Source organism: Arachis hypogaea, chromosome 3 (genome assembly GCF_003086295.3).
Source record: "Arachis hypogaea cultivar Tifrunner chromosome 3, arahy.Tifrunner.gnm2.J5K5, whole genome shotgun sequence".
NCBI lineage: Eukaryota > Viridiplantae > Streptophyta > Magnoliopsida > Fabales > Fabaceae > Arachis > Arachis hypogaea.
The window spans coordinates 83,385,549-83,457,637 of record NC_092038.1 but is presented as its reverse complement, the minus strand read 5'-3'; the positions used below and the strand labels follow the sequence as shown (position 1 = coordinate 83,457,637).

Here is a 72,089-nt window from a genome sequence, read left to right as displayed (position 1 = left end):
CTTTCTGAGATTTTTTTAGCTATTAATTGTTTATACTTTCACTCTTCTAACTGTTTGATTAATTGCATCACTAAAGCTAATCACTAATTTTAACTAAGGAGATTTCTTCACTTGCTCTTTTCTTGCTGTGTGTTGGCTGTATGACAGGTAGAAGAGGAGAGACTTCATCCTCTTTTGATAGTGAACCTAAGAGAACCTTCCTTAGATTAAGGAAAGAGGCTAGAGGCAAGGGAATAGTTGGAAAAGAACTAGTAGAAGAAGATCTAACAACCACTATGGAAGACGAAGTGCACGAAGATGTTGGAGGAGGAGCTGAAAATCAAGCTGGGCAAGAGAGGAGAGTCTTAGGCTCCTATATCAACCCAAATTCAGGAAACTGTGGCAACAGCATCCTCAAGCCAACAATCCATGCCAACAACTTTGAGTTGAAACCTCAACTCATCACACTAGTCCAGAATAACTGCTCATATGGAGGAGGTGCTCAAGAAGATCCAAATCAACATCTCAACACATTCTTGAGGATATGTGATACTGTAAAGTCCAATGGTGTACACCCTGACACCTACAAACTACTTCTGTTCCCTTTCTCACTCAGAGATAAGGCAACAAAGTGGTTAGAATCATTCTCCAAGGAGAGCCTAACCACATGGGAGGATGTTGTGAACAAGTTTCTAGCGAGATTTTACCCTCCACAGAGGATCAACAGGCTAAGAGCTGAGGTGCAAACCTTCAGACAACTAGATGGTGAAACACTCTATGAGGCCTGGGAGAGGTTCAAAGATCTAACAAGGAAATACCCACCGGATATGTTTAATGAGTGGGTGCAGCTCCACATTTTCTATGAAGGATTAACCTATGAATCAAAGAAGGCTGTGGACCACTCTTTAGGGGTTCACTCAACAAGAAGAAGACCATTGAGGAAGCCATAGATGTCATTGAAACTATAGCTGAGAATGACTACTTCTACGCTTCAGAAAGAGGCCAAAAGAAGGGGGTGCTGGAACTCAATTCTATGGATGCCCTGTTGGCACAAAACAAGGCAATTGCAGCACAATTGGCAGCCTTAACCAAGAAAATGAAAAACAATCAAGTTGCAGTTGTCCAAACTCAAGCACCACCCCAAAAAGAAAATGAACCAAAAGTTGAATGTGAGTAAGCAAACTATGTGCATAACCCCTCTCGACCACCATATGACCCTAACTCTAAGACATATAACCCAGGATGGAAGAACCACCCAAATTTTGGGTGGGGGAACCAACAAAATCACAACCAAGAGCACAACAAACCATACCAAGCCAATCAATACCAGAATCACAACTCCAACCATCAGTCAAATAACGACAGACCTTACCATAGTCCACCTCACACATCATATTCTTCCAACTAGCAAACACACCACTATCAAGATACACTAACCCCAACCTCACAATCGTGTGAAATCAAGGGCAACTTTGAGAGAGTAGAGGCCGCAATAGCACAGCTATCATCACAGCTCACAGGAGCCATTTCCACCCTCTTGGAAAGGTAAGCACAAGCTGAAAAGAAGATAGATGCTAACCAAGAATAATACAGTTCAAATTTGAAGAACCATGGTGCAGCAATCTCAAAACTAGAGGCACAAGTGGGGTTCTTATCCAAGCAAATCCCAATGCCTACACACACATTTCCAAGTGACACTATGGCCAACCCAAGAGGGGAATACAAGGCCATCACACTTAAAAGTGAAAAAGTGATAGAAGAAGCCACCCAAAACTAGGAAAACAATGAAGAAAAAGCTATAGAAAAGCTTGAAAACAGGAAGAAAGATGAGGCTCCTAGCCCGTCTTCACCAAAGCCAATCTTGAAGCCTTATATACCAAAGGCACCACACCCACAAAGGCTAAGGAAAGATGGAAAGGATAGCCAGTTCTCCAGATTTTTGGAAATCTTCAAAAAGCTCCAAATCAACATACCATTTACTGAAGCACTGGAGCAAATGCCCCTCTACGCAAAGTTCTTGAAGGAGCTCATGACAAGAAAAAGAAACTGGGGTGAAAAGGAGACTGTAGTCCTAACTGAGGAATGTAGTGCCATCATACAAAAGAAACTTCCCCAGAAAATGAAGGACCCAGGGAGTTTCCAAATCCCCTGTATCATAGGGGATATCACTATTGAAAAGGCTTTGTGTGACTTGGGAGCTAGCATCAATATCATGTCCTTAAACATGATGAGAATGATGAGAATTGAGGAAGCCAAACCAACAAGAATGGCACTCCAACTAGCAGGCAGGACATTCAAGTTTCCACATGGAGTGGTGGAAGATTTATTGGTGAAGGTGGGAGAATTCATCTTCCCAGCTGACTTTGTTGTGCTGGACATGGAAGAAGAGGCAAACACTTCAATTATCCTAGGAAGGCCATTCCTAGCTACTGTTGGAGCCATCATTGATGTGCAAAAAGGAGAACTAGTCTTGAGATTACATGAGGAAAAGATGGTCTTCAATGTCTTCAAGGCAATGAGTTATCCCAAGGAAGTAATAGGAGAATGAATGATGGTGGACACCATAGAACAAATAGTCCAAGGAGTTTTGGAAGAAGAGCAATATGAAGGAAGTATGGAATTGGAGCAACAAGCACCACATGAAGAACCACCACATGGAACCATGGAAAGTTCAATCATGACAAACCACAAAGACAACAATGAAGAAGAGGCACCGAAATTAGAGCTAAAAGCCCTACCTCCAAGCTTGAAATATGCCTATCTAGGTGACAACAGCACCTACCCAGTGATCATCAACTCAAGCTTGAGCAAGGAGCAAGAAGAGGAGCTCATCCAATTGCTGAAACAACACAAGGATGCTATAAGCTGGACACTCACAGACTTAAAAGGGATCAGCCCTTCAATGTGTATACACAAGATCCTACTTGAGGAGGGTGCCAAGCCCTCAAGGCAACAACAAAGAAGGTTGAATCCAACCATGAATGAGGTAGTCCAGAAGGAAGTGTTGAAGTTGTGGTAAGCTGGGGTGATTTACCCTATCTCAGACGGCCCTTGGGTGAGCCCGGTACAAGTAGTTCCAAAGAAAAGAGGAATCACTATTGTACCAAATGAGAAGAATGAGCTGATACCAACAAGAACAGTGACCGGTTGGCGCATGTGCATTGACTACAGGAAGATCAATGAAGCCACTAAGAAGGACCACTTTCCCCTACCATTCATGGACCAAATGCTCGAGAGGCTGGCTAGAGATGAATACTACTGCTTTCTTGACGGTTATTCGGGTTACAACAAAATAGTTGTAGACCCAAAGGACCAGGAGAAAACTTTATTTCCTTGTCCATATGGTGTTTTTGCTTACAGGAGGATGCCCTTTGGACTGTGCAATGCACCTGTAACATTCCAAAGGTGCATGCTCTCCATATTTTCAGCTATGATTGAAAGGTTCATCGAGGTGTTTATGGATGACTTCTTTGTATTTGGTAACACATATTCTGATTGCTTGCATCACTTAGCCCTGGTGCTAAAGATATGCCAAGAGATCAACCTTGTTTTAAACTGGGAAAATGCCATTTCATGGTTACAGAAGGAGTGGTCCTTGGACATAAAATCTCAAAGAAGGGCATAGAAGTAAAGAGGGCAAAGGTAGAGGTGATTGAAAAGTTACCTCCACCTTGCAATATCAAAGCAATTATAAGCTTTTTGGAACACGCTGGTTTTTATAGGAGGTTTATTAGAGACTTCTCCAAAGTTTCCAAGCCATTGAGCAACCTACTTGTCTCTAATGTGCCTTTTGTTTTTGATAATGAATGCATGTTAGCCTTTGAGGAGCTTAAGAACAAACTTTCCTCTGCACCTATCATAGCACCACCATGTTGGGATCTACCATTTGAGTTGATGTGTGATGCATCAGATTTTGCTGTGGGTGCTGTTTTAGGACAGAGGAAGGATAAGTTGGTGCATGTCATTTATTATGCCAGCAAGGTCCTTAATGAAAATCAAAGGAACTACAGTAATACAGAGAAGGAATTACTTGCCATTGTCTTTGCTTTTGATAAATTTAGATCATATCTCATTGGTTCTAAAGTAATTGTATTCACTGATCATGCAGCACTCAAATACTTGCTTACAAAACAAGAATCCAAGCCAAGGCTAATAAGATAGATCCTGCTACTCCAAGAGTTTGACATCGAAATTAAGGATAGGAGTGGAGCAGAGAACAAAGTTGCTGACCACCTCTTAAGGATCCTACAAGAGGAAGAAGGAGCACACCATCTTGTAGTGAATGAAAGTTTCTCGGATGAGCAATTGATGATGATACAAGAGACCCCTTGGTTTGCTTACATAGCCAATTTCAAGGCCATTGGGGAACTACCAACCAACATCAACAAATATATGAAGAGAAAGCTCATCAAAGATGCCAAATACTATATCTGGGATGAGCCATACTTGTTCAAAGGGTGTGCTGATGGGATCTTGAGAAGGTGTATATCCCATGGAGAAGGACAAGAGGTGCTTTGGCAATGTCATGGATCTGCATATAGAGGCCACTTTAGTGGAGAAAGAATAGCAGCCAAGGTGCTCCAATGTGGATTCTACTGGCCAAGCATTTTCAAGGATGCAAAGGACTTGGTGTCAAGGTGTGATGAATGCTAGAGGGCTGTGATGAGCGGATAATTTATACGCTTTTTGGCATTGTTTTTAGTATGTTTTAGTTAGTTTTTATTATATTTTTATTAGTTTTTAGTTAAAATTCTCTTTTTTGGACTTTACTATGAGTTTTTGTGTTTTTCTATGATTTCAGGTATTTTCTGGCTGAAATTGAGGGACCTGAGCAAAAATCTGATTCAGAGGCTGAAAAGGACTGCAGATGCTGTTGGATTCTGACCTCCCTGCACTCGAAGTGAAGTTTCTGGAGCTACAGAAACCCAATTGGTGCGCTCTCAATTGCGTTGGAAGGTAGACATCCTGGGCTTTCCAGAAATATATAATAGTCCATACTTTGCCCGAGATTTGATGGCCCAAACCGGCGTTCCAAATCAGCTCAAGACTGCCCGGCGTTTAACGCTGGAACTGGCACAGAAGTGGGAGTTAAACGCCCAATCTGGCACAAAAGCTGGCGTTTAACTCCAAGAAAAGTCTCTACACATGAAAGCTTCAATGCTCAGCCTAAGCACATGCCAAGTGGGCCCGGAAGTGGATTTTTACGTCATTTACTCATTTTTGTAAACCCTAAGCTACTAGTTCTCTATAAATAGGACCTTTTGCTATTGTATTTTCATCTTTGGACATCTAGTTCTTAGATCATGGGGACTGGCCTCTCGGCCATGCCTAGACCTTGTTCTTATGTATTTTCAATGGTGGAGTTTCTATACACCATAGATTAAGGTGTGGAGCTCTGCTGTACATCGAGTATTAATGCAATTACTATTGTTCTTCTATTCAATTCGGCTTATTCTTGTTCTAAGATATCACTTGTTCCTCAACTTGATGAATGTGATGATCCGTGACACTCATCATCATTCTCACATATGAACGTGTGCCTGACAACCACCTCCATTCTACCTTAGATTGAGTGGATATCTCTTGGATCCCTTAATCGGAATCTTCGTGGTATAAGCTAGAATTGATGGTGGCATTCAAGAGAATCCGGAAGGTCTAAACCTTGTCTGTGGTATTCTTAGTAGGATTCAAGGATTGAATGACTATGACAAGCTTCAAACTCGTGATTGTGGGGCGTTAGTGACAGACGCAAAAGAATCACTGGATTCTATTCCGACATGATCGAGAACCGACAGCTGAATAGCCGTGCTGTGACAGAGCGCGTTGAACATTTTCGCTGAGAGGATGGGACTGTAGCCATTGACAATGGTGATTCCCAACATACAGCTTGCCATGGAAAGGAGTAAGAAGGATTGGATGAAGACAGTAGAAAAGCAGAGAGACGGAAGGGACAAAGCATCTCCATACGCTTATCTGAAATTCTCACCAATGAATTACATAAGTATCTCTATCTTTATTTTATGCTTTATTCATAAATCATTCATAACCATTTGAGTCTGCCTGACTGAGATTTACAAGATGACCATAGGTTGCTTCATACCAACAATCTCCGTGGGATCGACCCTTACTCGCGTAAGGTTTATTACTTGGACGACCCAGTGCACTTGCTGGTTAGTTGTGCGAAGTTGTGATAAAGAGTTGAGATTGCAATTGAGCGTACCATGTTGATGGCGCCATTGATGATCACAATTTCGTGCACCAAGTTTTTGGCGCCATTGCCAGGGATTGTTTGAGTTTGGACAACTGACTGTTCATCTTGTTGCTTAGATTAGGTATTTTTCAGAATTTTTAAGAATGAATTCTAGTGTTTCAAAGTGATGTTCTTATCATCACCAAAGCTGATTGATCTTCATCAATTTAGCTCTTGAATGTAATGTCCTGCTGAAGCTTGGCTAGCCATGTCTAATTTCTTTAGACTAAAGCTTTAGACTAACATTGCATGATTCCTGGAATTCTTATTAAAAATTTTGAATCTCTTTATTTTCTTCTCCATATAATTTTCGAAAAATCCAAAAAAAATTACAAAATCATAAAAACCAAAAATATTTCTTGTTTGAGTCTAGTGTCTCATTTTAAGTTTGGTGTCAATTGCATGTTTCTGTTCTTCTTGCATTTTTCATGTGTCTTCATTGATTTTCAAGTTGTTCTTGATGATTTACTTGCTCTGATCTTGAAATTCTCTTGTTTTGTGTGTTTTGTTGTTTCTCATATGCATTCTCAACTTGTTAGTGTCAGTAGTATACAAACTTCTAAGTTTGGTGTCTTGCATGCATTGTTTATTTGATTATTAGTTTCATTTTGATTATTCCTCATTATTAAAAATCCAAAAAAAAATTTAATTTGTGTCTTTTCAAGTCAATAATACAGAGAATTGAAGATTCAGAACATACAGCAGAGGAATTACACAGAAAAAGCTGGGCGTTCAAAACGCCCAGTGAGGAAGGAAAACTGGCGTTTAACACCCAAAAGGGTAGCATTTTAGGCGTTAAACGCCAGAATGGATACCATTCTGGGCGTTTAATGCCAGGATGGCATAAGAGGGAAGATTCTGTTTTCAATTCAATTTTTTTTCAAGTTTTCATGGTTTTTCAAAATCAAATCTTTTTCAAATCATATCTTTTCAATCATATATTTTCAAAATCAATTTCTTTCCATTTTCAAAAAATACTTGCTGACAATTAATGATTTGATTCAACATTTCAAGTATGTTGCCTTTTTTGTTGAGAAATGTTTAATGTTTGAATCATATCTTTTCTTGTTAACCAAGTCATTAATTTTAAAAATCAAATCTTCTTAAATTGTTTTTCAATCATATCTTTTCACTCAAGTCTTTTTAAAACCATAACTTTTCAATCATATCTTCTTAATCACATCTTTTTCAAAATAGTTTTCAAAACATATCTTTTTGATTTCTAATTTCAAAATCTTTTTCAAAAAACACTTTATTTCTTTCCCAATCATATTTTTCGAAAATGATTCTTCAATTTTTCAAAATGTTTTTAAAATCTTTTTAATTTATTTTCAAAAATTTCTTTCCCTCTTCTCACATCCTTCTACTTTTGGACTAACACTCCTCCACTATCAACAATTCGAACTCCATCTTTCTTGATAAGTTCGAATTCTTCTACCCCTCCTTGCTATTTTTCTTTTCCTCTGACACCTCAAGGAATCCCTATACCGTGACATAGAGGATTCCATATTTTCTTGTTCTCTTCTCTTTCATATGAGCAGGAGCAAAGACAAAAGAATTCTTGTTGAGGCTGACCCTAAACCTAAAAGGACCATGAAGCGAATGCTAAGAGAAGCTAGAGCATTACTCTCTGTAGAGGACCTAACAGAATTCTTCAAAGAAGAAGACATGGCAGCCGAAAACAACAACAATGCTAACAATGCAAGGAAGGTGCTGGGTGACTTTACTGCACCTACTCCCGACTTCTATGGGAGAAGCATCTCTATCCCTGCCATTGGAGTAAACAACTTTGAGCTTAAACCTCAATTAGTTTCTCTAATGCAACAGAATTGCAAGTTCCATGGACTTCCACTGGAAGATCCTCATCAGTTTTTAGCTGAATTCTTGAAAATCTGTGACACTGTCAAGACCAATGGGGTTGACCCTGAGGTCTACAGACTCATGCTATTCCCTTTTGCTGTAAGAGATAGAGCTAGGATATAGTTGGACTCACAACCTAAAGAAAGCCTGAACTCTTGGGAAAAGCTAGTCATTGCCTTCTTGGCAAAGTTCTTTCCACCTCAAAAATTGAGTAAGCTTAGAGTGGAAGTCCAAACCTTCAGACAGAAAGAAGGTGAATCCCTCTATGAAGCTTGGGAAAGATATAAACAATTGATCAGAAAGTGTCCGTCTGACATGCTTTCTGAATGGAGCATCATAGGTACCTTCTATGATGGTCTGTCTGAACTGTTCAAGATGTCATTGGATAGCTCTGCTGGAGGATCTCTACATCTGAAGAAGATGCCTGCAGAAGCTCAAGAACTCATTGAAATGGTTACAAATAACCAATTCATGTACACTTCTGAAAGGAATCCTGTGAACAATGGGACAAATCAGAAGAAAGGAGTTCTTGAGATTGATACTCTGAATGCCATATTGGCTCAGAACAAAATATTGACTCAGCAAGTCAATATGATTTCTCAAAGTCTGTCTGGAATATAAGCTGCACCAGGCAGTACTAAGGATGATTCATCAGAAGAAGAAGCTTATGATCCTGGGAACCCTTCAATGGAAGAGGTGAATTACAAGGGAGAACCCTATGGAAACACCTATAATCCTTCATGGAGAAATCATCCAAATCTCTCATGGAAGGATCAACAGAGACCTCAACAAGGTTTCAATAACAACAATGGTGAAAGAAACAGGTTTAGCAATGGCAAGCCTTTTCCATCATCTTCTCAGCAACAGACAGAGAATTCTAAGTAGAGCCACTCTGACTTAGCAACCATGGTCTCTGATCTAATCAAAACCACTCAAAGTTTCATGATTGAAACAAGATTCTACATTAGAAACTTAGAGGCACAAGTGGGTCAGCTGAGTAACAAAGTTACTGAACTCCCTCCTAGTACTCTTCCAAGCAATACAGAAGAGAATCCAAAAGGAGAGTGCAAGGCCATCAACATGGACAAATTTGGAGAGGAGAAAGAGGTGGTGAACGCCACTGAGGAAGACCTCAATGGACGTCCAGTGGCCTCCAATGAGTTCCCTAATGAGGAACCATGAGAATCTGAGGCTCACACTAAGACCATAGAGATTCCATTGGATTTACTTCTGCCATTCATGAGCTCTGATGAGTATTATTCCTCTGAAGAGGACAAAGATGTCACTGAAGAGCAAGTCGCTAAGTACCTTGGAGCAGTCATGAAGCTAAATGACAAGTTATTTGGTAATGAGACTTGGGAGGATGAACCCCCTTTGCTCACCAAAGAACTGGATGACTTGACTAGGCAGAGATTACCTCAAAAGAGACAGGACCCTGGGAAGTTCTCAATATCTTGTACAGTAGGCGCCATGACCTTCAAGAAGGCTCTGTGTGACCTAGGGTCAAGCATAAACCGCATGCCTCTCTCTGTAATGGAGAAGCTAGGGATCTTTGAGGTACAAGCTACAAGAACCTCACTAGAGATGACAGACAATTCAAGAAAACAAGCTTATGGACTTGTAGAGGATGTTCTGCTAAAGGTTGAAGACCATTACATCCCTGCTAATTTCATAGTCCTAGAGACTGGAAAGTGCATGGATGAATCCATCATCCTTGGCAGACCCTTTCTAGCCACAGCAAAGGCTGTGATTGATGTTGACAGAGGAGAATTGATCATTCAAGTGAATGAAGAAACCCTTGTGTTTAAGGCTCAAGGATATCCTTCTGTAAACATGGAGAGGAAGCATTAAGAGTTTCTCTCAAAACATAGTCAAACAGAGCCCCCACAGTCAAACTCTAAGTTTGGTGTTGGTAGGCCACAACCAACTTCTAAGTTTGGTGTTGAACCCCCACATTCAAACTCTAAGTTTGGTGTTGGGAGGTTCCAATGTTGCTCTGAGTATCTGTGAGGCTCCATGAGAGCTCACTGTCAAGCTACTGATATTAAAGAAGCGGTTGTTGGGAGGCAACCCAATGTTATATTTATCTATTTTCCTTTGTTATTTTATGTTTTCTATAGGTTGATGATCATGGGAAGTCACAAAATCAATTGAAAAAAGCAAAAATAGAATGAAAAATAGAAAGAAAAACAGCACACCCTGGAAGAAAACTTGTTGGCGTTTAAACGCCAGTAAGGGCAACAAATGGGCGTTTAACGCCCAGTCTGGCACCATTCTGGGCGTTTAACGCCAGAAAGGGGCACCAGACTAGCGTTAAACACCAAGAAGGGGCAAGAAGTTGGCGTTAAATGCTAGAAATGGGCACCAGCCCGGCGTTTAACGCCAGAATTGGCAGAAAGAGCATCTTTGCTCGCCACTTGGTGCAGGGATGAATTTTCCTTGACACCTCAGGATCTGTGGACCCCACAGGATCCCCACCTACCCCACCACTCTCTCTCTTCTTCACCCATTCACCAATCACCTCAAGACCTCTTCCCCAAAAACCCATCACCTATCAAATCCCACTATTCTCTTCACCACTCACATCCATCCTTCATAAAACCCCACCTACCTCACCATTCAAATTCAAACCACTTTCCCTCCCAAAACCCACCCATTATGGCCGAACCATACACCCCCTCTCTACTCCTATATAAACCCATCTTCACTCCTTCATTTTCACACAACCTAAACACTACTTCTCCCCCTTGGCCGAACCACAAAGCCTCCTCCATCTCCTCTATTTCTTCTTCTTCTACTCTCTTCTTTCTTCTTTTGCTCGAGGACGAGCAAACCTTCTAAGTTTGGTGTGGTAAAAGCATTGCTTTTTGTTTTTCCATAACCATTTATGGCATCTAAGGCCGGAGAAACCTCTAGAAAGAGGAAAGGGAAGGCAAAAGCTTCCACCTCCGAGTCATGGGAGATGGAGAGATTCATCTCAAGGGTGCATCAAGACCACTTCTATGAAGTTGTGGCCATGAAAAAGGTGATCCCCGAGGTCCCTTTCAAACTCAAAAAGAGTGAATATCCGGAGATCCGACATGAGATCCAAAGGAGAGGTTGGGAAGTTCTTACCAACCCCATTCAACAAGTCGGAATCTTAATGGGTCAAGAGTTCTATGCCAATGCATGGATCACCAAGAACAACGATCAAAGTGTGAACCCAGACCCAAAGAATTGGCTTACAATGGTTCGGGGGAAATGCTTAGATTTTAGTCCGGAAAATGTAAGGTTGGCATTCAACTTGCCCATGATGCAAGGAGATGAACACCCTTACACTAGAAGGGTCAACTTTGATTAAAGTTTGGACCAAGTCCTCATAGACATTTGTGAAGAGGGTGCTCAATGGAAGAGAAATTCAAGAGGGAAGCCGGTTCAACTGAGAATGCATGACCTCAAGCCCGTGGCTAGAGGATGGTTAGGGTTTATTCAACGCTCAATCATTCCTACTAGCAACCAGTCCGAAGTTACTATAGACCGGGCTATCATGATTCATAGCATCATGATTGGAGAGGAAGTAGAAGTTCATGAGGTTATATTCCAAGAACTTTATAAGGTGGCGGACAAGTCCTCTACCTTGGCAAGGTTAGCCTTCCCTCATCTCATTTGTCACCTCTGTTATTCAGTTGGAATTAACATAGAGGGAGATATCCTCATTGATGAGGATAAGCCCATCACTAAGAAGAGGATGGAGCAAACAAGAGATCCCACTCATGGACATGAGGAAATTCCTCACCATGAAATTCCTGAGATGCCTCAAGGGATGCACTTTCCTCCACAAAACTATTGGGAGCAAATCAACACCTCCCTAGGAGAATTGAGTTCCAACATGGGACAACTAAGGGTGGAGCACCAAGAACATTCCATTCTCCTCCATGAAATTAGATAAGATCAAAGAATCATGAGAGAGGAGCAACAAAGGCAAGGAAGAGACATTGAGGAGCTAAATCACTCTATAAGATCTTCAAGAGGAAGAACAAGCCACCATCACTAAGGTGGACCCGTTCTTTCATCTCCTTGTTCTTTATTTTCCTGTTTTTCGAAAATTATGCTTATGTTTATCTATGTTTGTGTCTTATGATCATTAGTGTCTTAGTGTCTATGCCTTAAAGTTATGAATGTCCTATGAATCCATCACCTTTCTTAAATGAAAAATGTTCTTAATTGAAAAAGAGAAGAATTGCATGAATTTTGAATTTTGTAACAGATTAATTATTTTGATATGGTGGCAATACTTTTGATTTCTGAATGTATGCTTGAACAGTGCATATGTCTTTTGAATTTGTTGTTCATGAATGTTGGCTCTTGAAAGAATGATGAAAAAGTAGACATGTTACTGAGGATCTGAAAAATCATAAAAATGATTCTTGAAACAAGAAAAAGCAGTGAATTCAAAAAAAAAGATAGTATATGCAAAAAAAGAGAGAGAGAGAGAAAAAGAAATAATAAAGTTGTGATCCAAGGCAAAAAGAGTGTGCTTAAGAACCCTGGACACCTCTAATTGGGGACTCTAGCAAAGCTGAGTCACAATCTGAAAAGGTTCACCCAGTTATGTGTCTGTGGCATGTATGTATCCGGTGGTAATACTGGAAGACAGAGTGCTTTGGGCCACGGCCAAGACTCATAAAGTAGCTATGTTCAAGAATCATCATACTTAACTAGGAGAATCAATAACACTATCTGGATTCTGAGTTTCCAGAGAAGTCAATCATCCTGAATTTCAAAGGATAAAGTGAGATGCCAAAACTGTTCAGCGGTAAAAAGCTAAAGCCCCGCTCATCTAATTAATACTGATCTTCATAGATGTTTTTGGAATTCATTGCATATTCTCTTCTTTTTATCTTATTTGATTTTCAGTTGCTTGGGGACAAGCAACAATTTAAGTTTGGTGTTGTGATGAGTGAATAATTTATACACTTTTTGGCATTATTTTTAGTATGTTTTAGTTAGTTTTTATTATATTTTTATTAGTTTTTAGTTAAAATTCACTTTTCTAGACTTTACTATGAGTTTGTGTGTTTTTCTGTGATTTTTAGGTATTTTCTGGCTGAAATTGAGGGACCTGAACAAAAATCTGATTCAGAGGCTGAAAAGGACTGCAGATGCTATTGGATTCTGACCTCCCTGCACTCGAAGTGGATTTTCTGGAGCTACAGAAGCCTAATTGGCGCGCTCTCAATTGCGTTGGAAAGTAGATATCCTGGGCTTTCCAGCAATATATAATAGTTCATACTTTGCCTGAGATTTGATGGCCCAAACCGGCGTTCCAAATCAGCTCAAGACTGCCCGGCGTTTAACGCCGGAACTGGCACAGAAGTGGGAGTTAAACGCCCAATCTGGCACAAAAGCTGGTGTTTAACTCCAAGAAAAGTCTCTACACATGAAAGCTTCAATGCTCAGCCCAAGCACACACCAAGTGGGCCCGGAAGTGGATTTTTACGTCATTTACTCATTTTTGTAAACCCTAAGCTACTAGTTCTCTATAAATAGGACCTTTTGCTATTGTATTTTCATCTTTGGACATCTAGTTCTTAGATCATGGGGGCTGGCCTCTCAGCCATGCCTAGACCTTGTTCTTATATATTTTCAACGGTGGAGTTTCTACACACCATAGATTAAGGTGTGGAGCTCTGCTGTACCTCGAGTATTAATGCAATTACTATTGTTCTTCTATTCAATTCGGTTTATTCTTATTCTAAGATATCACTTGTTCCTCAACTTGATGAATGTGATGATCCGTGACACTCATCATCATTCTCACCTATGAACGTGTGCTTGACAACCACCTCCGTTCTACCTTAGATTGAGTGGATATCTCTTGGATCCCTTAATCGGAATCTTCGTGGTATAAGCTAGAATTGATGGCGGCATTCAAGAGAATCCGGAAGGTCTAAACCTTGTCTGTGGTATTCTGAGTAGGATTCAAGGATTGAATGACTGTGACAAGCTTCAAACTCGCGATTGTGGGGCGTTAGTGACAGATGCAAAAGAATCACTGGATTCTATTCCGACATGATCGAGAACCGATAGCTGAATAGCCGTGCTGTGACAGAGCGCGTTAAACATTTTCACTGAGAGGACGGGACTGTAGCCATTGACAACAGTGATGTCCAACATACAGCTTGCCATGGAAAGGAGTAAGAAGGATTGGGTGAAGACAGTAGAAAAGCAGAGAGACGAAAGGGACAAAGCATCTCTATACGCTTATCTGAAATTCTCACCGATGAATTACATAAGTATCTCTATCTTTATTTTATGCTTTATTCATAAATCATTCATAACCATTTGAGTCTGCCTGACTGAGATTTACAAGATGACCATAGCTTGCTTCATACCAATAATCTCCATGGGATCGACCCTTACTCGTGTAAGGTTTATTACTTGGACGACCCAGTGCACTTGCTGGTTAGTTGTGCGAAGTTGTGATAAAGAGTTGAGATTGCAATTGAGCGTACCATGTTGATGGCGCCATTGATGATCACAATTTTGTGCACCAGGCTGGCAATTTACCCGGGAATAATGAGATGCCACAGAGATTTATAATGGAGCTAGAACTATTCGATGTATGGGGGATTGACTTCATGGGGTCTTTCCCATCCTCCTACTCAAATAGTTATATACCTGTGGCTATAGATTATGTGTCAAACCCTAAACCACCACAAATGACAACAAGGTTGTAATGAGCTTCTTGAGAAAGAACATTTTCAACAGGTTCGGAGTTCCCAGTGCACTCATTAGTGATGGAGGGACACATTTCTGCAATAAATAACTGGAAGCACTCCTTCTCAGATATGGAGTCAAACACAAGGTGGCAACCCCTTATCATCCGCAGAACAACGGGCAAGCAGAGATTTCCAACAGGGAGCTAAAAAGGATCCTCGAAAAAAGTGTTGGAAGTCTCAAGGAAGGACTGGTCTAAGAAACTAGACGATGCTTTATGGGCCTATAGGACAGCCTTCAAGACCCCCATTGGGATGTCACCATACCAACTAGTATTTGGCAAGGTTTGCCACTTGCCAGTTGAACTGGAGCATAGAGCCTTCTGGGCTCTAAAACTACTAAATTTTGATGAGCAAGCTGCTGGGGAAAAGAGGCTGAGGCAACTCAACGAGCTGGAAGAATTTAGGAACCAAGCATATGAAAATGCAAAGATCTACAAAGAGAACACAAAAAGATGGCATGATCAAAAGATAGCAAAGAGGGAGTTCACTGAAGGACAAAAGATGTTATTGTACAATTCTAGACTTAGGTTCTTCTCTGGGAAGCTTAAGTCTAGATGGTTTGGACCCTTCACCATCATCAAAGTGTACCCCTATGGTCAAGTGGAGCTCATGGAGGACAAAACACAGAGAACCTTTACTGGAAATGGCCATAGACTCAAGCATTACCTGGGGGACTCACTGGATGAAAGAAGAGTGAGCTACTACCTCAACTGAAAGAGGAAGAACATCAAACTAGTGATGATAAAGAAGCGCTGGTTGGGAGGCAACCCAACACTTTATATCCTTTTGATTTATTGCTTTATTAGAAGTAGATTGTAAATATTAGCTTAGGAAGTTAATTTCAGTTTTGATAGTTAAGATAGCTTTGTGAGTTAAATTGTGTGCTATTTTTTTGGAAGTGCAGTTGGATGAAAGCATTTACTAATGATGATGAGTGATTGGGCTAAGAACTAGCTAAAAAGCTAAGTTTGGTGTGGCCACTCACCAACTTGATCTAGGCTTACAAGCATTTGGATAAATTAAAGTTTTAGGAGTAAGCCCAGAGATTAAGTTTGGTGTGGCCACTACCATACGAGAATTAATCAGCAAGCCCAATACCACTTAATGTGGAAGCATTTAATACATTAGTGGAGGCCTGAATGAGAATTTTAATGTGTTCAAGGGAGATTAGACGCAAAGAATGTGAAAGAATTAAAATTATTTCTTCCCCATGAACACATTAAAAACCCAATGATGAACCCAATTTATTGAGATGCAAATAAATTAAGTTTAGTGTCCCAAGGGACACCCATCAATTGCAATCCCATTCACTAGCATTAAAAAGGAATGTGGAGGATCATTTTGTCATTACTAATGGGGTTTTCATTTTCTTTTTTTTAGGAGATTGAATGGGGCCCACTTGATAGATAACAAGGAGGTCAAAGTGTACTTACACTTTGGAACTCAACATATTCAGAGAGCACAGTGGGATAAGGGTTGGCACCTCTTCCCACGCTAGGCGCCGCTCCCCAAGTGGAAAACATTGAATTCTCTTATTTTTCCACCATCAAACCACACCCTTCACTCCTATAAATCACCTACTCTCCCCATTCCCTACACATAACAAACTCACAGAGACCTTTCTTTCTTCTCTCGTTCTTCTTTTTTTTATCTCTCTACTTGATTGGGACAATCAAGTGCTAAGTTTAGTGTTGGGGCAAAACCTTGTTTTGCTTGTGTTTCTTCACAACACTCCATTAATATCTCAGAACCCTCAAACACACTCTCTCTCTCCACCCAATGGCACCACCAAGATCCTCAACCTCAAAGAAAAGAAAGACCAAAGAACCAACCTCAGGTTCCTCAAGCTCAAACTTTAATAAGTACAAATTCCTCTCAGCATTTAACCAAAACCAATTCTATGGTTGGGTGAGTGAGAGGGAGATCATCCCAGAGGTCGGCTTTCAACTAGGAAGGAATGAGCACCTTGAGATCAACATTGAGATCAACAACAGGGGATGGGGACTCTTCTGCAACCCACCAAAGAAAGTGGTGGAAGGTGTGGTAAGGGAGTTTTATGCCAATGCTGTGCCACAGCCAGGGCAAACTTATAGGTATATTAGTTATGTGAGGGGGAAGACCATTGACTATAGTCCCTCTAACATAGAAAGGGTGCTGATAGTGAAAAGGGTCAACTCCACTCGTTGTTATGAGGAGATGATGAAGCAACCAGACCCAGGATTTGATGAAATCCTGAATGAAATTGTGTACTAAATGTGCAGTAGATCAATGATAAAGATGGAAAACCCAACCAGCTGAGGAGAAGGGACTTGAGCCCCCAAGCTAGGGGTGGTTAGACTTTGTGAGAAGGTCTTTGATCCCTAGATCAAACACATCTGAGGTGACCAAGGAGAGGGCTGTACTTATATACAGTATAATGAAGGGAGAGGACGTGAATGTTGGGAAGTTGATTGCCAACAACATCAACAAGATACTGAAAAGCACTAACGAGAGCACAAGATTGCCGTTCCCCAACATCATACAAGAGCTATGTGATGACGCTGGAGTTGAGAAGGTGATTGATGAGGTGTTGGTGAAGCAAGATAAGCCTATAACTACCAAGAAGATGGCCAAGGTGTTGGCCGTCAATCCACTTCAAAGGGCTAGAGAGCATAGAGCTCACGCTCATGTGCCGCCACCACAACAACAAGAGGAAGAGGAGGCAGAGGAGCAACCACAATTTCTGTTGCTTCAACCACCACTATACCAACAATACCAACAATTTCCTGAAGGAATGAACTGGGAACAGCTGCAAGGAGATGTGCACCAAATAAAGGGAGATCTGCATCAATTGAGGGAAGATGTCAACCAATTTCAAAGTATCCAAAGGGAGCAATAGAACCAAGTGAATGAGAAAATACACAACCTCCAAGGAAGTTTTGAGCAAGCAAGGAAGGAGCAGCAAGAGGATTTTGATTGGGGTGAGGTGCGAAGTGCACTTAACAAGGTGGTGGAGCAAAACAAATGGCAGTAGAGGAACCTTGCTAAGTTTAGGCATCTCTATGATGCCCGGACCATTTCAAGGAGACAATATGATATCAACACACAGGCGAAGCTGAATCACCTGTGTAATGTTGTGGCCGCCATCAAGCCCGGATACCCAACTTTCATGCAAGGGCTAGAAGAATTGAGTGCTAGACAAAAAGAGGTCCTAGCTAAGCATAAGGAGGATGAAAGAGATTATTTGGTGAGGCTAGGTTTCTGGAAGCCCCATGACAAGAAAGCACAAGAAGATCCTCCAAAAAGGGTGGAGATGACTCCTCCCCCACCAAGAAGAAGGACAAAGGTAAGAGGCCAATGAACTGAAGAAGCTGCATAAGGTTGTTGAGTTCCGTGGTTGACATTTCCCAAATTTCTGAATTTTGCTTAAGTTTTTATCTATTTACTTTATGTTTGAGAATAATTGATAATGTTAGGATAGCTTATGTTTTATTTTGTTTGAAGTCTTTTGTGAGTCCTTTGATATGCAAGAAAGAAAATGCAATGATAACTGTAGTCTTCATTTTCATCAATAAAGTAGAGTTTGTTTCCATAAGAGTTGTTGTGAGTGTGAACAAGAGTAAATGAGACTAAGACCAAGAAAGCTTATTCAAAAGAACTAAGGAACAAAAGACTAAGTGAAGAACCTTGAATGAAGTGAAAAGAAAAAAATGAGTCATGAAAAGTAACTAGTCCTAGAAGGCATGACAAGTAGAAGTTAAGGGGTGTTCCTTGAATATCAATAGAACCAAGAAGTAGTAAGCAACAAAGACCCAAGACTCTAAGCATCAACTACTAAGGAGGGAAATTAAATATCGAAAAACTCAAAAAGAGTTAGAACCCCTAGTAGATGCTTGTCGTGAAGATGTGTCAAGAAGAGGCCTGGGCAAGTAAATTCTCAAGGTGTTTCAACACCTAGCACCCTAAAGTCAACTGACTTGGGAGTGTTGATTGAAAGCCTAACTAAAGGATTGTCTTGAGACAAAACACTTAGAGTTGTGGTCAATAAATAGAAAAGAACCACAAAAGAGAAAGAAAGAGTTAACCCTTACTACTTCAAGGTGACAATCAATGAAAAGGACCCCTAAGACACATACTTAGAAAACCCCTTATGGATCTAGGAGCTCTTTGTGATATTCAAAGCACTCATGCATGTGTTGAGCACTTAGTCCGATTCCTAGTTATATAGTGCATACATCCAAGGCCAAGTCTCAATTCACCAAAAAGACCACTCACATTGATTTGCTTGGGAGAAGCAAAGCTTAAGTTTGGTGTTGTGATGACTTACATCATCTACCCTTTTTCTTGCATAAAAAGGACCATAGAAGAGGCATAATCTCATTTTATCATTGCAATTCATGCCTTAATTGATGAATATCATAGTACATTGCTTTGAAATGAGTTTGTGTTGGATTTCAGGTGGAGAAGACATCAAAAATGGGAAAGAAAACAACAAAACAAGTGGGGCGTGTGAAGCAGGCGTGCCACTTGGAACAAATGCCACAAAAGTGTATTAACGTGGCACGCTGGTACAACATTCCAGAGAGCAAAATTGAAGACCATCAAAGGGGCGTGGCATGCCAGGAGCAACGCGTGGCACGCGAATTCGTTATTAGAAGAGCCATCACTATGGTGTGCCACTTTGTGTCGAAGGCGTGGCACGCCAGCCCCAGAGTTCACTTGGGCGTGCCACTTGAGGACCAAGGCGTGGCACGCCAAGCCTATAAGATCCACAATTGAATGGGCCTGCCGTTTGAGCAACAAGGCGTGGCATGCCAGTGAATAAGGAGACAATGCAAAAGCTGGGCATGCCACTTGGTATCAAAGGCGTGGCACGCCAGCTCACGAAGTCCCACTACGGCGTGCCACTTGAGCAACAAGGCGTGGCACGCCAGCACCTAAGGAGGCCAAATAGAGCTGGACGTTTCACTTGGTATCGAAGGCGTGGCATGCCAGCTTAATTATCTCACTTTAGCGTGCCACTTGAACATCCAGGAGTGGCATACCAACATCTGGGACCATGGCAAATGACGGGCGTGACACATCAGTCTCATGGCGTGGCACGCTGGTAGTGTTTTCCAGAGGAGGAGTTAAAGGGCCAGTGAACCCAGGCGTTCCACTTGGGAGATGAGGCGTGGCACGCCAGCAACAAGATGAAGCAAATGAAGGGCGTGACATGCCGGTCTCATGGCGTGGCACGCTGGTAGTATTTTCTAGAGAGGAAGAAGAGGAGCCAATGAACTCAGGTGTGCCACTTGGATGGCGAGGCGTGGCACGCTGGCACGGGGGTGAAGCTTTAAGAAGGGCGTGGCATGCCAGACCCTGGGCGTGCCACGCTGGTACAAATCTCCAGAAGCATAGAGATAAGGGAAGTGACCTTGCTTGTGCCACTTTGGTTCGAAGGCGTGGCACGCTAGGTTGCTTTGCCCTTTAAAATGCCTTGGGCGTGCCACTTTGGTTCGAAGGCGTGGCACGCCAGGCTACTTTGCCCTTTAAAATGTCATGGGTGTGCCACTTAGGTTCGAAGGCGCGGCACGCTAGGGGTGAAACAGAGGACGGCGTGCAACTTGAATGGAGAAGCGCCAGTCACACGCCAACTAGAATATCACATTTGTTGAGTTTCTTTTCCCTCCAAATTGTAATTTTCTTTTCACTTTTGTAATTTTCTTTTATTTTCTAGATCTAGGAGTAGTATAAATACCCTTGGAAGTATTGGAAAAGAGGTTAGGAAGTCACAGAGTTTAGTTTTTGGGGATTTCACTTTTTAGTTATGACATTTTATCTCTTCCATCTTTTGTACTTTCTCTCTGAGCTATGAGTAGCTAAATTCCCTCTCATTGAGAGAGGGAGCTCTATTGAACTTGATGGATTAATGATAGTGAATTTCTTCTTCTCTTCATCTTTTCTTTGATTTGCTAGAAGGAATTTCGATTTTAATGCTTAGTGTTCAATTAACTTGGAAAAGAGATTGAATGCAAAATGGGTTTCATGAGAACCTTGGAAAAGGAAACATGAAACCATGCTAGAAATTCATTCTCACACTTGAGTAGAATCTGGGTTTTGGTGTTTGGATATGGTGACATATAATCCTCCCTCTACGTGGACCTATAATGATGTGTGGTATAATCAGGGACCAAGCATATCTCTCTTCATGAGAAATTAGACCAAGGAATTGGCTATTGATCAAGATCTGAGAGATTGAGTCACCAAGAGATTGGGGCTCAATCAATCATGATTGCCAAGAGGTCAATGAGTTGCATGATTGAAGAGGATATGAGCTGGAATTAATCCAAAGAGACAATATCTCCTGATCTCAATAAATTTCCCCATTCTTATCTCTCCCATTCTTTTATAGCTTTACTTACATTCTGCAAAATCCCATTCCCCTTTACATTCTTGTTATTTCCATCTCTACATTTTATTGATTTCTTTTATTTCTTTTGTTATTTATGTTTCTACCATTTATAATTCTACACACACAACTTATTCTGTTGAGCTTGACTAATTCACCAATTGATTAAAATTGCTCAAATCTACCAATCTCTATGGATACGATCCCACTCCACTATGGGTTAACACTTGATGATAATTTTGGTGCACTTGCGAGAGCGGATTCATCAATATTATTGGGGAAGGGTAGTGAATTCAACCCATCATTAGGATATAAAACCTGGTTAAATGGTTATTAATTATGTATGGGCTGACGTGGTCGAAAAATTTAGAATTCATAATTTCAAAATTTAACGGTGATCATTGGATTTGGAGGATTTTTTCGAGTGGAAAAATATAATTATCTACAAAAAATGAGTAAGGATGCGTGCCGGTAATTTAATCGGCAGTACCGACTTAAACTATCCGGTAGTGCGAATGAGACCATTAATTATAAGTGAAGAAGGTTAATAAATTGTAATTCATAATTTGGGGAAGTAAAATTATTTAGGATACGAATTAAAATACTAATCTTAAAGCTTTTGTCCCAAAGTTGGGCCGAATGCACAAAAATTGGAACTTGGGTGACAATTTGGACCAAGGCCCACAATAAAACCCTAATACCCCTCATCCATGAGCCATTCAGCTCATTTTCATTAAAGAGAGAGAGAGAGGGAATTTATTTAGAAGAGAAGAGAGAAGAGAAACTATGAGAGCACTATTCATCTTTTCCTTCATTTGATCATAACTTTTGATTCGGAGTTCTGATTGACGAGCCATTTATGACCATGCGAAGCTCTCATCAAACTTTTCAATTCTATTTAGGTATTTTAGTAATATCTCGAATTCCTTTGCCTGGTTTTATTTTTCCCTTTTAATTCATGTTCTGGTTTGTGTTTTGAGAAATCTTGTGATTTTGGCTGTTTAGGGGAGTTCTAGTATGAGCTATTGGTATGTTTCATCTCAAGCCTTGGTGGGCAAAGGTAAGAAACTATTAAACCCTTGTTGTTAGTTGAATTTGATAAAACCTAATGTTGATTTTGGTACAATGTATTAATATAGATGGAATATATGTTGATTGGAGTTAAGTTGGTGATTTAGAGTGCTTGATATTGGGCTTCGGTGGCTACACTTGGAACCTTGAGGAAGAAGGAGTCTTTGGTGACTTTTAGCTTGGGAGGAATTGGCCAAGGTATGGTTTAAGTTTCATTTAAATTCTATATATTGTGACATGAGGCGTAGGCTTGTTGCCATAGGAATAGGATTGAATTGTATGACTGGATGAACTTAAAATGTGAAATTGTTAAATTGTTGTTGGATTTGAGTTTGTTTTAGTGATTGGTTGTTTGTAAATTGAATGAAAGTGGGATGTGAGTTTAGTGATATAGATTGATGAGTTGATGAATTAATGAGTTAAAGAATTAATGAATTTTGGGTTGGAGGCCATGAAAGATTAGATTGGTAAGTAAGAGAAATTGGAAGGATGAGAATTTTGATGTGGTTTTTTGTTGGAATTGGTAATTATGGAAGTTAGTATTAAATATGAGAAGGGTTGTTGTATATTGGAATTGTGAACATAAATAATTTGGATATGGGTGATTAGGTTTGAATGGTTAGAAATTGATGAGTGATATGGAATTGATGAACGATATTTTATAGAATTACCGGCAAGTTCACTGGGTCGTATCAAGTAATAAAACTCACAAGAGTGAGGTCGATCCCACGAGGATTAACCGATTAAGCAAGCAATAGTTGATTGATTATTCTAGTTAGACGGTTCAATTTCGAGTGATAAGCAAATAAGAATTGTAAATGACAAGAAATTAAATGAAAGTAATAATGAACAAGAAGTAAATGAAGCAAATGTAAAGTGCTGGAAAGTTAAATTGCAAGGAAAGTAAAGTACGGGAAAGTAAAGGGCAAGAAAATAAAGTGCAAGAAGTAAATAACAAAAACTAAGAATGAAAATAACATAGGGATCATGAGATATTGCATTCTCAGGATCAACAATTCTCATCTCCACTTCAATTATGCAATCATTGATCTCTTAGCAAATTATAAGTAATCAAACCCCAATCTCTTGGTCACGTGATTTCTTTTAACTTGATCAATTGCCAAACTCTTGATCTAATTGCTCATGAGAAGAGATGAAGAGTGGTCTTTGATTTAGAGCCACACAACTCTCAAGATCTCAATTTAAAGTGATTACATCTCACATATCAAGCTAAGAATTATCAATTAAGAGAGTTGTGAAAGAAGAGCCTCTGCTGAGTCCATATTTAATGAGATATTTTGACTTGATTTAGACAGATTTCATCATATAAACTCACACTTAAGCACCAAAATAGCATACTTTTGAGTTTTATCCCTAAATTGGACTTAAATATAAAAACATGCAATTTTCTGCTTGAATTGAGCAATTTAATTCCACTTTTATTCCATTTGATGCCATGACATGTTTGTTGAGTGATTTCAGGTCATAGAGGCAAGAATGGATAGCCAAAGGTGGAAGGAAGCATGCAAAAAGGGAGAACACTTGAAGAAAACAAAGGAGAAGCACACAGTCAAGTGTGCGTACACACAACCCTCCGTGTGTATGCACAAGTGGACATTCAGCAAAGTGTGCCTACGCACAACCCTGTGCGTGCGCACAGGTGAAAAATCAGCAAGTGTGTGTATGCACAGGTCCCTGCATGTGGTTTCATTAATGAAACACGTGGCTCACGATTTTGGGGCTTTTTTGGCCCAGTTTGGAAAGGCTAAAGGCTGAAATGAAGTGCTATATCAAGAGAGTTGATGAGCAGATTTTTGTGTGGTAAAGAATTTCACAAATAAATTCTCGTTGCAAGTATAGTTTCTAAACCAACTAAAATCCTTTCATACAAAAATTTTGTTGTCACAAGTAACAAACCCCTAAAAATAATAACCGAAGTATTCAAACCTCGGGTCGTCTCTTAAAGAAATTACAGGGAAGTGTTATTGCTATTGGTTATGAGTTGTATGATTCGGGGTTTTGAGTGATAAACATGAATAATAAATGGCAAGTAAGTAAATGAACTTAAATGTAAAAGCTCTTGGACAGGTATGAGGACTAGGAGTCCTATCCTCATTATCCTCCTCAATTGTGATATCAATTTTCCATTGCTCCTACTTAGTTAATCTCTAACTATAAAAGAAAGTCAAGTGGATGAAGTAATTTGATTCCTAAAGTCCTAATCAACTCCTAAGGAAAGACTAGATTTAGTGGAATTCAAATCAATTAGCAACTTCTAATTATTAATCAACAAATGTGTTTGACAACTCAAGAGTCACTAATTACTCAACACAAGCCAAGAGGAGAAAAATCTACTCTAAAATCCAACCAAACATTTTATCAAACACTTGGAAAGCATAAAAAAGAGAGCAAAATGAAATCGCAAGAAATATAGATCTACAACTACTAAAGCAAGAAATTAACAACAATTCAAATCAACAATGAAAGAAATCAAGCTCAAATTGCATTAAAGGAAAATAAGAGGAACAAGAGTGCATCAATAACAAGGTAGAGAATTACAAGAAGTAAAGTACAAAACTAGAGAGAGGAAAGGTAGAAGAACAAGAATTGATAAAGGAAAAGTAAATCAAAGCATGAATTAAACCTAGATCTAAGAATTCCTAATCTACATCTAACCTAATTCTAGAAAGAAAAGAGAGATTCTCTCTCTAGAAACTAACTCTAAACTATTCCCCCCAAAATTCAATTATGACTCACCCCCCTTTGACTCCTCTTGATTTTTGCATATAATAGGCTCTGAATTGAGTTGGATTTGGGCCTTGGAAGCCCATAATTTGCCCCCAGCATTTTCACTTTAATGAAGTCATGTGCGAGTACCAATGCGTACGCGTGGGTCACGCGTACGCGTCGCTTGACATTTTGCTATCCACGCGTACGCGTCATGTACGCGTACACGTCATCATGCGACTCCAATTCCACGCGTGCGCGTCTGCTGCGCGTGCGCGTCAATCTCAGCATCCCAAATCCTTGTTTTTCCATGAGTTCTCCACTTGCATGCTTTTCCTCTTCATCCCTTTGATCCATTCCTAGCCTTACCAACCTGAATTCACTAACAAACACATCAAGGCATCTAGTGGGATCCAAAATGAATTAAAATCAACCAATTAAGGGTCTAAAAAGCATGTTTTCACACTTAAGCACAATTTAGGAGACAATCATGAAACCATGCCATTTTATTGGATAAATGCGGAAAAAATGGATAAAATCCACTTAAATTAAGTACAAAATGTACCATGAAATAGTCGTGCATCAGAGCTTCAACACATATCAAGGCATTAGGTTTTATTAGGTTAGATTAGGTAGAAAAATGCATTAGGAGTAGGAGTAGTGTAGAGTAGAGAATTCTCTCTTAGGGTTTCATTTCTATCTCCATTGTAGCATTTTATAGCTTCTCCTCATACACTACCTCAATAACCTCACCCATATAACACACCTTCCAACTATAAAACCTTTCTCCCAACCTTTGAACCTTCTCTTCCACCTAAATGTGAAGTTTTCCAACCCTTTCCCCAAGAACAAAAAGACCTTCAAGCATTCTTTCAAGAGCAAGAAGGGTTCCTAAAGAAGCGAGGGGAGTTCATGGCTACCATAGCCGAAGCGGTGAACCGCTTAGCCTTACTACACTCAAGCAATCAAGACATTCCCCTTGAGGAATATGGAGGAGCAACGAAGGAGTGCAGAAAAGAGGAAAACATAAAGCCTCAAGGGAAATAAGAAGAGTTAGGACAAGAATTGCAAAAAGAGGAGGAAGGTAGAACTAGTGAACCGAAAAAGGTAAATGGAGAATTGAAGGAGTTTGATCAAAAAGTGGATTGCATCATCAATGATTTTTTTTCCACCTTAGTTAACCCCCTCAATGATCTTGAGGAACCCTTCTCTCTTGAGTTTGAGTGAGATAAGGAAGAGCTTGAAAAGGATGGTGAGGAAGAGATGGTCAACCAAGAAGTGGAAGTTCTCATGCAAGAGCTTGATAGGATAACTCCAACCCAAGGACAAATTGAGTGGGTGGCAATGTCATCAATGAGCTTCATAGGCCCACACCACTTTGCTCTCTTGGAAACAGATCATCAACTTAAGACTCTTCTTGGAGTGTTGAATATTGAAGGAGTGGATGTTAGTTGCCAATGGAATTCAAAGCATAAGTGGAGCAAGGTTAAATTAGGAGGAGTCCAAGATTCAAGTGGGTGCTTCAAAGGTGCGTGGGAAGGTTGTTCATCCAAGGGCACAAGTGAAAATCAACAAGAGGATGATAGAGAAACCAAAGTGTGGGACCTGGGCATACAACTCTACAACCAACAATTTTGGACCCCAATTTCTTGCTTGAGGTTGCTTGGGAGCTTAATGTACTTCATTTGGGACCCCGGAGGCCTAATCAAGAGAAAACATGGGTGGCGACTCAAGAATGAGTGGAAGCACAAGCCACCTTGACAAAGGCTTCACTCAAAAGTCAAACTTGAGGACTTAAAACCAAAGTGTTAGGTGGGAGACACCCCACCATTGTAATATCCTTCCAACCTTTCTCTTCTTTTACATTTTGCTTATTGAATTTTGTTTCTTTGGTTAGCTTAGTTTGATTGAATTCTAGGCTTAATTTAGTTGCATTTTGGTGTTTATTAGGTAATCTTAGTGGAATAATATGTTTTTGGGGTTTTAAAATGACTTGGGGCTTTAAAAAACTGTTTTGGAAGTCATGTTGGTGCCTTAGAGGCATTAAAAATTTTGCAGAAATAGGGCAGTGTGCCCACGCACACATCTGTGCCCATGCACACTTTCCCCAGATTTTGACATCTGTGCGTACACACAGGTCTCAAAACCACTTTTGTTGGGAGCATTCGCACACGCTGTGCGCGCAGACCCCAGATTTTTTTGCTCTTGTGCGTACGCACACATGCCATTTTACCCTATTTCCAAAAAAAAATTCCTCTGTGCGTGCACATAGATCTGTGCGTACGCACACGACTTGACACCCTTCCTGCCAGGAGCGCTCGCACACCATGTGTATTCGCATCCCTTTTATTTTTCGCTTTTGTGCGTGCGCACACGTCCCTGTGCATACGCATAGGTCGCGTTCTGAGCGTTAATCAGAAAAGGTGCCCTATTTCGCCTTCACTTTCCACCCCCTTTCTTTCTTCCTTCTTCACCTATCCTACCCCTCTACACTACCCAGCCCCTTCTTCCGACCGCCACCACCCCTCTCTCTCCCTATTTCTTCTATTTTCTTTTTCTTCTTCCCTCTCTTCTTTCTTCTTCTTTCCTTCTTCTTTCTTCTTCCTTCTTTCTTTTTCTTCTCTCTTTCTTCTCTTCTCCGACGAAGATCCACCACCGTGAGCCTTGCAGTGGCTAACACAGGTACCACTGTTACCTATCTTTTTCTTTTCCATCCTTCAACTTTTCAATTTTCTTATTGTTATCTTCTTTGTTATGTTTAGTTGCTTGCTTAATTTTCATTTTCTTTATTTAACTTTAGTAATCTAGCTTATTTTTGCTTAATTAGTTATTGTTGAATTGCAAGTGTTTGATTTTTTTTATATATGGGTTGTTGATGCTTGAATTTTTGCTTGAATTGATGAATATGTGCACTGCACTCCATGTGTTTGACATAATGCCTGAATGAACTTTTTGTTTAATGCATGTGTTGTCGTGACTCTATGTGTTAGACTATATCCTTGTATGGCATTCTAATCATGAATTGTGCACTTTTGAATGATTATGATAATATTTTGGTTTGAAATATCAATAATGTAGTTATTTAATGCCTTAAGTTGCTAGCACCAATTTGATATGAAAATTGACATTTGTCTCTTATTTGGTGAAATTTAGAACAAGGACATATTAAATTTAGTGAATTGAATTGGATTGCTTGTTCATCATAGGTTTTTAAGTCAATATAATCACATAACAAGGTATTTGTTCCTTGTTAATGCTTTGCATTTGTTTGAGTTGACTTGACTTGATTCTTATCAAGATTTGTCACTTTTTGTAACAAGCACCTTATACATGTGTTTCATTATTCCTATGGGTGAATAAGTAATTTCCTTTCATCATTGAATTGGTTATTGTTTTTTGTGCTATTTTACATTAATTTTGGGCTTTCACTTGCATAATTTCAATATCCAATATCTCCTAAATTCAATTCACTTTTCTTGTAATTGTCTAAGCTTCCTTGTCTTTAATTGATGCTCATGTCTTAGTTACATCTTATGCCATTTAATTGAGGAACTCATGCTTAATTTTTGATTGTGTGGATGGTGTTTTAACCGGCTGTTGTATGTATTTTAATCGTGCGCATAATTAGAATACACACATAGCACATCTTTTTATCATACCATACCACTATGCAAACTTCCTCAATTAAATGCTGTTTGTTTTCCTCCTTTACCTTTTTGTGTTACTTGCCCTAAGATTCCTGACTATACTTCATTCATTCTTTTTGATGATGAGACATAAAGGCAATGAGCCGGGAGAGGAGAAGGACATCGAATATGGAGATGTCGAGAATGCATTGAACATGGAAATTTCCACGCAACCTGAGCCCTACATCCGCCAACTGAAGGTGGAGTGCTTTAGAGCCATTCTCCCCGGATTGTGTTCGTGCACGGAGGACCATGCAACGCTTAAGTGTGGGGGAGGATTCACCAATTTTGGGACGTAAACTTTCTTTTTCGGACACTTTATACTTTATTTTTTGTTTCTTTTTACTATGTTTCTTGTAGATATTTGGAGTGTTTTTTATTGTTGCATTACACTTTCTTCTAGTATATATATACATCTTAGCTCATCCATAGTTATTGTATTATGCATTTTTGCATGGTATATATTTTATAGATAGAAGTCATGATTAGATGTTGTGAATAGTATAGCACGTAGTTCAATTTTTGTCCTAATTATTCATGTTGGTTTTTGCGATGTTGAAAATTAAGAAATAAACTAGGAAAATTTTGAAAATTGCATCCGTCACATCAAACATACATATAGGAAATAATTTTGGTGAAAAACAACAAATATTTTCAAGAATTTTGTTTTAGGGCGTTCTATTGAATTGATTTGGAAATTTTTTTAACTTGCTTGAATGATTTTTATGGAACATAGAAGAGAGATAGAACTAATAACCTTGTGAGTTGTTAAGTCTATATTGAGTGGTTACACATTCTAACCACAATTTCTGTTCATTGTGTGCTATGATCCTTCTATGATTGTAATCTTGGTTTTGCTTGATTCTTTATTTCCAATAGTTGATGTTTGAATGCATTGAGCATGATTGAGGCCATTTTTGAATTAAACTTATTCACCCATATAGACCTACCCTTGCATCTACCGTTGTTAACCCCTTTTGAGCCTTATTTACCCCATTGTTTTTAATATCACCACATCGCAACCTTAAGTGGAAAATTATGATTTACCTTGATTTGTATCCTTGATTAGCTTAGGTTAAGGTGTGTGTTTCATTTTAAGTGTGGGAGAATTTCGGGAAGAATTGGTAAAGACATAAAAGTTTTTTTTTTGGGTATGCATTGAAAGAGAAAAATTTTGAAAAATGGGTGCACATTCATGTATCAATTTGCTTTAATCATATGCATTTGTCGTAGAAAAAGAAAAAAATAGAAAAGAAAAAAATAAAAGAAAAAAATAAATATAATATAGCAAAAAGGGGACAAAGGTCTCCCCAAAAGGAAAAAAAAAGATGAATGAATAAGAAATGCATGTGTTTTGAATACAAATTAAGGTATGAACGTGTGTGAAAAAGAAATGATGGAAGGTTATGAGTGCATATTTTTTGTTATTGGACTGATATAGGTTGAGTTGGATACCTAAACTAATCAAGGACTCAAATTTAGTCCACTTATCCATATTTATCCTACCTTAGCCCTAACCCCATTACAACCCCAGGAAGTCCTCATGATAATTGCATTCATGCATCACACGTTTGTTGATTGTTAAATGAAAAGCAAATTCTTGAAAGCATTATCAGAGGAGACATGACTGATTAAACCCTAAAACACCAAGCGATTAGAGTGCATACACACCTAGTGAGGGTTCAATCACTCAATTCTATGTTTCCATACCTCTTATCGTGTATTCTTGCAAGTTGCTTCATTTTGATGAGTTGAATCAATTCTTTAGATTTTGATTGCACTAAATTATTTCTTTGTTTAGCCCTATATGTCTATACATTTGCTTGGAAATTTGTTTGTTTGTTTTCACCAATTTCATAGGATACTATAGTATATATAGATATATAGTATATATACATACTTGCATGCATATAGATAATTGCATTTAATAAGTTGTTACCCCTTTGATCATTCTCCTTGTTTGGTTTAGCATGAGGACATGCTATTGTTTAAGTGTGAGGGAATTGACGAGTCCATATTTAATGAGATAATTTGACTTGATTTAGACAGATTTCATCATATAAACTCACACTTAAGCACCAAAATAGCATACTTTTGTGTTTTATCCCTAAATTGGACTCAAATATGAAAACATGCAATTTTGTGCTTGAATTGAGCAATTTAATTCCACTTTTGTTCCATTTGATGCCATGACATGTTTGTTGAGTGATTTCAGGTCATAGAGGCAAGAATGGATACCTAAAAGTGAAAGGAAGCATGTAAAAAGGGAGAACACATGAAGAAAATAAAGGAGAAGCACATAGTCAAGTGTGCGTACACACAATCCTCCGTGCGTACACACAAGTGGACATTCAGCAAAGAGTGCCTACGCACAACCCTGTGCGTACACACAGGTGAAAAATCAGCAAGTGTGTGTACGCACACATCTGTGCGTACGCACAGGTCCCTGCATGTGGTTTCATTAATAAAACACGTGGCTCGCGATTTTGGGGCTTTTCTGGCCCAATTTTGGAAGGCTGAAGGCTGAAATGAAGTGCAATATCAAGGGAGCTTCAACACATATCAAGGCATTAGGTTTTATTAGGTTAGATTAGGTAGAAAAATGCATTAGGAGTAGGAGTAGTGTAGAGTAGAGAATTCTCTCTTAGGGTTTCATTTTCATCTCCATTGTAGCATTTTATAGCAAGCTTTGATTTTGGATTTTGCTCATCTTTGTTGTAAGTACTCTTAATCTTCTCTTTAATTACATCACTTTTGCTTTCAAGCGAGATTGACTCATCATAGTTGCCATAGTTGTGGTTATGACAATGATAGGATTCCTTGAATTCTCATTCCCAAGTCAAGGCTCTTTTATGCATACGTAGCATTTTCACTAAGTTTTGATCTTGTTTCCCTTTTTAGTTGCATTAATATCAATTTTGATCATTTCTTAGTTTTTTTATTTCTTAGTTCCTTTAATCTTTCATTTCTTGATTTCAAAACCCCACTTTTCTTAACAACCAAAAGCGTAACACTTCAATTGCATCCTAGGAGAACAACTCGAGGTTTGATTACTCTTAGTTATATTTTATTTGAATTTAAACTTTGATTGGGAGGATTATTTTTTGGTTCGGACTATGCTATCAACGAAGAAATTGTTTCTAAATTTCCGAACCAACGTAATTCTCTCCATTAGCCTCAAATTGAATTCTGTGACTCCTTTCTCAAGTTCATCATAGAATTCAAATAGATCTAATCCCTCTCTCGGTAGTAATTAGATCTTTGAAGCATGAAGACTCCCTCTAAAGAAGCAATGAAAGAAGAATTAAAGATGAAGAATGAAAATCAATCAACCCATTAAATTGCAATAGAGCTTTCATTCTCAATTTAAAGAGTTTGAGTCTCACAACTACATATTTACAAAAGTGGGAGAGAAAGAAAATGAAAGAGAAGAAGAGTGTGAAGTGTGTGAAGAGAGAGTCCGAAGACCCCTCCCTGGATCCTCCTAAATGATAAAACTAAGGCCCTATTTATAAGCTAACTAAAATTATAAATTCAAATGAAATTCAAAACAAATTACAATAAAATAAAAATTAACTAATTCTAGATGATTCTTATGGTCTTGATTGGTTGACAATTGTGGGCTTGCTTGCTTGAAATTGGAGTGGACTTTGAGTGCAAGAAGTGGACCAAATTGATGCTCTAGAGGTCACTTGGTGTTTGAAACTTGAAGGTGGGCATTTGGGGCTTGAAATTCGTATTTTAGACGCCCTTAGTTGAAGTTTGAAATGCCAAATGGCTCCTTGGGAGTTTTAGACATCCTTAATGGGCGTTTCACACGCCGGTTTGGCATTTTAGTATTTAGGTGTCACTTTATTACTCCTTGTTCATGGCCCAAACGGCATGACATCATAATCTATCATATATCATTGAAAAGTTTTGGATGTCAATTTTCTAACACCACTAAAAGCCCATCATTTGGATCTCTATAGCGCATGTTATGTGCTTTAGAAGATAAAGAGGTCACCTGGCTTCTCTATAGGGACATGCCCTGCTCACTTGGCGTTTTAGGCGCCGCTATTGGTGTTGGAAACGGCAATTAGTTGCTTAAACTGTGGATGGCCCTAAAGAAGAGGGATTGGGCATTTTAGATGCCAGTTAAGGGAGTTTTAGATGACAAATACTTCTTGGGCATTTTTTTGCCAGTTAACGGCATTTTAAATGTCAGTGCTCTGCTCACCTTGCGTTCTTCAGAGTGAATTACAACCTCATATCCAGTGTCCAGTATAAAGTGTTATATATGATTGGAAAGTTCTTGAACTCTACTTTCAAATGAGACTAGAATTACCTCATTTTGAGCTTTTTCGCTCATGTTATTTTAGTTGGAGTATGGAGAGGTTAGGTTGCCAAGTATAGAGGTTGAGATTGGGGCACCAAGTTGGTGCCCCCTCTGGAGGTCAAATACATGGCATTTTCAACGCCCTTAGCCCACGTTGCCAACGGCAAGAATGAGCTAGTTTTGGGGCACCAAGTTGATGCCCCCTAAAGGTTAAGTAAGTGGCATTTTAGACGCCCTTAACCCACGTTGTGCACGCCAAATACAAGGTGGCATTGGGGCACCAAATTTAATGCCCCTGGAGGGTGAACTTGTGGTGTTTCAAATGCCACCTTTGAAGTTGGAAATGCCAAGGAATGAAGCAATATTGGGGCACCAAACTAGAGGTGAACTACTTGGCGTTTTAAGCGCCATTTAAGGGCATTAGAAACGCCCCTCATGAGTGGCCTTGCCTTATGTATCGAAGGTGTTTGATGGAGAAAATGCTTTATTAACTTGGTGTTTGAAATGGTACATGCTTCCTTATTCATGGGACACGCTTTAAAAGCGTGTCCTATGATTCCAAATCGTGTCCAAACTCCAAAGTGTGCCAAAAATCTTCTCTTTTCTTCTTTTGAGCTTGTTTTGTGCTTTTTGCTTCTTTTTCATTTATTTCCTACAAAATTCATCAAATCAAAAGATCAAAGAAATATAGAACTTAAGCTCCTAAACGCTTCCAAAATTAAGCATTAAACATTAATTTCTTGTATGAAAAAGCATAGAAAATCCAACATGATGCACATGCATCACAACACCAAACTTAAACTTTGCTTGTCCTCAAGAAAATAAAGAATCTTGCAATACAATTTGACAATCCAAGGTGAGAAAAATAGCAATTTAATATTCATGGTTGGCTAGTTTACTATGCATACAACAATCAGAAAAGAAATTCAAATGATTGATGTTTCTATCTAGCTCACTTTATGAAATCTTTTCTTTATATTCCTTCCTTGAAGCAAGCTTTTCATCTTTCTCTTAGCTTAGCTTCTTGAGTGCTTTGCACCATTTTGTTTCTAGCTTCGACTATAAATGCTTTATTTTCAAGTATTACCACTTGATACATAAGCACCACAAGCATGTAACTAGAGAACTCTTTAAGCTCATTTGTTCCTTTTGTTTACTCTCTAATCATTGATGCTCAGAGCCTTGAGCTTTGAGGGAGTGCTTTGCACTTGAGCCTAGCCTTGACTCTAAGTGTTTTGTTTTCAAGCTTTTTTCTTGATATATAAACACCACAAGTACTTGACTAATGAAATGTCATTGGTACTCAGAGCCTTCAACTTTCTCATTCTTTTCCTTTTGCTTTTACTTGATCTTTAATTGATTTGCTTCTTTAAGGTTTTCAAAATTTCATAAAATATTCCAGATGAAAACTTCAATCAAATAAATTCAAATAAAACAATGGGATGGAATTTATGATTAATCATGAATGTCTTCAAGAAGAAATATGAGTAATGCATGTGTTTAAACAAGCAAAATGAAATATAACAATAAAGGCCATAAGAAAAATAGAGACAATGTGATTGCATTAATAAATGGGTTGTGCATGGTGCATAGCATGAAAAGGTAAAAGAAAATACCAAACTTAGTGTGACACTTTCATTTTAGAGCGATACAAGTACCCAGTGAGAATTGGAAATCAAATTGTTACATGGCAACACCAAACTTATTCTATACAATCATATGCCATATTATTTGAAAGTAAACTAAGCAAAGAAATCAAATGTTACCAACGGTTAGGTTTTCTCCCAACAAGCTCTCTTTTAATGTCATTAACTTGACATGTGGTTCTTGAATTTCTTCTTCTTCTTCCAGTTGGTTAAGAGAAATGACTTCAAGGGGAAAGAAAATAAAATTAATGTCCTCTATTTGGATCTCCTCCTTGCAAGCTTCCTTTTATTATTAGCTTGAGTGAACTTGTTTGTTAGAGTAGGGGTTGGATTGCTCTTTGACCTTCTCTTTTTCATAGATATTATCATCTGTTCCTTGGCCACAATCCCTCTTTCAATGCTTTTCTTGATTGCCTTCACTTCTATGATTTCATGACTTTGGTACTGTGTGATGATTAGAGTATCTTCTTCATTAAGAACCTCTTGGATTGATAATTCAATTAAACCATCCTTCATGCAACTCTCTGCTTCATGGGAATGTAGACTTTCTTGGTTGTTTTTCTCCCTTACAAGCTCCTTCTTCATTGGGGTTTCACTTGGTACAGGGGTCTCTTTTTCTTGCTCTTCTAATTCCTTCTTTACACCCACAAATTGGTCTTCATCCTCCTTGCTAAACACCACTCCATTCATGGCCTTGCCTTTTTTCCTTGGGGAATTCTCAATGTCACTTGGGAAGATATTGGTGGGTATTGCTAAGTATTTAGCAATTTGGTCTAAATGTATTTCTATTTTTCCTGAAGAGGATTTCTCGTCTTTCCATAGATTCTCTGGACCTTTGAATGTGATCCTCAACTCTCTGAGAATATTGTTCGAATGCTAGCTCAATAGATGAAAGCTGGGAATGATTTTATGGAAAGGTGTGTGTTGTGGTGAAGTTATTTTGAGGTGTATTGAATGAGTTTTGTGGGTAGCCAAAAGTATTTTGTGGATTTTCGAATAAGGTTTGTGCATAGTGAAATGAATTTTGTGGTTGGTGAAATAAATTGTATAGATTTTGGAAAAAAATTTTGTGCTGAGGCATACTCAAGTGATGAAGAGTTTTGATATGAAAAATCATGAGGTGGGATTGGACAATCTTGCATGAAGGTATTCAAGGAACAATCAAGTGATGATGGCTCTTTATGTAAAGAAGATAGAGTATTAGAATCTCCTTCCCAGCCACAATTCGGGTAGTTGTCATAATAATATAAGTTATTTTATGGTTGTGTGAAGTATCTCATTTCGTTTGATTGCTCAAATCTCATCATTCCTTGTTGATATTTCCAAACACCATTATCATAGTAACTTAAAGCATTTTGTGGTGGTGCAAAATATCCCATGTAATTTACTTGATCAAAAGATGACGTAAACTCCATTCTCACTTGCAAATACTCTGTATCAAACACAATCACCAAACGAAATTGGAATTCCTTATTTCACAAATAAGAAACTCTTAGAGAGGCAATAACATAAACAGTTAACTTGCAATAAAAAATACAAAGATAAAAGCTACGAATACAACAAGAAAAGATGTTTAATCTAGGTAATCAACCAACCGGTAGTTTGTTAATAACAATTAATCTCCGGCAATGGCGCCAAAAACTTGATACAGAATTGATCAAAATAATATTTCGTGGAATTACTGGCAAGTGCACCAGGTCATATCAAGTAATAAAACTCACAAGAGTAAGGTCAATCACACAAGGACTAACGGATTAAGCAAGCAATAGTTAATTGATTATTCTAGTTAGATGGTTCAATTTCGAGTGATAAGCAAATAAGAATTGTAAATGACATGAAATTAAATGAAACCAATAAAGAACAACAAGTAAATGAAGCAAATGTAAAGTGCTGGAAAGTTAAATTGCAAGAAAAGTAAAGTACGGGAAAGTAAAGTGCAAAAAAATAAAGTGCAAGAAGTAAATAACAAAAATTAAGAATGAAAAGAACATTGGGATCAAGAGATATTGTATTCTCAGGATCGACAATTCTCATCTCCACTTCAATTATGCATCATTGATCTCTTAGAAAATTATAAGTAATCAAACCCTAATCTCTTGGAGATTTGATTTCTCTTAACTTAATTAATTGCCAATCTCTTGATCTAATTGCTCATGAGAAGAGATGAAGAGTGGTCTCTGATTTAGAGCCACACAACCCTCAAGATCTCAAATCAAAGTGATTACATCTCACATATCAAGCTAAGAATTATCAATCAACAGAGTTATGAGAGAAGAGCATCAAATTGAATTCTATGACTCTTTTATCAATTTTATCATAGAATTCAAATAGATCTAATCCCTCTCTCGGTAGTAATTAAATCTTTAAAGTACAAAGACTTTCTCTAAAGAAGCAATGAAAGAAGAATTGAAGATGAAGAATGAAAATCAATCAACCCATTAAATTGTAATAGAGCTCTCTATCTCAGTTTAAAGAGTTAGAGACTCATAACTAAATATTTATAAAAGTGGGAGGCAAAGAAAATGGAAGAGAAGAAGAGTGTGAAGTGTGTGAAGAGAGAATCCAAAGACCCCTCCCTGGATCCCCCAAATGATGAAACTAAGGCCCTATTTATAAGCTAACTAAAATTACAAATTCAAATAAAATTCAAAATAAATTACAATCAAATGAAAATTAACTAATTCTAGAGGATTCTTGTGGCCTTGATTGGTTGACAATTGTGGTCTTGCTTGCATGAAATTGGAGTGGACTTTGAGTGCAAGAATTGGACTAAATTGATACTTCATAGGTCACTTAGCATTTGAAACTTGAAGCTGGGCATTTCTTCCGCCCTTAGTTGAAATTTGAAATGCCAAATGGCTCCTTGGGAATTTTAGACGCCCTTAATGGGCGTTTCACACGCCGGTTTGGCATTTTAGTATTTGGACGTCACTTTATTGCTCCTTGTCTATCTTCTAATGCCGCTAAAAGTGCGCCATTTGGATCTCTGTAGCACAAGTTATTTTCCTTAAAAGGTGAAGAGGTCAACTGGCGCCTCTGCAGGGACATGCTTTGCTCACTTGGCATTTTAGGTGGCACTATTGGTGTTGGAATTGCCACGTTAGGTGCTTAAACTTTGGCTGGCTCTGAAGAAGAGGGATTGGGAATTTTAGACGCCAGTTAAGGGCATTTTAAATGTCAGTGCTCTACTCACCTTGTGTTTTTCGAAGTGAATTGCAACCTTATATCCAGTGTTCACTATAAAGTATTATATATGGTTGGAAATCTCTTGAAGTCTACTTTTTAATGCCATTAGAATCACCTTATTTTGAGCTTTTTAGCTCAAGTTATTCATGTTGGAGTATGGAGAGGTCAGGTTGCCATGTATAGAGGTTAAGATTGGGGCACCAAGTTGGTGCCCCTTTAGAGGTCAAATAAATGGCGTTTTCAACGCCCTTAGCCCATGCTACCAATGCTAAGAATGAGCTAGGTTGGGGCACCAAGTTGATGCCCCTTTATAGGTTAAGTAAGTGGCGTTTTAGACGCCCTTAACCCACGTTGCGCATGCCAAATACAAGGTGGTATTGGGGGACCAAGTTTGGTGTCCCTGGAGGGTGAACTTGTGACATTTCAAATGCCACCTTTGAAGTTGGAAATGCCAAGGAATGAAGCAACACTGAGGCACCAAGTTTGGTGCCCCTGGAGGTGAACTACTTGGCATTTTAGGCGCTATTTAAGGGCGTTGGAAATGCCCCCTCATGAGTGGCCTTGCCTTATGTATCGAAGGTGTTTGATGGAGAAAATTCTTTATTAACTTGGCATTTCAAACACTGCATGCTTCCTTATTCATGGGCCACGCTTTAAAAACGTGGCCTAAGGTTCCAAAGCATGTCCAAGCTCCAAAGTATGCCAAAATCTTCTCTTTTCTTTTTTTGAGCTTTTTTATGCTTTTTGCTTCTTTTTCATTTATTTCCTACAAAATTTATCAAATTAAAAGATCAAAGCAATATACAACATAAGCACCAAAACACTTCTAAAATTAAGCATTAAACATTAATTTCTTGTATGGAAAAGCATAGAAAATGCAACATGATGCACATGCATCAATGAGTGAGTAATTGGAAATGTGGAAGAGTATTTAGGATTAAATTTGGTATGGTTAGAGTTAAGTTAGATTGAGCATTTTGAAACTAGAGGACTTTGATGAATTTGGTAAAAACAAAATTGTAACCAACTTTGGTGAGCCACACTTGTTCCGTGGAGTTTGGAATTGAGTGCTCTTTGTTTCAAATTGAAGACAGTTGTGAGAGTGTAAAAATGGTATAAAGATGAAGAAAATTAGATTTTCGTAGAGTAAGTTTTGAAACCATATGGTGGGTATGCACGGAATAGATGATTGGAAGTGCTCTTACGTACACACGATGGGTGTGCAGACGCATACCTTGGGATTTTACAAGTTGTGCGTACGCATACTATGGTGTGTACGCACACATTGGGAATTCGCTCTGGTGCGTGCGTACGCATGGTAATTATGCGTATGCACAGGTCGTGTTTTCACACTAAAATTCTGTTTTTAACTGGTTGGGCTTCCCAACAAGCTTGTAAACTTCTGTAAAATCCAATATGTGTCTAGACCCAATGAATTAAAGTGTAGAGGAGCTAGGAATGAGACTAAATGAGTTGCAACAGTAAATAAGAGGAGTATGGATTATGATAATGTGATGTGATGACTCTTGTTTATGATTGAGGTATGAGAAGTATGATTATGATTAAGATATAAAGCGAATGATTGCGATGATGACTGGTAACGATGATTTATTATGAATGAGATACATTGAAGGGGATTATGATATTGAGAGACAATGACAATTTATTATGATTGAGAAATAATGAGAATTATTTTGATATTGAGAGATAAGGATAATGATTTTGTTTATGAGTAGAGTAGAATGGAATTGATAAGGAAGTCAATAGTGAAAGTGATTCTGAGTTTAAGATATACCTGCCGAGGATGTGCAGTGGAGTGATTCCACGTGCCGTAGTGGAGTGATTCCACTTGCCGCAGTAGAGTGATTCTACTTGCTCCTAGATATGATTGAATTGCAGTAGAGTGATTCCACTTGCCACAGTAGAATGATTCTACTTGCTCTCGAATGTGATTGAATTGCAATGGAGTGATTCCACTTGTTGTAGTAAAGTGATTCTACTTGGTCTCAGATATGATTGAATTGTAATAGAGTGATTTCACTTACTGTGGTAGAATGATTCTACTTGTTTCTGGATGTTATTTTAAGGCAGTGGAGTGATTCCACTTGCTAGATATACCTGTCTGGGTAGATGCAGTGGAGTGATTCCACTTGCTCCAAATATGTCGGGCTTGGTTGTATAATCGATAGATGAGACTCATCGGCCATAGGGTAGGCATGCATCATTTGTATTTGTTTGACTTGTTTGGGTTTGATACTTGTCATAATTTACTTAATTGTTTATACACTAAATGACTATATGCTAACTGCTTTACTTGATTCTACTTGTGTATTACTTGTTTGCTTTGCTTGTGTATGTATATCTGAGAGGTTCCTCATGCTGGTGTCGGTTGACACTAAGGGATGTTCCATTTGAAGGTCGGAAGGTTGTGGATAATTGTGGAGATAAATGAGATGAGAGGATTAGATTAAAATCTCTTAAGGTAGTTGCCTGATTATGGATTAATGTGAATCTAGGAAATAGAAATGTTGAAATATGGAGTTTAAGATTGCTTGGTTGCATTTTATGTTACCTTATATTGTATTTATTTGGAACTTTTACCATATTGGGAATCCATGAGTCGGGGGTTCTCATTCCGTATATATATCCACTATTTTTTAGATGCAGGTCCTGTTGCTCTGCAGTAAGTTGGAGTTTGTTTGGAAGATGGCAAAGCTTACTTTGAGTTCTGTCTTGTATTTCGTTTAGATTTTTCTCCCTTTGATTTTGAAAAACTTATTGATGTGTATGTATATATATATTTCATTTGAAACTTTGCCTATAGAGGCTTTGATGTATTTATGAGAGTTAGGATTATCATCAACTGTTTTTAAATTCTATAACACTAGCCGGCCTAAACTTCGCAGGTCGTGACTAGCGGCTATTATATATTTGTTTATCTATATTCTGTCATTTCTCTACTCTACCTTTGAGTTTTATTTCATGATGTTTCACGAAATATGTCATGTGTCCATTATGTGTGTATTTTTCGCTTGCAATTTTCTTTTATTCCTTTTTAGGCTTCTAATTTTAATAATTCCTTCTAATTACATATACATTTATATATTACAACTCCACCTTGAGTTTTACCAGCTTATTATCAATGACTTATGACTCGAGCATAAAGATTTGGATATTAGGGTGCTACTTATGGACTGAAGATCACTGTTTTCCATTGTACGTATATTATGGCATCAAGCTTTGCGATGATTGCCTGTTGTCACAGACTGGTGGTATTTAAACCACATCGACACATATACATGGATTAATACAATTGGAAAACTATATCTAGGACTAGTTCCTAGGTAATGTCAGGCTTCAGGGTGTAAACCGACACGTGAGCTCAAGGGATGCTTAGGATAGACATGCATCATATTGTTTGCACATTTGAGTTTGATTGTGTTTGCTTATTTTATTTCTTTGTGATTGTGCTATTTGTCTCATTTTGACTTGTTTGTGCGTTGATTAGGGTGTCTTACTTGTGTTATTAATTTGTGGATGGATTGAGGTGACTAAGAACTGATGTTGTAATTGAGAATTAATTATGTGGCTGAGAGATGGTTAAAATGACTAATTTTGTGATTGAGATCTATTTTGAGCTTAGAAGTTTAAAGAAAGTAATTAATTATCTAAGTAAAACTAAAAGTATTTTCAAAGGTTTGATAAAATAGTTTTCTTGAGTAAGTATTTGTATTTTATTCATCACTTTTATGACATTCCCATTCCCTACTGAGAACGAGTGATTTGTTCTCACCCCAAACTTTTCTACCCTTTCAGTGACACAAGTTTGAAGACTCAGTATGAAGGCGTGGACGAATAGTGGGAATTATTTTTGAGTTAAGTGGCTTTCAAAGAGTTTCCTCACCCTTGTTGCTTAAGATTTTATTTTATACAGAGGGATAGGTGTTGTATCTAAGTTTTATTTGTTTTTTGTGTATAATATTTATTATTAATATTTATGTGATTATTATTACTTGGAGATCTTTGATATATGACTTTAATAAATAAAAACAAAATTTTTCGAATTTTCTTAAAAATTGGAATGCAGTATCGATATAAAGGCTTAATATTAAATAAATAATAAAGAAAGATAGATCAGTAACACCTTACTTTTTGTACGATCTTGACGTGCTGGAAGTTGGGCCGTTACAAGTGTTGTTAGAGATTCTTTGATCTTGTGCATGTCATTGATTCTAGTGCAATAACTTTAAAGAAAGAATTAATTTCTATCATTTCTCATTATAATCTCCAAGTTGAAAATATTAGGGGTTAAAGGTTTGATGGTGCTAGCAAGATGCGGGGTGAGTAGAATATTTTGCAAGCTTTGTTTCTTAAAAATTCTCCACAAGCATATTATGTACATTATTTTGCTCATAGGTTACAATTAGTAGTGGTGTCAACTTCAAGAGAGGTACTTTAGATTCATGAATTTTTTACTCAATTAAACTCTATTGTCATTATTGTTAGAATGTTAGTGCTTCTTCTAAAAGACATGATCAATTACAAGAAGTTCAAGCACTTGAAAATGCAAAGTAGGTTGCTCGAAATGAATTGAAACTAGGCAAATGTGCAAATCAAGTAAGCACTTTACAAGGAGTTAGGGAAACTCGATGAAACTCTCACTTTAATTCTATTTGTAGCTAGGTAAAAATATTCACTGCTACCGACATTGTTCTCAATAATATCATTGAAGAAGGAACAACTTATGCACAAAGAGGTGAGACTTATGGTATTAGTGAAATATTATTTCCATATGAATTTATTTTTCACTTTTTACTTGATGAAGGAGATTATGGGAATCACTAATGATCTTACCAAGCACTGCAACAACAATCTCAATATATGCTTAATGCAATACATATTGTTTCTACACCAAAATTACTTCTTCAACAATTAAGAAATGCTGGATGGTACAACTTTCTTGCAAATGTTAAAAGATTTCTGTGAAAAACATGAAATTGAAGTCCCTAATATGAGTGCATAGTATATTTTTTGATGAGCCAAAAATTAATGTGTTTGGATATTAGCAAGTGCACTAAATCATTCAAGTAATACCACGATGAGTGAATATCGTTCCCACAAGGATTAACAGATTGTGGCAAGCAACGTCTAATTTAATCTCTAATTAGATCAATCAAACCTTGGCAAGAGGATTGTGGATTTTAAAGAAAAGAAAGAACAGATAAGAGAAAAAATTAATAGTCAAGATGATTGTAGATTGTAAAACTAATAGTCAAGAGGATTGTAGAAGTAATTAATGAATGAGAATGTTAAAGGCTTCGGAGATGTTTGATTCTTAGGAAGAATAGTGCTTGTGTTTTCTTACTTTAATTCTTGCAAAAATCTTTTCACAGCAAATTATTTATAATCAAATTCCAATTCCTTGGTAATTTAATTTCTCTTGACTTAATCAATTTCCAAATCCTTGGTCAATGAATTAAGAGAAGAGATGAAAAATAGTTTCGATTTTAGGCCACACAATATTCAAAAACTATTCCTAGCTGAATTATATATCACGTATTGAAAGACTAGTTCTAAATAATTAAAGATGATGAGATGAGTTTCAAGGTATTTCTGAAAATAATTATTTCAAAGTTATAATAGAATTCAAGGTAGAATTAGAATATTTTCTAATACTTCTAACCATTAGTGATGAAGAACGAAACTCAATCTTGAAAAGCAGAAAAGCATGAATTAGAATAAAAAAACACTCACATTGTAAATTCATAAATCAAACAGAGCTCCTAACCTTCAATAATAGAGGTTTAGTTACTCATGATAATGAAAAAACTAAAGAGAAAAGAGAGATGCACGTATGTGGCTTACTAGATGTCTTGGATGTCTCTCTCTTGTGAAACTTGTTCACTTATTTATATCCTAAGTTCTATCTAAAATTCAAATTCAAAAATCAACTCTAGTCTTATCTTTAAGAATGATAAGATAACTACCTACTTAAATTCAAATCAAATCTTAACAATAATTCAAATCAAATATATAAATAAATCCTAACAACCAAATCTTATCTTTCTAGAAGGAGTTAAATGCTAACGAATCCCAAGAGTGCATATTGAAATTGGGACTTGGCAAGTATTGCATCTTGGGAGTTTGGAGCTTTGAGTGTCGGACGCTACTTCTTTAGTTTGGGCGTTCACCCATTTTTGCCTCTAGGGGGACAAGGGATGTTGGGCTCTCGTTGTAATATTTTGGGTGCCCAGTCTTGATGTTTTAGGTCCTAGTTGGGCTTTTCTTGGATTGTATTTGTGTTTTTTTGTTAAAAATACTGTAATTTTTTATTAATTTGAGAACAAAACTTCTGAAAACACAAAAATACTAAAACAACTCCAAATACTTGATTAGTTTTAAAACTCCACTAGAAAACATAAGAATTTTGATTAAAATCTAAGAAAACTAATGAAAAAGAAACCTAGAAACTACTAAAGATGCCTAGGCATAATTTTTGGAAGAGATCGATCTTCTCAACCATGTGTGACAATTGAGAATTATGACGACCCATATTTTTGAAAATATAAATATAAATAAGTTATAACTTAGTTTATAAATTGGAATTTCTTATTTTTAGAAATTATTTTGTTATAAGTAATTGAATTAATTTTATAACTGTTTGAATCCAATCAAATTCATATTCTTATATATATTTTTGTTATGATAAAATATTTTACATAATTAAAACTATAATTTTATTAATTTATAAATAATTAAAATTATATATATATATATACGTATATATATATATATATATTTTAATTTAAATAATTGAAATTTTTAATTTAAAAATAAAGTTTAGTTAATAATATTATTATCGAGTTCGATATTCACCGATATAAGTAAATATCGATACTTCTCGGTGAACGTAGCTTTGCTAATGCTTCACTGTATATCTTTTATTGTTATGTTGCTGATGTCATTTATATTAGTAACTCATATATATTAGTACTTGTATTTTAATATCTCCAGCTTTTATAATTATCCGTTTAAGATATTTATAATTTGAATCGCTGACTCAACAGCTTGAAACTATGACACCCAACCCCCTTAATGACACGTAGCCCACTATTTCACTATATAATCATCACCACCAGCCCTTATTTTCCATTTTTCATCACCAAAAGAAAGAAGACAACAGAGAGAGAACATGAGTTTCCATGGAACCTGAAAGCTTCCGAGCTTAATTTCTTGAGATCCGTAACTCCAATAAAAAATCTAATCTGATAAAAGTCTTCGTATCTTCTTCCTCTTCATGTTGACGTTACTTTTTTTCGATAGAAGTTGATGGTGACATAGCTCTCCTTCCCCTTGAGTTCATCCACTTGGAGTTCTAGGAGGCACAGACGATTTCTGACGTTTTCTTCTTCAATCGCTCGGTCAGAAAGTTTCTTCAGAGATTTTGTTATTTTCATTTCGTTTGGAGGTATTGTTTGGTAATTTTATAATAATTAAATATGAATTTTATAAGTAAATGTTGGTTTGATTGATTATTGTTGAGTTTGGTTGAGTTTTATGTTGAAATTTGTTGAATTATTATTGTTGCTTGTGAATTGTGGTTGGGCCATGAAGACATCCCAGTTGGAGTTATTTTGATGATTTTGGGGCTGTTATGAACAAGGATTATTGACTAAAATTGATGAGGTTTGATGACCGAGAGATTAAATGAAAAGCGGTGAAGATCGATAATAATAAAGTTTAAAAACGGACTTAAAACTCAAGCTGAAAACTTGAAGAATTTTGGAAATAGAGGTTAGTCCTTTGGTAAAGTTATTATCAGAGAAATAAAATTTATAATTGAGACTGAAATAGTAATTTAATAAAAATTGAAGTTAGTTTTGTAATTATATATGTTTCGGGGTATTTTGAGTAATAATTAAGAAGTTCAAGGATAAAATGGGTATTTTAAAAATGATGTAAGGTTATTTTGTTAATTATACTATATGTAAGAGTATTTTAATAAATTATAAAATATATTGGAGTAAAAATATAAATATTTTTGAAAGCTCAAAGATTTAGAATAATTTATAAAAGCTTAAGTTATAAGTTTTGAGTAATAAAGAAAATTATTATTATGATTATTAATTTATTAAGATTATCATCATAGTATTTTTGAAATATTATACATTAGTAATTTGTACTATAACAAAATAGAAGAGTTAATCAGTAACCTACTTAAAAGCTGTAAAAAGGCGAACCTAAGTTGAGAATTTTATGATTTACTCTTCATAAAACATCTAGGGAGAGATGACGAAAGAGTGTCAAGATGATTTTTGGTAATAAAACAAGGAAAAAAAAGAAAAAAAAAAGAAAAGATTAAAAGAATCTAAAGAACCTCTGCCACAGGAGAGCAGAGAGCAGGAATAAAAGAAACGAAAGAAAGAATGAAACGAAAAGGAGATTAATAGAAGTATTGTTTGGCATTGAGGACGAGTTGAGATGATTGTGTACCTACAGAAAACAAGCAGAGATATGGTAGTGAGTCCACCGAAATTTTCTTCCAGAGATACATCGCCCACTTTAGGGGATGGTCACACCTGTAAGACAGAGGTTGCTTACAGAGGTTATGTTTGCATATGTCGGCTCAAGAGAGTCGCACTTGTAAGACAGAGGTTGCTTACAGAGGTTATGGCACTGGAAACCAAACTCAGACAAAGGTTGCTGAGTTATGTCCGGGAGTGGGTTGAAACTGACAGATGACATCATCATCTGCACTAGGGATAGACATGCATCATATTTGTTTGCGCATATTTGTTTGTGAGTGTGTTTTCTGTTATTGTGGATGTGCTAAATGATTGTTTGAATTTTGTATTCTATAATTGTTGAATTGGCTTGTACTTTGTTGACTGTTGTTGCTTACCAAGTTTATATAAAATGAATATAACTATACACCCCGACCCTATTAAGAACTCTCCAGTTCTTAATCCTTATTTCCACCCCCTTTCAGCTACAGGAGCGAAGATTTACTGTGGAGCTACAGGAGCATAGAAGATTATGTTCACAAGTTGAGTTGTTAGAATTTATCTTCCCCTCGTCATATATTATTTTAGTTTTTAGAGGGATAAGATTTATTGTGAGAATCTTGAAAATAGTATATATATATATATATATATATATATATATATATATATATATATATACCTTTGTAGTTAAGTGGTTTAAAATAAAGAATCATCTTTTTTTAATTAAAGTATCGGTTCATATTCGCGAAGGCTCAATATTAAATAAAAATAGTATAGAATAAAAAGGTTTAGAGGTACGTGACGCTTAGACTTTTAGTACGATCATGAGGTGCTAAAAGTTAGGGTGTTACAAGAATCATTATCTAATAGATGTATTGTTGGCAACAATTAACTCTCAATACAAGAGTTGAATAACATATTTAATGAGCAAATAATTCAGCTTTTGACTTTAAGTTGTGTTTTGGATCCTTAAGACAATTTTAAATTATTTAACATCGAAGAAATTAGCAAGTTAGCAGAAAAATTTTATCCTCTTCACTTTCTTTCTAATAAACTAAATATTTTGAAATCTCAGTTGCAACATTATCTACATGATATACCAAATCATTTGAAAAGCGTTAGTACATTTTTTGAGTTGTGCAACAAGTTAGAAAAAAAATAAAAAAGTTATGACATAGTTGATAGATTAATACGTCTTGTTTTGACTATACTAATATTAGTATCTAAAACAACATCAGAATTTTTTCAACAATAAAAATTATGAAGACAAGATTCCAAAGTAAAATGACAGATAAATTTTTTACAAATAATTTATTCACCTTCATAAAAAAAGAATTAGTAACTACTTTTGACATAAATTTAATAATAGATAATTTTAAAAATAAAAAAAATCTTGAATAACCTTTTTTTGATACAAAATTATAAATAATAAATTTTATACATTATTGTCTAACTTTATTCATGATATGTATTTTTATTTACTTATAAGATTATTTTATTTTCTTACAAAGAAAAAATTATATATTTATATATTTATATATATATATATATATATATATATATATATATATATCTTCGTATATATATTTAAATAAAATTATATATTTATTTTTTTTAATTTTATCATTAAAAATAAAAATATAAAATATTTTTAATAAATCATTAAACATGGCCCCTGAATAATTTGTCTAGCTCCACTCTGCGGCAGGATCAGGACACAAATCCAGTAACCGATGTCTGAAGCAAACGTATTTTGACTCTTCTTCCAGTCGCCTGCCTCATTATATTCTGCAGAAGCCTTCTTTGCTTTCATGTAACTGCCATTTTCATTGCACTTTGCTGACCGCTGATAAAAGCCGTTGCTCTCTTCCAAAAAATCATCAAGACAGGACAAATCCCACGATTCCGTTCTGAAACCACACGATCTTCACTCTTCACTTCGGTTATCGCATGGTTCTTCAGTCATTCGGTACGCAGTTCCAATCCAATCTCAAAATCTTAGATCCATTTTTTTAAATTCCTCAAATTATAGAATCTCATCTTAGTGACAAAAGGAATTGTTCTTGGTGCAGTTATTGGTGGATTAGATAATTAGATTCTTGCTTGTAAATTTAAATCCCAATGACTCAATGTCAATGGAATTCAATAGTTTGAGCCTTCCGCCGGTTTTGACACTTTTCCCAGGGTTGAAACCCCCTAACAAAACCCTACTGTTCCACCAAACCTGTGTTCTTGTCATCACGTTTCTTGCATATGCTTCCTTCCATGCCTCTAGGAAGCCATCAAGCATTGTTAAGAGTGTTCTTGGTCCCACAGTTCCTTTGAATTCAACTCAAGCTCCCAATTTGAGTCCCACTGATGCAGGCTGGCCCCCTTTCAATGACGCCCATGGAACTCACCGGCTTGGTGAGGTTGATCTGGCATTCCTTAGTTCCTACTCCGTAGGCATGTATTTTGCCGGTCATGTTGGTGATCGTATCGATTTGAGGCTGTTTCTTGTGGTTGGGATGATGGGGAGTGGGATCTTTACTGTGCTTTTTGGGTTGGGGTACTGGTTTGATGTTCATGTGTTCGGATACTTTGTTGTTGTTCAGATTTTTTGTGGAGTGTTTCAGTCCATTGGGTGGCCCTGTGTGGTGGCAGTTGTGGGGAATTGGCTTGGTGAATCCAAGAGGGGGTTCATAATGGGGGTGTGGAGTTCACATACATCAGTGGGGAACATAGTTGGTTCATTTGTAGCATCTGGAGTTTTGGAATTTGGATGGGGTTGGTCATTTGTGGTGCCCGGACTTCTGATCATTTTTGTTGGGATTTTGGTGTATGTGTTTCTTGTCGTGAGTCCAGAGGATATGGGATTCGTGCATCCTGGAATTGAGGTTGAAATGAGTGCGCAAGAAACGAGTGCGGTCAAGAATCCACAGGGAACAGAATCAGAGGAAGCTATGCTAATTCAGTCTGAAGATGCAGCTTCTTCTGATTCTTCTTCTGCAATTGGGTTTCTGGAGGCATGGAAGATACCAGGAGTAGCATCTTTTGCTTTTTGCCTCTTTTTCTCAAAGCTTGTCGCTTACACTTTTCTGTATTGGTTGCCCTTCTACATAAGGCACACTGGTAATTGCTGATACATGCAATAATATTCTCTAATAGAACTTGTTTGCCATTTTGAGTCTTACGTATTGTGTTAATATATCAGCCAGTTTATATTACTAGTTGCAATATCTTTCTAATACATGGATTAAATGTTTCTCTCCAGGATTTAATGCTGTTGTTTTTAAGTCGGGGGTGTTCAAAAATTGTTCTTTATTCATTTTTGCTATATTATCTTTGTCTTCGTTTTGTTCAAGTGGCACTGTTTTGATAAGTTGTCATATGGAAATTAGTGCTTTTTATTTTGTTTTTTAAGGGTAATGAGAATCAAGTGTTATCCAACTATGAAAAAGGCAAATATCATAACATATGTTGCTAGTGTTTATGTTAATTCATGCTGATTTACCATTGTTTTTAATGGTAATATTCTTTTGCTTTTGTTCATTTGGTGATCGTTGCAGCTGTTGCCGGTATGCATATATCACACAAGACTTCCGGTTTACTGTCAACGATATTTGACATTGGAGGAGTCCTTGGCGGAATTACAGCAGGGTTCATTTCTGATGTAATTGAAGCACGTGCGATTACATCAATACTGTTCTTGTTCCTATCAATTCCAGCTCTTATTTTGTATCGTGCTTTTGGCAGCCTCTCTATCCTGGCAAACATTGCATTAATGTTTACGTCGGGATTCTTTGTTAATGGTCCATACTCCTTAATCACGACTGCTGTGGCTGCTGATCTTGGTATGCAGAGCTCGAATGGTGGAAATTCCCGTGCAGTGGCTACTGTGACTGCAATCATAGACGGTACTGGTTCTGTGGGAGCTGCTCTTGGACCACTTCTGGCAGGTTATATTTCAACTAGAGGATGGAACAGTGTCTTTCTTATGCTGATTCTGTCTATTCTCTTTGCTGGTTTATTCTTGATTCGTGTTTCAAGAACTGAGATAAGTGCGAAGCTTCCAGAAAAGTGACTTTAAATATTTTGCACACATTTGACTATTTTATATGAACACTCAAGTTTGACACGGGCAAGGTTTTTTTTATTTCAGTTTCCAACTTTTTTTAGTTGAAAATTCCAAACTTAAGTTTCCAAATAAAAAAAGAGGTTAGAACAAAGAGGAGAAGTACAAAGTGGGTGCCATTAGATTTTTCCATTTCATTTAGGCCATTTTGTTGATAGTATATAGAGGAATTATTGAAAAGCATCATTTGTTGTATTCTTGTATCATGTTCTCAGGTTTGCTAGGAATGTTTCTGGATAGAAAAATTCAACACTTTTTGATGTTGTTAACTGTTCATTCTATTGTCGTATTGTTTAATGGATAGGTCATACTTGTTATCGAGATTTTCGTTTCTAATGATCTGTGTTATAGATGGCCTCTTTTACACGATTTTCTTTTTGTACATTGTAATCATCATATATTCCTAACGAGAGCTTTCGTTGCTAAGTGCTTTTGGATTGACTTTTGAAATAAGTATTTTTTTCAAAGAGAGTTTTTTTCAGATATATTTTATTAGAAAGTAATTTATGTTTGAATAGATAATATAAGAAATTGTTTTTATTCTTTTAGAAAGTAACAAATTGTTTACTTGAAGTATAAGTTTTTTTTTTTTTTCCATTTCTTAGATAAAAGTATTTCTTTTAAGTTGTATCCAAACTAATTTAAAATTTAGTAAAAGTAATTTTTTTTTAATAAAAGAAATGTACTTTTATCCTATAAAGAGCCAATTGTAAAGAAAGAGGGAGATCAAACTGCAGAACAGAAAAACAAAAAAGAGAGATAGAGGAGAGGAAATGAATATAATTGACTGAATATTACTGAACTGAATTAGTCAATGGCGTGCCAATATTTGCACAGATGTATAAACCAGCGAACTTGTCCTGTTTTCTAACAACTAACTTTCCCTCCAATTAACAATAACTAATAGAACTAAGTCTAATTTTCCTTGCCCTAATCGGCTTTTTTTACTTTGTCAATGACATTATCCTTTACATCCTTCCTCAAACTTAGGGGGACACTATGACCAACTTAAGTTTGTCTTCAAATCTAGTGAACAGAATTGTAGATAATGACTTAATGAATATGTCTGACACTTGATCGTATGCTCGGATGTGCGTAACGAAAAGCTGGGGCGGTGTGACCTTGTCTTGAACAAAATTTAGGCTTAATTCAAAATGTTTGGACCTGCTAAGAGGCTGACTAAGAGGCATGTCCAGCCCATGAAAAAGATTTCTCATGAACGTTATGTCAGCTTCGGCCACTAGTAGTGCTCGAAATTCAACTTTAGTTCTAGAACGGGTCACTACTTGCTGTTTCTTGCATTTCCAAGCCACCAAATTGTTTTATAAATAGACACAGTATCCAGTCATAGATTTGCAGTTGTATCTATCCAATTTCTAGCACGTTATGATCAATACTAGTCACTACTATAGTACTATTCAGCTTATCCTAGGGACTCTAGACCCGATATATCAAGCATATTATTATGAGCTTGTATCACTTATCAAGATCGTAAGTTAGCCAATATATAAGGTATAGCCATAAGCAGTTCAAATCACATAGTACAATTATGAATGTAGGAAAGCAAGTAAATATCACATACATGTATATATGCTCTAGCATTTAGTTCAATACATAATGAAGCTTCAAATAATACATCAACTACTTATCCATATACTATAGACTTATTTATATGTACAAACTCTGTAGATTATTACCAGGCTCTAGCTCACGCAAGAGCCATCCTAGGCTGGATTCTGTCTAACTTTTATAAATATATACAAGAGTAAAATACTAAATTGGTCCCCTATTTTTGGGCGTAATTCTATTTTGATCTTTAAGGTTTAAAGTGTCCTATTTGAATCCAAAAATATTTCATTTAACATCAATTTAGTCCCACGGTGAGGTCAAAGTTAAATAATTAAGAAAATGTCCTACATAACAACAGTACAAGAACAAAATCGATAATATGGAGAACAAGTACAAGCTCTAGAGGCACAAAATCAACCGTTAATGCATCAATACATTTATTTATTATTTTTCTTATAATATAAATAAAATATTTTCTATAGAACTAAAGAGAATGATAAATAAATGTATTGATGTATCAACAGTTGATTTTGTGCCTCTGGAGCTTGTACTTGTTCTCCAGATTATCGATTTTGTTCTTGTATTGTTGTTATGTAGGACATTCCATTAATTATTTAAGTTTGACCTCACTGTGGGACTAAATTGATGCTAAATAAAACTTTTTTGGATTCAAATAGGACACTTTAAACCTTAAGGACTAAAACAGAATTATGTCCAAACATAGGAACCAATTTAGTACTTTACCCAATATACAAAAAATATTAGCACTTAAAAAGTCTATGTAAACTGACGGCAAATACCACTACCACCACCACTACTACTACTAATCATCTGCTCGATCCACATATGAAAGTCCTCTTCTGTTATTGATGAGGATGATCCAAGGCACTCAGGAACAGCCAATTCAATGGCCTCCCCCAAAGTGTTTCCAAATGGCCCACCTGTGGGAGATGGTGATGGAGTGATGGGCATTGGCTCATTCGGCAGAATCGTCGACTCCTGAGCGATATCGAACCATGGTGGGTACTCTGATTGGTGGAGCATCTCTAGCTCGGGTTCTGCCATATTTAGACGATGTGGAGGGAACGGGTACTAGCCTCTTTGGTGCACGAATTTGTAATCCGCACAACTAACCAGCAAGTGCACTGGGTCGTCCAAGTAATACCTTACGTGAGTAAGGGTCGATCCCACGGAGATTATTGGTTTGAAGCAATCAATGTTTATTTTATTAATCTTAGTCAGGAAGCCAATAAGATTATTTGGATTTAATTGTAAGAAGTCAAAGTATTTAAAATTATTGGATAAATAAAAGAGAATAATAGCGTTACTTGTTGTGCAGTAATGAGAGATATGTTGGAGTTCTGGAGATGCTTTGTCCTCTGACTTCAACTCTTCCTTGAAATCCTTCAACACACGCAAAGTCCCTTCCATGGCAAGCTCTATGTAGGGTGTCACCGTTGTCAGTGGCTACTTCCCATCCTCTCAGTGAAAACGTTCCTATGCTCTGTCACAGCACGGCTAATCATCTGTCGGTTCTCAATCAGGTTGGAATAGAATCCATTGATTCTTTTGCGTCTGTCACTAACGCCCAGCCTTCAGGAGTTTGAAGCTCGTCACATTCATTCAATCCCAGAATCCTACTCGGAATACCACAGACAAGGTTTAGACTTTCCAGATTCTCATGAATGCCGCCATCAATCCGGCTTATACCACGAAGATTCTGATTAAGGAATCTAAGAGATACTCATTCAATCTGATGTAGAACGGAGGTGGTTGTCAGGCACACGTTCATGGGTTGAGGTAGGTGATGAGTGTCACGGATCATCACCTTCTCCATAATTAAGCGCAAACGAACATATTAGATAAGAACAAGCGTGTTTGAATGGAAGACAAAGGAATTGTATTAAATCATCGAGACGCTGCAGAGCTCCTCACCCCCAACAATGGAGTTTAGAGACTCATGCCGTCAAAAAGTATGTAATTCAGATCTGAAAATGTCATGAGGTACAAGATAAGTCTCTAAAAGTTGTTTAAATAATAAACTAGTAACCTAGGTTTACAGAAAATGAGTAAACTAAGATAATTGGTGCAGAAATCTACTTCTGGGGCCCACTTGGTGTGTGCTGGGGCTGAGACTAAAGCTATCCACGAGTTGAGGTCTTTCTTGGAGTTGAACTCCAAGTTATAACGTGTTTTGGGCGTTCAACTCCGGATCATGACGTTTTTCTGGCGTTTAACTCCAGACAGCAGCATGTACTTGGCGTTCAACGCCAAGTTACGTCGTCTATCTTCACGCAAAGTATGGACTATTATATATTGCTGGAAAGCCCTGGATGTCTACTTTCCAACGCCGTTGAGAGCGCATCAATTGGACTCCTGTAGCTCCAGAAAATCCATTTCGAGTGCAGGGAGGTCAGGATCCAACAGCATCAGCAGTCCTTTTTCAGCCTAACTCAGATTTTTGCTCAGCTCCCTCAATTTCAGCCAGAAAATACCTGAAATCATAGAAAAACACACAAACTCATAGTAAAGTCCAGAAATATAATTTTTGCCTAAAAACTAATTAAAACATGCTAAAATCTACATGAAATTACCCCCAAAAAGCGTATAAAATATCCGCTCATCACTCTTTCAGGGTGAAGCTCGGATAGCAGCATGTCATACAGCATGTCCGAGTAAAAATCTAGGCTGAGCAAGAGATGAGAGAATGGGTGGTTTGGAAGGTAATATGTACGTGAACAGATGTCTCATGAGTTTCAATATACCATGTACATTCATAGCACTAAAAAGAATGGCTAGAAATGTGACCACAGTGAGTAATGGTCTATATGGTGGGCATCCCCACATTCATATAGTCACAAGCTAAGCGGGACTAAAGTCTCCTCTACCACCAGGGCCGCTAGCACCTTAGGGTTACAGCTTCTCTCTAGGGTATATCTTATTAAAACTTCTAAAGGATTTCTCTGCCATTTTAAATAATAACTCTTATGCCCAGTTTCTCTTTTCTGAGCACTCTAAGCCTTTAGTAACAATTTAGCACCTTACCCTTATCAATTTACGAAATTTCTGTCTTACCCTTTTTGACACTAAATTCTTCTTTAGGTATCTTTCTTATGTTTTATAGAGACACTTTTTACCCCTAGAATTGCTACTTTACAACTTTACACGTATATTTTACCAAAAGAATTGTTTTACCCTCTAGTAAGTTAATTAACAATTTTTTGGTCTTACTTTATTCCAAGATTACTATTATGCCCCTAAGTATTTCAAGTAATACTTCTTAGACTTATTTATTATTGAAATTACTGAGTTGACCTTATGATTCTTTGACTGAGGAAAATCGTCAATTCAGAATTTTCACAAAATAATCCCTTTGAAATATAGATCCAAACCAACAATCAACCCTAAATCAAATTTTAATTTGTTTTTCAGTTAAGTCAAACCCAATAAAAATCGAGAGTATTTAAACTTTGGGTCGTCTCTCAAGGAATTGCAGGAATGTGTGCATATTATTGGTTATGAGAATTTTTTGGAATTTTATAATAAGAGACAAGAAATGTAAATAACAAGAAAGTAAGAAAACAACTAAGAAAGGTCTTGGAAAGGGGTAAGAATTGGAATTCATATCCTCATTATCATTGTCAATTGTGATGGTAATTGTGTTTTGCTCTCACTTAGTTATCCTCTAACAAAAAAAGGAAAGTCAATTGAATTAACTTGAGTTCACAAGTCCTAGTCAACTCCTAGTGAAAGACTAGATTTATTGAAATTCAAGTTAACTAGCAATCTTCAATTACCAATCCACATTAGAATTTGACAATTCAAGAGTCTCCAAATTACCAACCCAAGTCAGGAATACAAAAATTTACTCTAAAACCCAACCAAGCATTTTATCAAACACTTGGTTGGCATAAAATGAAAGAATGTTAAAATGGCAAGAAATATAAAATCTAAAGCTACCAAATGCAAGATAACAATAATAACAACTCAATTAAATAATATGAAATATAAAAAGGAATTAATTGCATTAAAGAAAATAAAAATCAACAAGAGTTCAATAACATAAAAGTAACCAAATACAAGAAATAACAAGTAAAACTAAGAAAGTAAGGATGGAGCAACAAGAAATTGCAATGGAAACTAAATTAAGACAATAATTAAAACCTAAATCTAAGAGAAATTTGATCTAATCTACCCTAATTTTAGAGAGAAGGGATAGCTTCTCTCTCTAGAATATGACCTAAAACATGTTCCTAAGGTAAACCTAATTGCTCTCCCCTTCATCCATCTTGAATATGGCCTCTTATAGCTTCATAAATGAGTTGGATTGGGCTTTGGCAGGTCCAGAAATCGCCACCAGCGTCTTCTCATTCATGAGTCACGTGATCGCATTCGTGCGTATGCATGCTAGACCATGCGTACGCATGGTTGTAAAAAAATGCAATCGTGCGTACGCATCAATTCTTGTGTCTACTGGTATGTGAAATCATGATTCACACTTTTTACAACTCCGCATAGCTGACCAGTAAGTGCACTGGGTCATCCAAGTAATACCTTACGTGAGTAAGGGTCGATCCCACGGAGATTGTCGGCTTGAAGCAAGCTATGGTCATCTTGTAAATCTCAGTCAGGCAGATTCAAATGGTTATGAGGTTTGATAATAAAAAGATAAAGAGAACATAAAATAACATAAAGTTACTTATGTAATTCCTTGGTGGGAATTTCAGATAAGCGTTTGGAGATGCTTTGTTGCCTCTGAAGCTCTGCTTTCCTATTGTCCTCATCCAATCATGTGTACTCCCTTCCCTGGCAAGCTGTATGTTGGTGGATCACCGTTATCAATGGCTACCATCCGTCCTCTCAGTGAAAACATGTCATCTACGGTTTTCCGCATGGCTAATCAGCTATCGGTTCTCGATCGTGTCGGAATAGAATACATTTATTCTTTTGCACACTATCACTGTGCCAAACAGTCATGAGTTTGAAGCTCATCACAATCATCCTATCCCAGATCCTACTCAAAATACCACAGACAAGGTTTAGACTTTTCGGATCTCAAGAATGCTGCCAATTGGTTCTAGCTTATACCACAAAGGTTCTAACGTCACGGATTGGAATGCTCTGTTGTCAGGAGAGGTGATTCAGATCCATGGGTCAGAGACCAAAGAGTGTATACTCCAGCTGTCGTCCAATGACTATGTTGAACATCACGTAGACCGCTTTGTGGTTGTCAGGTACGCGGATCTTGGCTAAGCGAGTAACGAAGATTGGGTGATTGTCACGGGTCACCCCTTCATTCTGACTTAACTGAATTAAGTACAAGAGTATATCTTGGAGGAGAAGTAGGCGTTAATTGAATAGAAGAACAATAATACTTGCATTAATACTCGAGGGATAGCAGAGCTCCTCACCTTAATCTGTGAGGTGTAGAAACTCCACCATTGGAAAATACATAAGAACAAGGTCTAGGCATGGCCGAATGGCCAGCCTCCCAAATGGCATAATACAATCGAAATAGGGTTCAAAGACCTGATCTAAGGATCGGAGAACGGTCCCAAGATGTGAATAAAATAGTAAAAAGTGCTATTTATACTAAACTAGTAAACTAGGTTGAAAGAAAATGAGTAGATAGTGCAGCAATCCACTTTCGGGGCCCACTTGGTGTTTGTTTGGGCTGAGCATTGAAGCTATCACGTGCATAGTGGTACACGAAATTGTAAATCACACTTTTGACAACTCGTACCACTAACCAGCAAGTGCACTGGGTCGTCCAAGTAATACCTTACGTGAGTAAGGGTCGATCCCACGGAGATTGTTGGCTTGAAGCAAGCTATGGTTATCTTGTTACTCTTAGTCAGGATATCAATTATAATTATCAGTTGACTTGCAAATGAACAAGAGAGCATGAATTAAATAATACTTGTTATGTAGTAAGGGAGAATATGTGGGAGTTTTGGAGATGCTTTGTCTTCTGAATCTCTGCTTTCCCCCTGTCTTCTTCTTCACGCACGCAAGGTTCCTCCTATGGCAAGCTATATGTTGGTGGATCACCGTTGTCAATGGCTACCATCTGTCCTCTCAGTGAAAATGGTCCAGTTGCGCTGTCACCGCACGGCTAATCATCTGTCGGTTCTCACTCCTACTGGAATAGGATCCACTGATCCTTTTGCATCTGTCACTACACCCAACCCTTCTGAGTTTAAAGCTCATCACAGTCATTCAATCCCTGAATCCTACTCGGAATACCACAGACAAAGTTTAGACTTTCCAGATTCTCAAGAATGCTGCCAATGGATTCTAGCTTATATCATGAAGACTCTGATTAAGGAATCCAAGAGATACTCATTCAATCTAAGGTAGAACGGAGGTGGTTGTCAGGCACGCGTTCATAAATTCAGAATGGTGATGAGTGTCATGGATCATCACATTCATCATATTGAAGTGCGAATGAATATCTTAGATAGAAACAAGTGTGTTTGAATAGAAAACAGAAATAGTTTCATTAATCCATCGAGACACAGCAGAGCTCCTCACCCCCAACAATGGAGTTTAGAGACTCATGCCGTCAAAGAGTACAAAGTTTAGATCTAAAATATCATGAGGTATAGAATAAATCTCTAAAAGTTGTTTAAATACTAAACTAGTAACCTAGGTTTACAGAAAATGAGTAAACTAAGATAGATAGTGCAGAAATCCACTTTTGGGGCCCACTTGGTGTGTGCTGGGGCTGAGACTTGAGCTTTTCACGTGTTTGGGCTGTTTTTGGAGTTAAACGACAGGTTGTAACCTGTTTTGGGCATTTAACTCCAATTTGCAACCTGTTTCTGGCGTTTAATGCCAGAATAGAACATGGAACTGGTGTTAAATGCCAGTTTACGTCGTTTATCTTTGAGAAAAGTGTGGACTATTATATATTGCTGGAAAGCCCTGGATGTCTACTTTCCAACCCAATTGAGAGCGCGCCAATTGGACTCTTGTAACTCCAAAGAATCCATTCCGAGTGCAGGAAGGTCAGAATCCAACAACATCAGCAGTCATTTTTCAGCCTGAATTAGATTTTTGCTCAGCTCCCTCAATTTCAGCCAAAAAATACCTGGAATCATAGAAAAACACACAAACTCATAGTAAAGTCCAGAAATATGAATTTTGCCTAAAAACAAATAAAAATATACTAAAAACTAACTAAAATATACTAAAAACTACATCAAACTACCCCTAAAAAGCGTATAAAATATCTGCTCATCATATAGGCTCTTCTTGGAGTTCAAACGCTAGCTTTGGAGCCAGTTCTGGCGTTTTTTACCAGAAAAGGGTCTTTGGTGGGCGTTTGGACGCCAGTTTGGGCAATCAAATCTCGGGCAAAGTGTGGACTAATACACATTGCTGGAAAGCCCAAGATGTCTACTTTCCAACGCAATTGAGAGCGCGCCAATTATGTTTCTGTAGATCCAGAAAATCCACTTCGAGTGCAGGGAGGTCAGAATTCAGCAGCATCTGCAGTCCTTTCTCAGCCTCTGAATTAGATTTTTGCTCAGGTCCCTCAATTTCAACCAGAAAATACCTGAAATCACAGAAAAATACACAAACTCATAGTAAAGTCCAGAAATGTGAATTTTTCATAAAAGCTAATAAAAAATATACTAAAAAGCAACTAAAACATACTAGAAACTACCTAAAAATAATGCCAAAAAGCGTATAAATTATCCGCTCATCACAACACCAAACTTAAGTTGCTTGTCCCCAAGCAACTGAAAACAAAATAGGATAAAAAGAAGAGAATATACAATAAATTCCAAAACATCAATGAAGCTTAGTTCTAATTAGATGAGCGGGGCTAGTAGCTTTTTGCTTCTGAACAGTTTTGGCATCTCACTTTATCCTTTGAAGTTCAGAATGATTGGCATCTATAGGAACTCAGAATTCAGATAGTGTTATTGATTTTCCTAGTTCAGTATGATGATTCTTGAACACAGCTACTTTTGAGTCTTGACCGTGACCCTAGGCATCTTGTTTTCCAGTATTACCACCAGATACATAAATGCCACAAACACATGACTTGGTGAACCTTTTCAAATTGTGACTCAGCTTTGCTAGAGTCCTCAGTTAGAGGTGTCCAGAGTTCTTAAGCACACTCTTTTGCTTTGGATCACGACTTTAACCACTCAGTCTCAAACTTTTCACTTGGACCTTCATGACACAAGTGCATGGTTAGGGACAGCTTGAGTTAGCCGCTTAGGCCACTATTTTATTCCTTTGGACCCTCCTATCTATTAATGCTCAAAGCCTTGGATCCTCTTTACCCTTGCCTTTTGGTTTAAAGGGCTATTGGCTTTTTCTGCTTGCCTTTTCTTTTTTCTTTCTCTTTTTCTTTATTATTATAATTTTTTTCGCCATTTTTTTCGCAAGCCTTTTCCTTTTCACTGCTTTTTCTTGCTTCCAGAATCAATTTTATGATTTTTCAGATTATCAATAACATTTCTCTTTTTTCATTATTCTTTCAAGAGCCAATAAGTTTAACATTCATAAACTTCACTATAAGAAATATGCACTCTTTAATAATTCATTCAGAAAACAAAAAGTATTGCCACCACATCAAAATAATTAAACTAATTTCAAGATAAAATTCAAAATTCATGTACTTCTTGTTCTTTTGTAATTAGGAACATTTTTCATTTAAGAAAGGTGAAGGATTCATAGGACATTCATAGCTTTAAGACATAGACACTAGATACTAATGATCATGTAATGAAGACACAAACATAGATAAAACATAAAGCATAAAAACAATCGAAAAACAGAAAATAAGGGCAAGGAAATTAAAGAACGGGTCCACCTTAGTGATGGCGGCTAGTTCTTCCTCTTGAAGATCCTATGGAGTGCTTGAGCTCCTCAATGTCTCTTCCTTGCCTTTGTTGCTCCTCCCTCATGGCTCTTTGGTCCTCTCTAATTTCATGGAGGATGATGGAATGCTCTTGGTGCTCCATCCTTAGTTGCTCCATATTAGAACTCAAATCTCCTAAAGAGGTATTGAGTTGCTCCCAATAGTTGTATGGAGGAAAATGCATCCCTTGAGGTATCTCAGAGATTTCTTGATGAGGGATTTCCTCATGCGCTTGTTGAGGTCCATGAGTAGGCTCTCTTGTTTGCTCCATCCTCTTTTTAGTGATGGGCTTGTCCTCTTCAATGAGGATGTCTTCTTCTATGACAATTCCAGCTAAATTGCATAGGTGACAGATAAGATGAGGAAAGGCTAACCTTGCCAAAGTGGAGGGCTTATCAGCCACCTTGTATAGTTCTAGAAGTATGATCTCATGAACTTCCACTTCTTCTCCAATCATGATGCTATGGATCATGATAGCCCGATCCACAGTTACTTCGGATCGGTTTCTAGTAAGAATGGTAGAGCATTGGATGAACTCCAACCATCCTCTAGCCATAGGCTTAAGGTCCAGCCTCCTTAGTTGAACTGGCTTGCCTTTGGAATCTCTCTTCCATTGAGCTCCTTCCACACAGATGTCCTTGAGGACTTGGTCCAACCTTTGATCAAAGTTGACTCTTCTATTGAAAGGATGAGAATCTCCTCTCATGATTGGCAAGTTGAACACCAATCTCACATTTTCCGGACTGAAATCTAAGTATTTCTCCCATACCATTGTGAGCCAATTCTTCGGGTCTGGGTTTATATTTTGATCATGGTTCTTAGTGATCCATGCATTAGCATAGAACTTTTGAACCATTAAGATTCTGACTTGTTGAATGAGATTGGTGAGAGCTTCCCATCCTCTTCTCCTAATCTCATGTCGGATCTTCGGATATTCGATCCTTTTGAGATTGAAGGGGACCTCGGGGATCACCTTCTTCCTGGCCACAACTTCATAGAAGTGGTCTTGATGGACCTTTGAGATGAGCCTTTCTATCTCCCATGACACGGAGGTGGAAGCAATTGCCTTCCCTTTCCTCTTTCTTGAGGTTTCACCGGCCTTAGGTGCCATTAGTGGTTATGAAAAATTAAAAAGCAAGGCTCTTTTCACACCAAACTTAAGAGGTTTGCTCGTCCTCGAGCAAAAGAAGAAAGAAGAGTGTAGAAGAAGAAGAAGAAAAGTGGGAGATGGAGGCTTGAGAGGGTTTGGCCAAGGAGGGTTTTGAGTGTATGTGATGTGTGAAAATGAAGGAGTAAGGAGAGGTATTAATAGGGTGAGAGAGGGAGTTGGTTTGTGTGAGAAGAGGTGGGTTTGGGAGGGAAATAGTTTGAATTTGAGTGGGTGGGGGTAGGTGGGGTTTTATGATAGGTTTTTGGGAATTAGGGGATGGATGTGAGTGGTAAAGAGAATATGGGAAAGAGTGTTATAGAGAGGAGTGAAGAGGAGAGAGAGTGAGGTGGGGTAGGTGGGGATCCTGTGGGGTCCACAGATCCTAAGGTGTTAAGGATTTCTCATCCCTGTACCTTTTTAGTGTTCAAACGCCCTCTGTGTGGCCTTTCTGGCTTTAAACGCCAGTCTGCTGCCCTTTTCTGGCATTTAAACGCCATTTTGTTGCCCTTTTTTGGCGTTTAAACGCCAGTCTGCCTGCCAGTTCTGGCATTTAACGCCCAGAATGGTGCCAGGCTGGGCGTTTAAACGCCCATTTTTCTTCCTTTACTGGCGTTTAAATGCCAGTTTGCCTGCCAGTTCTGGTGTTTAACGCCCAGAATGGTGCCATGCTGGGGGTTAAACATCCATTTTGGTATCCTTACTGGCGTTTAAACGCGAGTAAGCTCGTCCTCCAGGGTGTGCTATTTTTGATGCTGTTTTTGATTTTGCTTTAATTTTTGCAGTTATTTTTGTGACTCCACATGATCATCATCATAAAAAAAACATAAAATAACAATGGAAAATAAAATGAAAGAGTAATTAATCTAGATAAATAAAATTGGGTTGCCTCCCAATAAGCGCTTCACAGATGCTCAGGGCATGATTGTGGCCTCCGAACACTAAACATAGAGTTTGGATGTGGGGGCTTTGCTTGACTCTGCATGGAGAGAATTAGATGAAGCTTTTCATGCTTCTTCTCCATGTTTATAGAGGAAAATCCTTGAGCCTTAAACACAAGGTAGTCCTCATTCACTTGAAGGACTAACTCTCCTCTGTCTACATCAATCACAGCTTTTGCTGTGGCTAGGAAGGGTCTTCCAAGGATGATGGATTCATCCTCATTCTTCCCATTGTCCAGGATTATGAAGTCAGCAGGGATGTAAAAGCCTTCAACCATTACCAAGATGTCTTCAACAAGTCCATAAGCCTATTTCTTTGATTTGTCTGCCATCTCTAGTGAGATTCTTACAGCTTGTACCTCAAAGATCCCTAATTTCTCCATTACAGAGTGTGGCATGAGGTTTACACTTAACCCCAGGTCACACAAAGCCTTCTCAAAGGTCATGGTGCCAATGGTGCAAGGTATTAAGAACCTTCTAGGATCCGGTTTCTTTTGAGGTATTTTCAGCTAAACCAAGACGTTTAGTTCATTAATGAGCAATGGAGGTTCATCCTCCCAAGTCTCATTACCAATAACTTGGAATTCAGCTTCATGATTGCTCCTAAATACTGAGCAACTTGCTCTTCAGTAATAACTTCATCTTCTTCAGAGGAAGAATACTCATCAAAGCTCATGAATGGTAATAAGAAGTTCAGTGGAATCTCTATGGTCTCTAGATGAGTCTCAGACTCCTTTGGTTCCTTAATAGGGAACTCTTTGCTGGCCAATGGACATCCCATGAGGTCTTCCTCACTGGAAATCACTGCCTTTCCCTCCTCTACAGGTTCGGCCATGTTGGACGTGTAGATGGACTTGCACTCCTTTTTGGGTTCTCTTCTGTATTGACCCACTTGTCCCTCTAAATTTCTGATGGAGGACCTCGTTTCATTCATGAAACTAAGAGTGGCCTTAGATAGATCAGAGACTATGTTTGCTAAGCCAGAGAGGCTCTGCTCAGAATTCTCTGTCTGTTGTTGAGAAGATGATGGAAAAGGTTTGTTATTGCCAATCTTATTTCTCACACCATTATTGTTATTGAAGCCTTGTTGAGGCTTCTGTTGATCCTTCCATGAGAAATTTGGATGATTCCACCATGAAGGATTATAGGAGTTTCCATAGGATTCTTGATAAACCACTATTTCATGGTTTATCTTGTGCTCAATTGAGTGGTTTTTATCAACTCTTTACCCACTTATTCATCCTATTTGCACGGTTTTACTTTTTCCTTCTGGATTTTGTGCTATGATTGAAAACATGCTTCTTTGGGCTTTAAATTTGCTATGTTTAATCATCTCTTATTACCATTCGATGCCTTGATATGTGTGTTAAGTGTTTCAGAGTTTATAGGGCAGGAATAACTTAGAGGATGGAAAGGAAGCACGCAAAAGTGGAAGGAATACAAGAAATTGAAGGAATTGCTGAGCTGTCCAGCCTGACCCTCTCGCACTAAATCGATCATAACTTGAGCTACATAGGCCCAAATGATGCGGTTCTAGTTGTGTTGTAAAGCTAACATCCAGGGCTTCACAACAATATATAATTTGTTATAGCTGCTCTGAAGATAGGCGACGTCCACGCGTGACCTGGAGAAAACTCAATCCACGCGTACGTGTGGACGACGCGTACGCGTGACTTTGCCGCGTGCTTGACGTATCAGAAATTGCTGGGGACGATTTCTGGGCTATTTTTGACCCAGTTTTCGGCCCATAAAACACATATTAGAGGCTATAAAGTGGGGGAATGCATTCACTCATGGAGACAACTTTCATATTCACAATTTTAGGTTTTAGATGTTGTTCTTAGAGAGAGAGGCTCTCTCCTCTCTCTTAGATTTTAGGATTAGGATTTTCTCATAGTTTTAGGATTGCTTCTTCATTCCAGGTTCAATGTTCCTTTACTTTAATTTCTCTTCTACTTTTATTTTTCTATTATTTTAGTTTGTTAATATTAGCTTATGAACTCCATGTTAGGATTGATTTTCTTATTTAATACACATTGATGTATTTTAGATTTAAGATTGTTTTCCCCCTTTGCTTTGGTTGAGTAATTGGTGACACTTGAGTTATCAAACTCAGCTATTGATTGAAAATTGGAATTTGCTAATTGATTTGGATCCCTTTATTTAGTAAGGGTTAACTAAGTGGGAGCAATAAACAATTCTCATCACACCTGATAAGGATAACTAGGATGGGATTTCCAGTTCTCATACCTCGCCAAGAGATTTTGTAATTAATAAATTATTTTTCTCGTCATTTAAATTACTTGTTCCTTATTTCAAAAACCCAAAATATACCTTTTTCCATAACCAATAATAAATCATACTTCCCTGCAATTCCTTGAGAGACGACCCGAGGTTTAAATACTTCGTTATAAATTTTATTGGGTTTTGTTACTTGTGACAACCAAAACTTTTGTACGAAAGGATTCTCTGTTGGTTTAGAAACTATACTTACAACAAGATTTCATTTGTAAAATTTTTTACCATCAATTAATCCGATCGTCAAAATGGCGCCGTTGCCGGAGAATTGCAAACGTGTGCCTTATTATCAGTTATTGTAAATATTTTCTTTTATTGTCTATTTGTTTTTGTTTTTATTTTTTATTTTAATTTTTATTGGTTCCATTGTTGTTGCAGGGAATAGACGCTATAAGGAGAACATGCATCAAGGATGGAACAATCAAAGATGGGAGGAGCCACAAGGATTTGATCAACCCTCTTGGCAACACCCATCTCCAATGGACTATCAACAACCATTGTGTGATGCATATCAAGGTAATGGCTATGGTGAGCACTCTTTTTATTATCAACAACCACCACCATATGCATATGAACCCCCTCCTCAATATAACTTTGAACCACCATACTCACAAGCCCCTTTCCACCATTCACTTCCATATGACCCTAACCCGTATCCACCATACCAACTACCTTATGAGCCAAATGAACCATACATAGAACCACCCCCATTCCAACACAATTACTCTCATGAGCCACCACCTCAATATTCACCATCTCCATGCCCTTACCAAAAAAAACCACCTTCTTACCATGCACCCTTTCTCCAAACTAATGAACCCTCCTATCCACCCCAAACCTCCATGGAAAACACACTTACCTCTCTCACTAGTCTAACCTTTATTCTCCAAGCCCTTGTATCCCGTATGGACCAATCATCTACCCCCTATAGTCAACCCTCAAGCTCAAGTGAACTTCCTTTTTAACAACAAAATAATCTCTCTATCCCATCACCACCATCCATGGAAGAGCACCCATATCCATCAATCCAAGAGCAAGATGATACCAACGATGCTATTGACATGGAGCAAGAGAGAAAGGATCGTCTTAGGGACGCAATGGATCGGTTACATGTAGCCTTATTTCTAGAGGAGCAAGAGGAAGCCCAAAATATGGAGGTAGGAGAGACCCTTGAAGATGAAAGAGTAGTTGAAGAGAGTTGTCATGGAAAGGTAATCATCAAGGAGGAGTATGATTTTATGCTAAAACAACTGGACAAAGCCGCAATAGTCAAAGAGGAAGTGGTTGAGGACTTGGAAGAGGTTGATCAAGAGGTGGAGATTAAAGAAGAAGAAGCACAACCTACTATGCCCTTGGTAAGCAAAGAAGAAGAGATTGAATTGGAAGAAAGCTACCAAGAGGAAGAGGTTGATATTGAAGAAGCTTGCAAAAAGGTGGAAGTTGTCAAAGAAGAGCACGAGGGAATGGAGCTTACAAGTTCATTAGAAATACCTCTCCCAAGGCCATTACCGTCCAACACAACATTCAAGTGGGTAAAATTTTTATCCTTGACCATTACTCTCCCACTTGAATACGGGCTACTGGAGACAGATGGTCAACTTAGAGCTCATTGTGGCATTAAGAGTAAGAAGAAGATGGTTAGTGGTTGGAGTTGTCATGCAAGGTTCAATATGGTTGTACGCACCAAGTTAAAATCCAAAGGTTGGCGTAGAGCTTGATTGAATGGGTCTAGGAGGATATTTGGGTTCTTCAATGAGAATTCCAAGGGTAAACCACCCAGATGGAATCATCATGTTCCACTTGAAGACGGGTGCCGAAACAAGATTTGGGATCCAGGCATACATAAGGATCAACTATGGGAGCTCGAATCTTGTGAAGAACTACATCAAAGCTTGGTGAATTCACTTGGAGATGTTAGAGCTTATTGGAAGTCCAAGCATTGGTGGAAGTTTCAGGACGAGTTCAAGCACAAGCCACCATGACAAGGAGCTCGCCAAATATCCAACTTAAGGACTTTAACTAAAAGTGCTGGGTGGGAGACAACCACCATGGTATAATCATTCCTTTTATTCCTAGTTTATTTTATTTTAATTTTATTAGTGTCATACATAATGTTTGCATTAGCATCTGCATATTGCATAAAAAAAGGAGAAAGTTGCGTGGAAACTGTGCAAAAAGTGTGCCAATCGCACAAGCATCACCACGCGTACGCGTCCCTCACGCGTACGCGTCATCTGAGAAATTGGCACTCCATGCGTGCGCATCAATGCCCTGCAAATTCGACGTAAAAGGTATATTGGCCAAAAGTTGGGCTGGCTTGGTGTTGGCACTATGCCCGAGGCACAAATTGCATCACGCGTACGCGTCGTGGACGCGTGCGTGTCATTTTCAAATTATATGCTTCCACGCATGCGCGTCCTTGACGTGCACACATCATATGCTATTTTGGCAGACAACCCAATGCAAACAGAGAGTTGTGCGAGCGCGACGATGCCCTCGCGTGAGTAGCACAAGCCCGGTCACGCGTACGCGTAACCGACGCTGACGCGTTGTCTCCCCATTTGCGCGACCCACGCGTATGCGTCGTTCGCACAACATCACCAGAACCCTACACTGCTGATGCACAGAAACTTGTCTCTCAACAAATCTCCCTTCGGCAAGTATACCGAATTGTCGTCAAGTAAAAACTAACAATAGAGTGAGGTCAAATCCCACAGGGATTGATTGGTCGAGCAACTTTAATTGGAGGAAGGTTCTAGTTGAGCTAAGTAGAAATTGAGTTGAGAATTGCAGAAAATTAAATGGCGGGAAAGTAAATTGTAGAAAGTAAATTGCATAATCTTAAATGGGGATTTGGGAAAATGAACATGAAAATAAATGGCAGAAAGTAAAGAGAATGGGTAAGATCAGAAATGGGAGATTCATTGGGCATACGAGATGTTGCATTCTCTGAATCAAGTTCATTTTCATCTCTTCCTCAATCAATGCATTCATTGATCTCCTTGGCAATCTTAGATGATTAGATCCCAATTCCTTGGCATCCCAATCTCTCTAAGCTTGAACAATTGCCAAATTCCTTGATTTAATTGCTCATGGGAAGAGATGAAGTATGGTCACTGATTATATCAAATGTATTTCCAAATCAAAGTGTTGGGAGGATTATATGTCACTATATCCGTCCAAACCCCAATTTGGTCCAACATGAGAAAGTATTTCTAGCATGATCTCCTCATCCCTTTTCCAAGGCTCAAAGGAGATCCAATTATGGAGAGTTTCTTTTCTAAGACAACTAACCAATTGATTTAAGATCGAAAGCTTTCTAGAAAATCAAGAGAAAAGAAATAAGAAGAAGAATGAAAACTATAATTGATCCATTAAAATTACAACAGAGCTCCCTAACCCAATGAAAAGGGGTTTAGTTATTCATAGCTCTAGAAATGGAAGATGATAGAGAAGAGTACATTCTCCAGTAAACTGGAAATTGCAGGAAAAGTAAATATACAGAGTGTAGTTCTCCAAAATGCCAAGCTCCTCTCTAGTTCAAAACTACTCCTATATATACTACTCTTCTTGATCTTCTAGTCAGTTCTTCAAGTCTTGGATATGGGCTTTTGATATTGAGTTGAAGCAGTTACAATCTTCAGTGGGCTCAGCTTTGCTAGCAAAAAAAGTGTGAGTCAGGTATGGGTGGACGTTAGTTAGGACGTTAGTGGTGTTAACGTTAAGTGAAAATGTGGGTTCGAGAACGTTAGTGACGATCACCATTTTCACTAACGCTCCAAACCAAATTTATCCACATTAACTTCAATGTTAGTGGCACTAACGTGACCACAAACGTTGCCTCTTAGTCCTTCGCAGACGTTATTGGCATTCACCTTTACCAATAATGTTGCTTCTCAATCTTTCGCAAACGTTATTGGCATTTACCTTAACCAATAACGTTGCTCTTTGCTTCTTTTCCCCACGTTAGTGATCCACGTTAGTTATCCACCTTTACCCTTAACGTGGGCATGCCCAAGCTTCTAGAGCGTTAGTGACACTTACCTTTGTAACTGACGCTTCAAACGCCCCTTCTTCCCACGTAGTGCCTCACATTAATTGCATTAACGTGACCATTAACGTAGTGGTGATTGCCATCTCCAACATTAGTGACAAAGGTGAGTGTCACTAACGTTGGCCTATCATTCCTTGCTCCATGTTACCCTTCATGTTAGTGGTCTTAACTTGACCACTAACGTGGGCAATATTGGCTTAGTCCAACGTTAGTGACAAAGGTGAGTGTCACTAACATTGGCGATTTCTTTCTCCTCCCACGTTAGAGTTCACGTTAATTGGCTTAACGTGACTCTTAACGTGGCTAAGTGTGCCCTTTTCGGAACGTTAGTGGTATTCACTTTTACCACTAACGTTGGAGCTCCCCTTTTTCTCCACGTTAGCTACCACATTAATGTAATTAACGTGGCAACTAACGTGGGCTATGATGGCTTCAAAGGCGTTATTGGCGATCACTTTTTCCATTAACGCTGTAAGCTTATTCCCATTCCACGTTAGTGGTCACGTTAATTAGATTAATGTGGCTGCTAACGTGGCTCCTTTTTACTTCTTTTGTCCTGAAATCAAGCAAATAGAGTGCATCAAAGCTCTGTTCCAAGTCATGAGATCATGCATTATCCATTTTATCATTCAATTCCTGCATAATTCTCATGAAATCATATAAAGTTCACAATGTTTGCTTGAATCAAGATGTAAGTGTATATCTACCCAAAACTTGCTTATTTACTAATAAATTGCATGAAACTACCCTAAAACAGTAAACAAAAATGTCAGTGAAACTAGCCAAGATGCCTTGGTATCACAACACCAAACTTAAAGCTTGCTTGTCCCTAAGCAAGTACTGAAGCATAAGAATGATGAATGAACGAACAAGAGAAACAAGTTCTTATTATGGAAGTCAAGTCCTTGGTCTATGGGGTTTCATGCATAGCAACTTAGGTTCATTCCTTTACTAGTTTTTAGGTCCTTATCATGCTCTTGAATACTTGCTTTATTGCATCCTATGAGACTTCTTATTTATTGATCCTCTCTTCTTTTCCAGGGTTTATTGCATCTTAGGCTAAATGCTCTATGAGAGGGTGACTCTTTAAGATAAGCTTTCAGCCAACACTCCCAAACCAGTTGGTTCAAGGTGCTAGGTGTTGAGACACCCCTAAGGATTTACTCCCTTGAGTCTCTTTCCCCCATACATGCACACCACATGCATATGGTTTGTTACTTTCTTTCTTGAGACCTTGGTGTCTAGCACCTCTTTGGGCCACTAAGTGCTCTGTAGCAAAGGTTGCTCTTGATAGTGGACTTTCAGCTGATAATCCTGGGTTAGTTAACCCAAGTTACCAAGTGATAAGGCACCCCTGAGAGCTTATTCATCCAAGCATATCCCTTGCACAGGAGCACCACAGACACATGCCTCAAGACTCAAACCCTTGGTGCCTAGCCTTATTTCTTATTAATTTTCTTTCCTTTTCAAACTCTTATTGTTCTTTCTCTTTTTCTTATTAGGATCTTGTTGGTTGCCTAGTCTCATAGGATGTGCTTCAAGCATGTGATTTAGAGCATATAGTTGCCCGTATACCTTGTTGGTGAACCAACTTAGCTAATCAATTACCATACCACAAACATTGAGAACTTACTTCACAAGATAAACCCCACTCTTGTTTTTCATAACATTTTCTTTTAATTGACTTAAAGGACAAGCATACATGTAAGCAAGATGAAAATGAAAGCCAAGGACTTAGACCAACACACATAGACCTAAGCAATGAAATTTTAAAGGCAGAATTGAAAATTCCTAAGCTACTATGGAAGCATGTTCTATTTCATACATGATTTTTCTTATTTAAAACTTGAAAAAGATAGAACGAAGGGGGAACTCCACCACCTTTTTCTCATTGGAATGCTTATGTCCCTTTGTTTTCTTTGTCTTGGGATCCTTCTTGATTGCTCGAATCCCCATTTCCTTTGTGTTTCCCGATCAGCTTTTTCCAAAAACCAGCATCTTCCATCTTCTTCTTCATTGCTTCTTTCTGTTGTTTCACCTTCCCCTCCTCTTGTTCTATTAGGTCTTTGCGTACTGTATCATATCTTGGGATGGCAGAGTGCAAATTATGCATATGCCCAGCCACATAAGTCAACTTGGCCTGAGTGTTTATGCTAAACTCTTCCCGGTGAAGTTGCCGTCCTTCATTAAGCATGTTGAACTCGTTGAATACTTTCATCTGAGCCAACTGATGTTGGTTGAGTTCTTGAAGGCGTTTGTCTTGATGCTCTTGCCTTTCAGTTACTTGATTGATGGCTTGGGTGAGCTGGGAGTAATACTCCTGTTGCTGCTCCATTGTTGTTTCTGCCACTTCCTTTGTTGATTCATCCAATTAGAGAGCAGTTCTTCTTGACGATCCATCCTTTGGGATTGAACGTGCAGTTGTTGTTCTTGTCCCTCCATATAACTCCTTGTTAGATCTTCAATGGCTCCTTGAATGTGATTCAAGTTTATGTTAGTTGGATCGTATTACTCTTCTTGCTGGTATTCTTCTTGATGAGGTTCTTCTTGGTGAGGTTCTTCCTGTGATGTTCTTTTCCTTATCTGAGGCCTTCTTTGTTGTTGAGCGGGTGCCACATAGATTATACACTGGAGCATAACTAACCTCCCAGGGTTTACCCATTTTGGATTGTTATCTTCGAATACTACCTTAGCTTTCATACATAGTCTAAGGATGGTACTGGGGTA

The 72,089-nt window shown here is 37.9% G+C and overlaps 1 protein-coding gene across 1 annotated transcript; it reads left to right on the top strand.

Moving 5' to 3' along the window:
* The first annotated feature begins 48,028 nt into the window (after positions 1 to 48,028).
* LOC112790663 (putative glycerol-3-phosphate transporter 5) lies at positions 48,029 to 50,795 on the top strand. Its single transcript, XM_025833177.3, has 3 exons — positions 48,029 to 48,327; positions 48,431 to 49,469; positions 49,907 to 50,795. The coding sequence occupies exons 2-3, from the start codon at positions 48,488 to 48,490 to the stop codon at positions 50,419 to 50,421; spliced, it is 1,497 nt and encodes a 498-aa protein (XP_025688962.1). The 5' UTR covers positions 48,029 to 48,327; positions 48,431 to 48,487; the 3' UTR covers positions 50,422 to 50,795.
* The last annotated feature ends 21,294 nt before the right edge of the window (positions 50,796 to 72,089 follow it).

Bases quoted from the DNA above. Each gene is read 5' to 3' on its own strand.
- LOC112790663 (XM_025833177.3), top strand. From the start codon at position 48,488: ATGTCAATGGAATTCAATAGTTTGAGCCTTCCGCCGGTTTTGACACTT. The intron at 49,470-49,906 runs GTAATTGCTGAT...TGATCGTTGCAG, and splicing joins CTTCTACATAAGGCACACTG to CTGTTGCCGGTATGCATATA.